The 68,806-nt window shown below is 36.8% G+C and overlaps 2 protein-coding genes and 1 long non-coding RNA gene across 3 annotated transcripts; all 3 read left to right on the top strand.

Moving 5' to 3' along the window:
• The first annotated feature begins 31,493 nt into the window (after window positions 1-31,493).
• LOC128234958 (uncharacterized) lies at window positions 31,494-39,051 on the top strand. The gene is made up of 9 exons (XR_008261081.1): window positions 31,494-31,726; window positions 31,925-32,049; window positions 32,298-32,406; window positions 32,665-32,800; window positions 33,691-33,822; window positions 36,110-36,255; window positions 36,701-36,986; window positions 37,203-37,306; window positions 38,937-39,051. It is a non-coding gene; the product is annotated as an uncharacterized LOC128234958 (long non-coding RNA).
• Window positions 39,052-40,314: 1,263 nt separating this feature from the next.
• On the top strand, window positions 40,315-42,748 carry LOC128234954 (uncharacterized). Its single transcript, XM_052949603.1, has 3 exons — window positions 40,315-40,367; window positions 41,213-41,319; window positions 41,845-42,748. Exons 1-3 carry the CDS (start codon window positions 40,347-40,349, stop codon window positions 42,047-42,049), a joined length of 333 nt encoding a protein of 110 aa, XP_052805563.1. The 5' UTR covers window positions 40,315-40,346; the 3' UTR covers window positions 42,050-42,748.
• A 3,275-nt stretch (window positions 42,749-46,023) lies between these two features.
• On the top strand, window positions 46,024-54,609 carry LOC128235567 (uncharacterized). The gene is made up of 7 exons (XM_052950379.1): window positions 46,024-46,275; window positions 47,120-47,226; window positions 47,752-47,915; window positions 51,185-51,295; window positions 52,852-52,993; window positions 53,243-53,355; window positions 54,181-54,609. The coding sequence occupies exons 1-4, from the start codon at window positions 46,024-46,026 to the stop codon at window positions 51,220-51,222; spliced, it is 561 nt and encodes a 186-aa protein (XP_052806339.1). The 3' UTR covers window positions 51,223-51,295; window positions 52,852-52,993; window positions 53,243-53,355; window positions 54,181-54,609.
• The last annotated feature ends 14,197 nt before the right edge of the window (window positions 54,610-68,806 follow it).

The raw sequence follows: 68,806 nt of genomic DNA, 5'->3' as shown, positions 1-68,806 counted from the left end.
TTTCTCAACATAAGAAGAGACTTTTGTATTTTGGCCCAGCTAATGTTATTATATTGTTGACTAACATAAGCTTACAAGCAAATTAACAGGCAGAATAGATAAAGAAAAGATGAGCATGTAGTCTTGTTTTGCATACAGAAGTAAGGGGCTTAGCTAGCCCTTTATATGTGGATTCATAATTGCTAGGTGGGTCTCGGGGCATGCCCCCTCAGAATATTTTGAAAAACATGGTGCATTCTGGGCGTTTTGAGGTGCTTTATTTTGTACTGGAAAATAAAAATGACATTTAAAGGATCATGTAGTCAAGTACGCATACTGCAACTTTGGCTGATTTTTTTATGTTTTTATCAGGATCATGTGGATTCATCCGCATACTAGTGTTATATGCAGCTTCACGCCTGGTATCTCAGACAGACATTTTTAGGCTTATGTAGATGTTTGCAAGGCAAGGCTTGGCAAACCAAAGCGCCTGTTTCATTATATTGGTTACAAAGTGCTTTTGCATGTTGTTTGCAATTGTGCATTTTGCGCGACTGGTAAATATCTGCAATATAAAAACTTAAAATTCATTGATGCCTAGGTGACCAAATTTCAAAAAATTTCATTTCATTTGTCAAACATTGTGCCCCAAAAGCACATTTCACATAAGTATGTAGTTTCTTTACTTAATGTCTATTATACTGTAATATAAAATATATTTAAAAACAGTAATTCTGGTAATTTTATTGCAAAATTTGACAAAGTAATTGGCAAAATGCAGAAATTTTCATTTTTTTTTCTAACAAATTTACCTAAAAATCATAATTTACAAAATACATAGTTTGTATATTTCAAGTATCTTATAATGTTATTTAATATCTGTTTTAAAAAGTTATTTTGGTAATTTTATTGCAAAATTTGGCAGAGTTGATGCTAAGTCCAGAAATTCTCATTTTCATTTAACTTTTAAAACATTTTGCCCAAAAATTATATTTTGTACAATGTGATTGTATTATACTTATAGTATATTAAATGTGGTGTCTGATATAACACAAAACCAACAAAAAAAATCTAAGCATTTTTCTCCCATTTTTCATTTTCACTGGACAAAGAATTTTCACTGGACAAAGAATAAATAAAGGTGATGAGGTGTTGAAACTCTGCTTCAACACCTCTCTATTCAAATAGAGAATAGTGCACGTCACCACCATGTATATAGACTATAACAGGGGTTCAAATCTACAGATAGAGAATAGTCCCCGCTGCCACAATGTATATAGACTATAACAGAGGAGTTGAAGTAAAGTTTCAATATCTACATTGCATAGAGAACAGAGGTGTTGAAGCACTGCTTCAACACCTCTGAGAATGAATAGAGTATAGCGCACGCTACCACAATGTATAGAGACTATAACAGAGAAGTTGAAGTAAATCTTCATAATCTCTGGCTGTATACATTGCATAGAGAACAGGGGTGTTGAAGCACTGCTTCAACACCTCTTGACAATGAATAGAGTATAGCGCACGCTTCCACAATGTATATAGACTATAACAGAGGAGTTGAAGTAAATCTTCAAAATCTCTGGCTGTATACATTGTATAGAGAACAGGGGTGTTGAAGCACTGCTTCAACACCTCTTGACAATGAATAGAGTATAGTGCACGCTTCCACAATGTATATAGACTATAACAGAGGAGTTGAAGTAAATCTTCAAAATCTCTGGCTGTATACATTGTATAGAGAACATGGGTGTTGAAGCACTGCTTCAACACCTCTGAGAATGAATAGAATATATACCGTGCACAGTATATACTGGTATAGAATATAACACCAGTGTATGTACTGTCACGGTGTATCGTGCATATCCATATAGTGTATAGAGTCTATGCACTGTGTTGATATAAGATATCAATCTCAACTTGGTCTAAGCATTCTAGATTTAATATTTTTTTCTAGATTCAAATAATTCACTGTTCCTACAAGATTCGAGAGCCGTTTGCTTTAACCGTATGACCCTGTGACATCAGTGATGAACGTGATCGATGTAGACTTTTGGAAAAGAGTTACACTGCTTGCAATTACAGCGAGTTGGCTTGACCGCTTATTGACAGGTTAGTGTGTGAAACCATCACGTTACTTGCTATATGTTCGCAAAAATCATTCCGCACTTATCTAAACGGGTACCAATTTCGCGCTATTTATAAAGGGGAATTCACAGCTAAGACTGTGTGCAGACCGACAGATAGTTGTGTAAAATGATCTTATTGACAATTCAAGGCCTGTTTAAGGATATAAAATGTTTGCCGATTCTGAGGCCATCTGGCCCCAATTTCTCGAAACTTCTTAAGCTTAATAGGCTTAAATAGCTTATTTCAATGTCACAAAACACATACTAAAATGTGATTTTGGTAAATAAAATATGGATTATTGTGATAACCATAACAGTAATTCCTATTTAAAGTCTAATAACTCTTATTGAAGTTGATATCAGTATTAGTATGCGAATTACAGACAAGGAAAAAGTGAGATTAGCTTTATCCTGTAACAAGGGGCTTAAGAAGTTTCGAGAAACTTGGGCCTTTTGTTAAATCTCTTCAAAGGTAATATATTTCCTACCGAGGTACATTGGTACCGGCCCGCGGAGATTACTTTGAGATGGTGGGCATCGACACATGATAACGTTAACGTTTATGTATGCTGTTATCCTGAACGGCTAAAGTCATTAATTTGTTTGTTTATTTGAGTTGATCAAGGTCTGCCCGCGCCCATTGGCTGCATTTATGGCTTGACCCCGCCGTGACGCCATCACGACTTAAATTGTGTGTAAATGCCATACGTGACATGAGATAGAAGTGACAGCAATTCGAAGTCAAATACAAACATTGGAAGACTTGAAGAAACAGAGTGAGATACAAGAGATCCGGGTGCGATACCCTAGCTCTTTGCGAAGAGACCTTTTGGTTCTTTAACGTGCTCGGTGTAGAGCACCGATACACGGGATACAGCTTTCCTGGGTTGAACCAGTACTGAGTACACCACTTTTCCAAGTACTACCCGTTAAATGCCAAGCGCCAGGTAAGAGAGCTACTTGTACCAGCTTTTAACGTCTTTCGGTATGACGCGGTCCGGGATCGTACCCACGACCTCCCGCTCCGTAGGCGGACGCCTTAACCACAAGGCCACGGAGACGGTAAAAAAAGTCATTAGTTAAAATGCGTAACTATTTAGATAACGTATACGTTTTAGAAATATGTATGCTGTTGTCCTGAACGGGTATAGTCATTAGTTAAAAATGCGTAAATATATTGCTAACGTATACGCTTTTAAAATATGTATGCTGTTGTCCTGAACGGGTATAGTCATTAGTTAAAATGCGTAACCATATGGATAACGTACGTTAAGCATTACAAATTAACAAAACATATACTTTGCTTTAAGTTTTCATCTTAATTGAAAGTTAAATATAGAGATTATCATGTTAAATAGATGAATGCGTGAAAAGTTAGGTATTCAATAATGATACGACTTGAATAGCTGCATTTGCGTAGGAAAATAAGATCGAACGAAATTGATGACTTAATTATCAAGAATTTAAAGGTTTGTGGTGTCCTTGTGTGTATATATATATATATATAAGTTATGTCATTTTGCATATTCCGTGCATTTTGTTCTATAATCAGACAGTTACATGTATGTATATCAGATGACATAAATTGTAAACTTATAAACTTATTCATTTTTACCTGAATGTTGTAAAGTGCGAAGTTGATGCTCACATCAATGCGCTGAGATTGGTCTTGGATTGGCCGGTGGTTCTTGTTGTAGCCATTTGTTATATTGGTCCACAGAGTATCAACGTCCGTTAGTGTATATGCTTCACACCCCTCTTGGAGAAACAGCGTGAAAACAAACCAAACGCAGGAAAAATTAAAGATCATTTTCTTTTTCTTCTTATTATTATTTTAAGAATTTATTATTTTTAAAAATCAACTCATATATTTTGTAACTTGAGTGATTACCATCACATGATATTAATCATAATAGATTGCAATCGAATTAAGCAACGCTCCTTTCCTTCCCTTATAAACGTTTACAAGTCTGACTTAATTTCTCAAGCGCGTGGGGCTTTGGTATTAATTTGAGAGGTCATATATTAACTCAATAAATATTTGTAATAAAATAAGCCGATCACAATTGAAATGAACTTATGGCGGTGAGTCCAATTGAATTTCATAAGAGGATCATATTCGAAATAGACCTATAATACACTAATTAATTCGCGATCTTAACAAAGGATTTACTTTGTATTGATAAAAAGTGGACATGGTCAATAATGTATTTATATCATTGTTGGTACATGGACGCAGTTAAAAAACCTAAATCTCCAGGTGTACTTAGTCCAGCCAAGCTGCGTTTATATCACCGATAAACACACAAATCACGCAATTCGTTCGTGATCTTTACACCAAGACTAGATTATAACTTTCAAAAAATGGTTAAAGAAACACAGTTCCATATAAGAAAATCTTACTGTAATTCTTTCTCACCCATTCTGTCAAATAACGACCCAACTATAAGCAAAGACATATATAGAGGATATTTGTTTATTTCAGTGTAAGATCGTATTTTATTTCACGAGTGTCATAAAAAACATATTTTCACGAGTGGCGAAGCCACGAGTGAAATTGTAGTTTTTTTATGATCACGAGTGAAATTAAATGCGATCTTACACTGAAATAAACTAATTATCTGTTTCCTTTATGCTTATTTTCGGCGTTTTATTTGTTTTTTTTTTATTTATTTCTGAATTACCCCCTTTTTTGAAACGGGTGGGCTTTACGCCGCTACCCGTGGGGCGCCCCTCATGCGTAATTATAGCTGTCAACTTTTCTTCTTTCGGTTTGCTGCGAAATAGTTATCTGCTATTCATTCTTATAGCTTAATATTCGCTCGTTTTTATTGCAAAGCTTTATGAACAGTAAACAATGAAGTATTATTAGTGCACATATGTTCCAAAAATAATGAAAACACTTTTTATTTTAAGATGGACATGAAAACATAACCAAATTACTACGCCGCTATTTAAAGAATGAAAATTTGGAAGGTCAAATGTGTTAGCAAAACAAATGTGGATACTCATTGGATTTTAACCATTTTTCTTAGTTTAAGACTGCATGTACGCGTGTTTTTATATTAAGTTAATATTCAATCATCTTACTGTCAGAGACCAGTCTGTTTCGCTTTAAAATGTTTGTTTTGCAGATAAAGAGTAAATACCACGCTAGTTTGTTGACACATTTTGAGGTGTGGGTGGGGTAAAAAATATCGGATCTATCTGTAAATTGTTGTGTGAATTCTCCAGGAAGCTCAATTTACGTACTCCAATGGTAAACAGTTCAAAATACATTTGAACGATGATATAAAATTTTATTTATGTTCGAACAGTTGTTTCTGACTGTAATTTGTTTGGTATGAAAGCAAATGTTCGAACATTCAGCTTCAAAGATCAGTAAAATGTTTGATAAACGGGATAACCGGTTATAAACGGTAAGTTGTTAATTTCCAATTATATATTTATCTAAATTTATAAAACATTTCTTTTATATTTTTTTTAACATTTTTTGACATAATTTATTGAAGTCCAGTAGGCAAGTACATGTAACAACAAAGGAATTTAAAGTAGTTCTGAAAGTTGATATTTTCACTCCTTATTTTGCAGTGAAAATATCAAACATATTTCACTGGTTAAACCCCATATTTCATCGAAAAGCATGAAAGAAATCACAATATTTTAAAACGTCATAATAACGTGAAAAAATAACCACTTCATAACTGATACGGTAAATCGTTTTTTAAGTAACAAAGGAAACGTTAATGACTTAGAGAATTTTGTTTGTTCAAGTGTTAGATCGTTATACAGTTTACCGAATGGGAACAAAACAATAGGATATTTTTTTCTCAAAACAGAAAAAAAACGCCTTTTTCACAAAAAAAGGCTAGGGTGTCTTCCGAAAGAATGGAGAAAAAGCCATATTTCCACTGACTCAACCCCTTTCTATTAAGTCGCCGAGTATCACGTGATATTTCGGTTCAAAATGTATGTCGTTTGCTTATACTTGATCCAGTTCCACAATATATTATTTTTAGGTATAGGATGAACGCCTGGACCCAAACGTTTATGTGCATATTGTCAAGTTATAAATATTGCATTTTATACCTCAACCTAAGATCTAAGTTGGTGTTCGGTATGTGTGCGGACTTATATGCTCGCAGCCGCTACGCATCATTGTAAACCCTTGCATATTTAAAGTGAAAACGAAGAAATGTAAAGGCAATAGGAAGTTTGGCTATATTGATATGATTGTTTAAAGGAATTTAGATCAAATTTATCAAAGACTGTTTTGAACAAAAGTAATACTGGTTCTGTCAAATATGATTGAAATATTATATTTAATTAGATTTTCATGGCATATGCAATGGCTATTTTCGATGTTCCCATATCGCAGATTACCAAGCGGTGGTACCTTTGACTCACTGGCACCGGATTTTCAAACTTAATCATTTTTTTAAAAAATCAAAAAAAGTATTATAATTCCTTTCTAAAAATTATAATACCGAATATGTGAAAAAATATTGAACAATATTTTTTTTAAATATGCATGTTAGTATATTATACACTACAAAGTGCATATTTAAAAAAAAAATATTTTTCAATATTTTTTCACAAATTCGGTATTATAATTTTAGTAAGGAATTATAAGATTTTTTTGATTTTTTAAAAAAAATGATTAAGTTTGAAAATCCGGTGCCAGTGCTTTGACTGTCATCGATGAACGCATCGATAAAGATGATATATCATGTTTTCCTGGACGAAGACAAGCAATCAGGACGTTAAGATGACCATGAACTGAGAAATATTTCACTACCGTTGTTAATGTTAAATAAAAGTACTCGACGAATTTCCCAGAAAACAGAAAAAAAGGCTAGAGTATCTTTCCCCTCAATTGAAAAAGGCACTGATTCCACTGACTAAAACCCTACGTTTAAGTCGCCGTGTAGTCACGTGTTATTTTGGTGCAAAATTAGTGTCGCTCGCTGATAGTCGTTCAGTTGTTTTAAAACTGAGATTTGTTATTGATTCATTTGGATGAATTTACTTGTTTAGAAAAAGAGGAGAAAGTACCTAAATGTTACAGGATTCCTCTTATATGTCAAAAGCAACAAGTTGTTGACATTAATATAATTAAAATTTAGGTGTTTTTTCATATCTTGTTTCACCGTGATGACATCGTTTGGTTCGCTAAAATGAGTATTGCATGCTCTACTATTCTTTTCAATAAAGCTTTTACTATTGTGCAAAGAACTATATTTGTAAGCTTTTGCGCTGAATATTGTTTTGATAGTGATCACCAGCTTCCAACAATTTGTCCTTTTAATCTTACGTATAGTTTGTATTGTATTTTACTCTAGACTTTTCATAATTATACATACTATCTACCTTTGATACGAATGATAATCAACACATGCGAAAGCTTAATTGTTTAACTGTTGTACAAAATACCAACAACTTGTCCACAAAAAAGTCACGAATTAATACTGTTACTGACAATGTGGAGATCAACATTGTAAATGATGCTGCAGACACGAACGTATAACATGGAATTGTCGCTGACGCCACGCAGACACACACATTTACCTCGCAAATGAACTGTTGTTAATGGATGGTAAGTACTCGACCCATCCATGGCACATAGAAAGTATTGCGTACAGGGGGTAGCACGATTTAGGTGATATGTTAAGTACATAACAAACATTGTTTATTAAAAGAAAACAAAACACACACACACAGTTTGATATCTGCGTCATGTTATATTGATTCAATGTGTGGGTCACTTTCTATGACAAACTGTTTACGTAGATAACGACAAAGAACCACTCATTTATTTAAAAGCCAATCAATATTTTACAACAAATCTTTCATCAATCATTTGTCTGTCCACTCCTATAAAATCTCATTAGCTGATGCCAAGTTACTGATCAATGGAAAAAAGCATTGCTCTAATATTTGTAGAGAAATTATTTGATAATGACAGCAAATAACGAACTCGGGGATATGTCATTTTTTCCAGATTGTTCGCTTGTAGGTATATCTGAATACAGTCGAAGCTCGCTATGTCGACCACGATATTTCGACTTTCCGGTTAAATCAATCTGTTTGTGTCGATATATCTATCTCGATTTTTTAGCTATGTCGACCTCCTATTTCAGTCCCTGTGGTCGAATTTCACACATTTTCTTTATGTCGAACTGTAGATCGAGTTGTATGTGAAAAAATAATCATAACGGTTTGGGGCATGTCGCTAAATTATCATGCATGTCAAAATAACAAACTATCATAATTGGAAGATAATTGGTAAGTGTGAATAATTAAAAAATAATCAATATGTCAAATGTTAGTTCCACTGCTCTGGTCGACCAATTCAGAGAAGGACCCGGTATAAAATCCTGGCGGATATCTGGATCGGCCATATGGAGTAAGGGTTCTAAACGAAAATTGTCGTCAAAATCCTACAACGAGAAGTACTAAGACATCATTGAAGTCGAGAAGGGTAGCAAGACAACGAAGCAGATAGCAACAGAATACGGATATACCCTCAGAATACGGCGTCCCCTCAAACACACTATCAACCTGGCTCAAAACTAAAGAGCAGATCAAGTTGAAATACCTGGCTTTGTAATACTGTGTTATATCGTTTTCTTACAATGTACAGGTGTATGTGATTGTGGTTTATTATCTGTTTTGTGTAGTTCATAAACGTGAATTAATCAATTTGACACAAATAATTAATTTGATTTTTCAAAAATACGTTTGCTGTTTTCACGACGGTAATATGTAACAAGACCGTTCAAATGCGGGTGTGAACATCGCATATAAGTCGAACTCAAATATGTTGGGATTGATGATATGTTTTTGTAATTTGGTTGTGTCGAATGTCCATTTTTTTTTCCTAGGCCCCGACAAAGTCGACATAACGAGTTTCGACTAAATATAAAGATAAGTGGCCAGTCATACAGAATATCAAATTCGGTACGTGTTAACACAATAAGCTATGTTACATTACGGCAAAGGTAATTGGTATAACTGGTTCAGATGGTTGAAAAGAACAAAACAGAACAGAAATGTTATTCGACTTAAGCATAAACACCTCATCGTCACACCAATACTATGAATATAAACAAAAAACATGGCGTGTGACAATTATAACATAAGTTCTATTAATAAAGTAATCATTAGTTTGATATAAATATTAGAGTGTGTATAACAATAACAAGACTGTTATCGATATAAAGGTATAATATGAAATGGGAATAATTTCGGTATATATACCGTTTAAGCGATTAATTAATTGATATATATATATATATGTGCTTCACGTTGATTAATACAGCCACAAGGTTCATGCTGCGTGGTACATACAACTTTGTGGCTAACTGTGTAAGGATATTTATTTTACACAACAAACAACAACAACAAAAAAACACACAAAAGAAACAATGATATATTTTTCTTACATTTGATGACGAGAGAAAGGAAAAATAAAGAGAAAATGTGGGTAAAGAGAGGGGAGATTATAAAGCTGGGTGAGGGACTAGAGAGATTGTGGTGAGGTAAAGGGAGGTAGGGAGGGGTTGAGCGCAGAAGAATGGGAAAGAGAAGGCGAGGTATGAATAAGAAGAGGGTGGTGAAGATAGTGGTGAACTATTAAAATGTCAACCTAGAGTGTCAAATATTAATGACCGTTTCAGCGATTTTTTGCAAGATAATATCCTAAAAAACTAATGTGGCGAAGCTTTCGTGTATAATTTCAATAACTGGCGATGTAGGTGGTGGTGTTAGTATTTTATACTTCGGGTCCCGGCGTGAGCACATTAAAGGGACCACCGCAAACCTATCCTGGGCAGACTATCTGTCAGTTAACCAGTACTAGGTGCCTTCTCCTCTGCAAGGAACTGATTACTTTTGTATATGCTAGGGTCAGTGGTACAGTGCGAATGGTCGTAGAAATGATTTAATAACCAATCACAACAGAAGTGACCTGGTCTGCTCGGGAATCTACCCGGGTTGTTCGATTCACAGTCCAACGCTCTACCGATTGAGCTAACCGGGCGGCCTAACTGGCGATGTAGGTAATAACTAGAATTTATATGCATAGAGGAGATGCAACTCTGCGCTCAGGTAGTGTGAGGTAAAATAGATTTCTAGCGACCGTCTTATTTCAGAGCCGAAATACGACGACACTTTAATGTTTTTCAACTTTGTTAGTGCATACCATTTGGAAAACTTTTTTACGATTTTGGAGCACTTTTATGCAGAACTTATAAATGGAAAACACAGCAAAAATATTATTATTGGACAAACTAGTTTTAGTCATTTTCTTCCCCCACTTCTGTCATAAAAAAGTGTTTATTGGCCACTATATTTATGCTTTTTAACTTTTTGCATTTTATCTTTCCCCTCCATTGTAAATTATGAAACAATCAGTTTTGACCAATGACAGTTTGACATTGACGTCCATGACCTTATAATGAAGATTTATAGAACTGAGATAATTAACAATGACTTGAGATCGTGATGTGGTTGACTATTAAAACATGCTGTTTAATAAATTGCAATTAAAAAGTTGTAAACCACAAGGGAGTGTTATTCTTAATAAAAAAAATTGTATCTGCTGCTTTCAAGGTGTGCATAAGCAACAATACTTCGGTGCCTATTGTGATGATAACTGTACAATGTAGTTGATATTAATAACAAACATAACCAAAAATAAATGCCACTAAGCACATAATATCAACAGCGTAACTAACATCCTTCCAGCTGAGCGTTACTTCCTTGTCTTCGAATGCCACCTTCATTGTTTCACCTTGTTTCTCCATCGTCGGGTTGGTGTCGGTTTCGGCAATGTCTTTAACTTTCTGAGACTTGTGAAATGTATTTCGGCAAAGGACGGCAGCAGCTACAACAGCAATGCACTTTGGTGGTCGAGACTGCTCATTTTTATGGTAGATTGAAAGATTCAGCATGGCCATAACACACATAAGCGTGCTGAGGGTCAGGGTTGCGAGCAGGTAATAGCTAAGCACGGGGAGTGGGTCTGACGTTTTCGGTAGGTTATCTCCAACCAATGTCATAAAAACAGCCAACGACAGGAGTAGAGTCACGGAGAATGACACCCGTTCCCCGGCATCGGGCGGCAGTACAAATACTAGCAGGTTTATTACAGCCAGAAACACTATTGGTAGAATGATATTAACAACCATAAACGTCGACTTTCTCTCTAAGATGACAGTGAACTGAGCAACTGGTGTATATTGGTTCAATACTGTTACATTCCTGGTCGAATTTAACAGGGACCATTCGCCATTTCCTTCGAATGACGATACAATATTCGTTTTTCCTTCTATTAGGTTCACTTGTGTGTCGTGAAGCCATTGAGAACAAATTGAATGTTGAAGGTCTGAAACGAGTGCAATAAATATATTACAATTATTTACTTATTGGCTGGGCAGCATGCTTTCAAATCGACCAAAAATCATTTTGCGGTCAATATGCATTGCATATTTTACAGCTTATAATTAAGTAACTGTTTTATTTCATTATACCGCATAATATATTATGACACCATATGGTAAAATATTTTCGGTCTTTATATACACAAGTCAAAATGGCTTTTAATCTATCTTTCGTAAACTGCTCTTCGTCTAATCACGAAAAGTGTGTTTATAGAGCATGTAATACAAATGATTATTATTCGTTTCCTTCAAATTATTGTAAATAATTAATGTAATAATATTAAGCTTGACGACGAATGTAAATAAAATTGGTAAAACATTTGAAAAACAAAAAAACTTACATACACACGCTTTGAAAACTTAAATGAATTTACACACTATACCAACCTGTTTATCAAAGGGGTAATATTTCGAATCCAATGGGCTATTGACTGAATATACACCGGAAGGGTAAAACATGATTGTGCCGTCTGCCCCAAGCCAAACATAGCTCCTGTCCTCAACTTTAGTAGCTGTTGATGTGGTATCTGGGTTGCCAATGATCAGGGGCGGGTACCAAACCTCGGAGACGGGAACCATTATTGAATAAATGTAGTTGTAACAACCGGTTTCCCAGAAAGTTCGTTGATTTCCTTAAAAAACAATAGATTGTGAATGGTGCTTAATTGAAGTTTTAAACATAGTGGTGAGATTTAGACAGATTTGCCTGTCAATAAGGGGTATCTAAGTTCGTGTGTCACTGCGATTAACATGGAAAGAAATATTGAGATAAACACTTAACTAGAAAATTAAATTGAAACATTTTTCGATTCAAACACGATTCAACCATATGACCCAGCCCAAAATACACATAATGTCCATGTGTCTCCAAAATGTAAGGTCGGTTGCCAGTGTTTTCTTTTTTTACTAAGTTTTCATATATTGGAGGAAATAAAGATTCAATTCAATTCAAACTTCATATTCTTCAAGTTATGTAGCTTAAATTGCATTTGCTTTGTTCCCTTGAAATATACTATCGCAAATTCATAGTATAGGAATTTTGTCGCCATTTTCACAATTCTTTAACATTCAAAGAAAGGTGGAAAAATCAATGGCTTGCAAAGTAAATGTTTCGACGGTGGAAGAGACACACAATATACATCGTAGAAGAAGGATGAGTCGGTTACCCTAGAGACACATAATGCCCTTGTGTTTGAAAATGAAAAGTCGGTTGCTCAGTAAATGTTTCGGTTGTGCGATTCCATAGTGTTAAATAGTCGTAACATACAAGAGTACTTATTTCCCGGCGACGTCCGTTGGCAGCGACCCGCGGAGATGACGTTGAGATGGTCCACGGCGATATTTTGATAACGTATATGTTTAAACATTTATGTTCTGGTCCAGAATGGATATAGTCACGTGTTGAAAATGCGAACATAATCAATTAATGTAAAACTTTCTAAAATTGAAACTATGGTACTATTTAGTGTTTAGTAAAAATGCACATGTATTCATTTGATTATGACGGGTAATATAAGTTCTTATAGAACTTACACTCGTGTCGTGTGACATTAGTAAAAGTGGGTTAGGTGTTGTATGTCTATTTTGAAATATTTTCATATATCGAGATCAAAATATAGATTATAAGTATCTATCATGTGTTTCCGGTACGGATAGAAAAAATCCGACCTGAGAGCACGCGCGGAAGCCGGTAACGAGGCTTGCCGAGTTACCGGCCACGCAGCGTGCCCAAGGGTCGGATTTTTCGGACCGGACCGGAAAAACATGATTGATATTTTTTCTTGCAATTTGTGGAAAAAACGACGATGAAAACGAACTTTTGTACGATTACACCAAATAGCGCGTGCGACCTTGTCTACTGAAGTCATAGAGCGCAGTAATTTTTAATAACTAAAAATAGCGTTTTTTACGATTATTTATTTTCAATTTTAATTATAAGTCTTGCAAACATATATTTTTGATTGCGCTTTATTGAAATGGCATAATATATTTTCCATAAACCATACAATAAATGATTTAAGAATTGGCACGTTGTTGCACGTGACTCATCTTACATGGGTTATGTAAGATGGGTTTTTTCCAGCACTGGTCACATGACCGGAAACACAGGTCCGGTATGCAAGAAATCACATTTCAAACACCAAGCGTTACTTTAGAAACCTTTCTATTAAACCTATTATAAGCATATGAATGAAAATGATGAACGGCCAAATTTAAATTCGCTCTGCGTTTTACAAATCGAATATGGATCAGGAATATCAAACTCTTGTTCATTATATTAATTACATCCATAAATTTAAGCATCGTTACACAAAATATATATTGTTAAATGTCATCATGGTAAATTAAAACTAAACATACATAATATTGCGTTAAATATACAAGAGAAAATATACTTAAAATGAATGCGTGCAAAGTAAGGGTTCGATAACGATGCGATTTCAATTGTTGATTTACAAAAGATATTCTTTTACGTTAAAAGAAGATTGTTTATTTCATATCCAATAGGCCATACGGCCCATGAGGACAAACACATTATTTACAAATATTTACAATGGAATACATGAAGGCACACAGTAATAGTTTAAACAATTCTCTGAAGGAAACAATATTACTTTATAGTAGTAAATTGTACAATATCGCAAATACTGAATACAATTTTATTTTAATCGAAAATCCGAAAAAAAGTGTGAACTTAATTAGCAAGTATTGCAATATTCGTGATACTTTTTGTCTTTATTAAGGTTAAGTTATATTGCCTATTTCGGATGTTCTGATTTATAATCATATAATTATATATATTATATACTTGTCTTACCTGAATGCTGTAAAGCGCGAAGTTGATGCTCACATCAATGGACTGAGATTGGTCTTGAATCGGCCGGTGGTTCTTGTTGTAGCCATTAGTTATATTGGTCCACAAATTATCAACGTCCGTCAGTGTGTACGCATCGCTACCCTCTCGGGAACACAGCGTAAAAACGAACCAAATGCAGCAAAATTTAAAAATCATTGTTTTTATTTATTTTGTAAAGATCCAACACATTTATTTATGCGTGTTTTTCGGTTCAGGGTATAAACTATTAAAGATTCAATTCAAATTAGTCAACGTTCTTTCCCTTAAAAACGTTAACAATATCTAACGTATTTCGCAAGCGCGTTAGGCTTATGCATTAAAGGTCATATGTTGAACTTAATATTTGTCCAAAACTAAACGGATAATAATTGGGAGTGCAAACATAAACTACTGATTATTGGCTAAATGATTTTCTATGAGTGGCTATCATTTGCAAGAACGCAATCAATTCAAGCCCTTAAATAGCAATTGCATAATAGGATGAACTGGCTGCGACGGGTCACGACTGACATGATCAAACGCTAATAGCAAACACAATACAGGTATTATGAACACTATTGGCGTACTATTCAAGTCATTTTTCAACTGTAAGGATTCTTTCAAAATAACAGATTACACCGCAGAATATGATTATAATCTGATTATAAAGCGTTCTTTAAATTACTACACTAAGGGTGTCCGACAACAGACCTCTAACGCGGCTGTTCTTGATGAGCTTGGTTGTTCTACACAATCTGTTTTATGCAAAGAGAGAGCGTTTAAACTTTGGTGTAAGGTTATAATTTCCCCAAACTCTATTATAAGACCTGTTTATTATACGAATGTCCGAGACATTGTATACTTAAATATGAATATTAAACTCAGTTGGATTAAAGCTGCACTCTCACAGATTGAACGTTTTTATAACTTTTTTATGTCTTGGAACGAGCCATTTTTTGCGAAAATCCATGGACGCCAGTTATATAAGACTGCTGACAGTTTGCTGATTTTTATATTTTAATTCAAAAATTGAGGATTTATGCATTTTACTTTAACCGTTAATAACGGTTTAAGCCATAAATCATTAATTTTCGAAAGGAAATATTAAAATCAACTATCTGATTTTTTGTCAGCAATCTTATATCATTGGTTTGCGGATATTTACGCAAAATTTGCTCTTTTCAAGACAAAAAATAAAAAAAAGTTTATAAAACGGTATATCTGTGAGAGTGCAGCTTTAAAGCGGTTGAACATCTACTTAATGAACTTGGGTTTAATTATATTTTCTTAATCTTAACTACGATTTTTTTTCCATTGCTAAAACAAAGGCTACGTGATCGATATGTTAAAACATGGTTCGATATTGTGAATCCACCGAGCAAATTAGAATATTATGTTAAGTTTAAAAAAGAATTTACATTTGTAAAATATATCGATACCATCGACAAAAAAAATTCATCGAATTGCTGTACCAAGATTTTGACTGAGTGCCAATTCCTTAGAGATTGAAACTTGAAGACGCAATGACATTATTAGAGAAGATAGAAAATGTAAACTATGTAATATCAATATGGTTGGATCAGAATATCACTTTTTATGTATTTGCCCCTTATATGTGGACCTTAGAAAGTTATATAACATAAACAGATCGTTAAACACTATTGAAAAATTTGTATCGACCTCATTTAGCTATAATTTTAGGACTATCAGGAACCCAGCGGTATTTGTATTTTTTGCCATGTCCAAACAAAACGATGTACTTGCTGCCGTTGTCTCTTGATTTCTTAAAAAGTTACATACAGTAGCATTTTGATTGTATAAATATATGTGTGTATTTAATATGTGTGAACGTGAGCATGTGTGTGTAATCATGTGTAGCTTAAAATTCTAGTTATCAAATACTTATATGTTTGTATGTTGATAATTTTCTCTTTTCTTTTTTTGTGGCATTTTTATTTTAATTTTTGCCTAAGCATGTATTTGCTGAGATTGCCAATTAAATGAAACTGAAACTAAGTGTGAAACATTTCATCTATATATCATGAACGCTAATTGAGTTATGGATAGCAAAATAAGCTGATTGGTAGGATTTAACATCTTTTAGTTTAGTACACTGATAGTTGTAGATTTTCCGTTGACTAAATATCCTATATTTCCTAAATATCAGGACAATTTTACTTAGGAATATGAAAAATGGTCGTTTTGTTTCCCGATCGGGCAAAAAAAGGCAAAGGTTTCAAACCCTTCCGATACCATCCGAACATGTATTGACCGACATCGTCATCGTGTAGGAGTTAACCATGTCTGCTGTCATGAAATTGTTGCTTTTTTGCTTCGTTCGTTTGGAATTCGAGATATGATCATTCTGACATTTATAAGAATAAAAAAAATCATGCATTGTCGATCTACGATCTACGATCATGGTCTACCAATTTATTTATTTTTATGTTGATGTACGATATACGAGCTACGCGCCAACTTCACACTCCTCTTCTCATGCACCAATAAATCAATATTGATTTTCTCCAATGCATATAGATTAAATAGAGTTATACTTTCAAACGTTAAACTGATAAATATTAAAAACACAGCTCAAAAGCGAAAACCTACATTAACAAAGCGTGTTTTGCAAAGCGTCCTCCAGAATTTGAAGAAGTATATATTCAATAATAATACTACGCAGTTTCTCAAAAATGTAAAGGAACAAGTTGATGACAGATGGTATCGTTAACACGATTTAGTAACTTACGTATCGAGCAAAAACGACACAGTATATTGTTTGAACGACAAAAGTTGAAACATTTCAACGCGTTACAGATATTGTGGCCCCATTGATTCCGGGTGCTTGTAATTGGAAATGGTGTGGGTTTTTTTCGTAGATAAAAAGAACAGTCAAGTTATTAAAACTTAAAATAATATCTTTTGTCCATCCGTTTAACCGATCATTAATCATTGACAAAATACTAATTGCTATCATAACTGGTCAGTAGTGTAAACACCAGTTCAAATATTTGTAAAGAGACCATTTGATGTCATATAGCAACGCATTTATATGAATTAAGTGGTTTGTTGAGTAAACTACTAAATTTGAAATAAGGCCCAATAAAAAAAGATTAGTTTCGCTTTCCCCGATTGCCAGTGTTTTTCCGCCGACCGAAAACAAATCCCTATGTATCGACCCGTTTTTATGTCAGTCCGTAACGAAATATATTTTATTAGATCTAAAGGGAAGACCGAATATAATCTCTGGTACCAAACATTATACATACCAACTAAATGACTTTCAAAGATACATGATCAATTATCGGTTTTGGGTCTTGCTGTAAATGTTTCGGACATTTCGTCGACGCAATCGGTGCTAGCGCATGTGGTCTAATGCAAATATGTTGAAATTAATGCACGGCGGAATAGGGTCGTTGCATGATAATTGACACACGCAGTTTCCAGATTAGCTCCACCCACTTGTCATGTGACCACGCAACCGGACGAGCTCCGACACGCTAAAAGTAAAATGGCGGCTTTGCAAAATTTTACCAATTGATTTTGTTGAGTTTTATACCGTAATTTCCAACTCTTAGGCAATAAATTCAGGGCAGAAAGTATGCAAATGAGAGTCACTTTGCATCAGTGGATGTAATTGTAGAAAAATGATGCAGACTGTACAATAGCATAAAGGTCACATACTTTAGAAAGAATGAGTAGCCACGTATTATTCACACTTTCCTCGGGGTTCACCAAGTCACTGGTGTACACTGTTTTTGTAAGGCGGGGTAATTTGACTTTTAAATCCGTATAGAATAACCAAGTGTAGATTTTAATAATATCCATGACTTTGGATTATAATCGTTCCATGAGTCCGATCTGTAATACATACATGTATACTTCACCGGTTCAACAGCTGTGCAGTAAATACAATCGTTATGTTGTTTCGTGTTTTAAGTCTAGTATTAACGATTACTGTTTTGCCTACTCTGTCTAGTCCCTATCAATTACGAACAATCAGAGTATTAGTTTCCTCTACAATATCGCCGTTGTCCCAATCCCTGCAGGTGTATTGCTTTAATTAAAATAATCGATTTTATTAAAAAACGTCTAGTAAAAATATACTGTAAACCCATCATATCCAGGATAATATTTTCCATATTTTTAGAGTATTTGAAAGTTCCTCATATGTCAGAAGACATTCTCAAGAGCGTAATTGCTTATTAATTAGGACGTTATATACACAACCCTCTAGTTTGGGCTATTAATCTAAATCAACTGACTCTTCTTCACTATTTAGTCTGGGTTCCAAGGCTAAAAAACTGAAAAATAAGGAAATTTACTTCACCCCTCTTCTATACGAAATAACTAAACATCATATTGTAGGTTAAAGTTTGGAGATTATGAAAATGTGTTTGGCCATAATGGCGGTGAAAAGGAAATATCAAATATGACACCCAAGATGTAACACTAATAACTTAAAGGTCATGGTCATTCTAGGTCAGTATGTATGTATGATAAATTCACCAAAAATGATTTGTCCTGTTTACTTATCTTCTTTTATAAGTTATTTATGCTAAGTTTGGTTAAAATAAGTGGTGGCAGAATTGGACATTGTATGTTCCTTCATTTAAAATAATGTTTTACGGTATAGCTTTTATATTGTTTGAAAACCCCAATACTATAACAGCTAGCAAAAGGTGCTCCCAAGATAACTAATGATGAAAGAAACGTATGGCAAACTGTACTCGTGTTACACTGTCAAGTTTATCTAAATGCATGGCATTTATCTAGTTTATACTGTGCATTATGTTTAGACACCGTACTTATCGGACCACTCCCATGTGAAGTTCAAGCTCATTTCAAGGTCATGTTCGTTTCAAAGTCAAGAAAATAACCAAAATAATGTTTACCGGTATACAACTTTTTTCGAATTTCAATTTAATATACGTTAAGTATGTGTCTAAAAGCGTTGACAGAATTGTAAATTATTTGTGCCCTCGTTAAGGTTATAGTTAAACGGTCATTGCAAAGGTTTCATGATATTACAGCATGTCAATAGGTGGTTGCAAGATTTGCTTTTACTGTACAAGTCTTGTGACAAATTGTGCCAGTGTTTCACTCAAATAATATGTATATCTTAATGCACAGCATGTATCGATTTCATACTTGGCTTCATGTTGATCTTGTCAAGGTGAAGGTCAGTTTAAGGTCAAAATACACTAAAACACAAACAGTTGAGAAAGTTGTCTCTTAGAGTCTTTATATTTTTAAGTTTTTGTTTATTAAATTGTGTTTGCAGTATCGTATTTGATAATTTCTTCTATTTTGTATCGCTGTCAAGTAACTTTTAAGTGATTTTTATAGAGGTTATGGAGATAACTAGGTGTCGTCCCAGTACATGTTAACTAAGTCGATCGCCATAAAGTGTTGTTTCCTCGGGAATTCAATATTAGTACACTGTAACTGTTTCATTTTAAAATATATTTCCTTAGACCTGAACATTATGAAAAGATGGTAATTATTTTATAATGCATTTCATATTGAAATACAAAAATAAGGTTTTAAAAGTCAAATTCTCACTAATTTGAATGTCAAAATCAATATATGATCAATATCGATAGTTTTATTTTTTTCCATTTATTAATGTTTAAGTTGGATTTATTTGAAAAAAGGTCCATATTTTACCAACATCACCAATCAGTCAGAAGCAATGCTGCATAGTTAATATATTTTACATATTAAAAGTCAAGTTAACTACAAATTGTCCTCCCTGAAGCCAATGTAAAATTAACATGCTACATGCCATACATGTTTGTGAGTCCCATGTTAGCACATCAACCCTGAAGTATTGTTATTCAAGTCAATCCAGTGTTTTATTTATCTAATGTGTTGATATTCTAGAACCAAGCACCCAAAAAATATTTCGTCCTAGGTGTAATGCGTGATTAGCAATCCATTAAGTAATTCTATATAAGCTCACCAAGTGTCGAAAACTGATCAGGGCACATTGTTTGCTCTTCCAAGCACCAAGCAAATTTCAAATGGCACAGAAGGACCCCAACACCCTCTGAATGATTGCAATAAAGCCAATTGTTACCTAATGCAGAGGGATTCCTAAAAAGCTCAAAAATCCCTATTATGGTATCAGACAAGCACATTCATTATCAAACAAACCCAAGACGGACTCCAAGCCAGGGCTCATTTCATTGCATTTTGGCTGTTTCGAACCCAAATATTCAAGACAATATTTGGCTCTTCTCAAGTCCAATTTATGTCAAATAAACCTTTTTCGATCTCATTAGTACAGCTGCTCATTGTTTTTTTCCTACTTGCCAGTATTGAATCAGCGCACTGTTGCGTGCAAATTCCTACATTGTTGGCAGGTATGTATTTATAGCCCCGAGTGGATTTTCAATTTAGATTACTTGTACGGCTTGGTTACACCTATCTTGTTCCTATGAACCGTATATTGTGTTGTCGTGCCGGCCATATATTCCATTTCCAGTGTCCAGGATGCATCTGGTACTTCCATCCTTTACAAGCGTATCCATGCTGCATTTCTTCCACTCGGTCAAGAAAAACACCTAGTTCCTTGAACCATTTTTATTGTTTCCTTAATGCCATTATTACAATTTAAAGTGAAGTCACCTTTAACTTTGACCATGACTGTTATATAGGCAGTTCTATGTTATTTTGTAAATTTCATTTCATTACAAAATAGAAAAACTGCTTGTATTTCGACATATGTATACAGTGAACAATTTAACAGGAAAACTGCATGGGAGCGCCACTTTCTACACGTTCATTCGGCAACGTGTAGTGGTTTGGCACCAACTATTTTCAAGAAACTCTGACACTTTTCTCTGAAAACTGACCTAAAATATTTATTTTTTTATATTCATGATAACCAGTTCTGTAATCATGTTGTAAATGAGCATGCCATAGTTAACTTTAAAGAGAAAACAGTATTTCCCCAGTTTTTCATATCTTTTTGTATTTTGACCTTGAAACAAACTTGACCTTGAAACAAATTTGACCTTGACACAGAAGAGATAATTCATACCTGTAAACATGAAACACATTATGAAATAGATGCATGCAGTGTATTGAGATATATTTTTTTGTCCAAGATGCAAAAAGTTGCACAATTTTCCATGTTATTTAGACTCTTAACAGCAATATCGACATTGAGAACACTTTTGGTACTCTGTAATGGTATAAAACCTTATAGTATAAAATGAAAGAACATACAATTTCCAATTTTGCCATTACGTTTTGATTAAAACAAACAGCACATACTGTTCTATTTTTCTTTATATATTTATAACAGAAAAATCCAAATTTTCAGGGAAATTTCATTATTTGACCTTGAAATAAACTTGACATTGACTTGACATTGAAGTAGTTCAATGCCAAATTTAAGCCTTCTTTAAGGTGGAACGCGACTATGATTTTTTTTTCGAGTAACTGTCAGAAAATTGGTATACGAATAGAAGAGCATATGCCCAATTAGGGACTGTTTTTACATTTTCAATATTCGGAACAGTTTTGAAACTATGACTCCTCAAAATATACCACTGACGTCAATTTTGAGACGTCTCTCATATTTTTGCGTTCTAGCTACAATAACCGATAGTTTCACCAATTCTTCGATTACCCCTAAGAAAATTAAACCTCAAGTGCGTCTTGTGAAAACGTTCACGCTCATATATTTTTCTATCTCTTGTTTTACGTTATTTATTTAAAATTCGTCTTTAACGTCATTTTTCGCGGGAAAAACGGCGTCGTGTTTTGCTGAAAAAAGTGCGCCTTTTTTAATTCTTAAAAAAACTGCTCGTTTAATTTTTTATTTTTTTAAATACATGTATTCAATGTTTTATTACAAATTGCCTGATATTAAAAAGGGTACCTCACCGAGTTCGTTTTTGCGCAGTATCAAATAATCTAACCCCTATACCTGTTCTTTTTCATTACGTATTGTTAAAAAACGTTTAGCATGACGTAAATCGAACTATTATTTACGCTAATAAGAGCTTAGTTTTGAATAAACCACTGATCAATAACATATAACAGTTGTAAGTTGTTAATTTTAGTTAAACTGATAATTCAACATTGTTTTTTTTCTGTTGAATTCCGAATAGTTAACATTTTTAAATAATTAAAGCACTGATTGTAAATGAACTATGGTTAAAGTGACATGCTTATCCAAAATCCATGCCTAAACATGTATAACAAGATCAATTTTGTCTAATAAAACTTTAACTTCTTACTCAGTTATGCATTTATGGAAAATATTTATTACTGATTACAAGATTTTAACCGCGTGTTCAATAACAGAATGCACAAAAATTAAATTATTGGTGAATGCTAAAACATTTACTGTGGTCTACTCTAATCTCAATGTAAAAATACCATGTTTTATGCTCATTTCTTTCAAATAAACTCGGTATTTCTCATAAGAACCTTTGTTTTCGACAAGATTTCTGCATCCAAGCGTCAGATCACATACGACCTTACTATCATGGAAGTCAAATAGACTTATTTTATTTGCATGTAGAATGTAAGCTTTTTATTTATACTTATATATAGCTATATCCTACCTATATAAATATTTTGACAACAATATGCTATAATTTTAAACTGCACTATTATTGTATATACTATTATTTATGTTCTATGTCTATCAATGTTTGGATATATTATGAATATATTATGAATATGTCCAGCCATGGGGAAAATTAAGATATTGAGTTTAGTTGAGTAAGTGTGCATCTTTAAATAGTTACTATAAGCTCATTTGGTTAAGGGTTGTTATAGCTTACGTACAAACACATACACAAAACATACAATAGAGTCGTAAAAACGCACCATACACACCATCCCACACTCAAGCACGCGTGCACACGCATGCATATATGCGCACGCGCTCTCGCACACACGCACACGCACACATACACACAAACGATCATACGCACGCCCATACACACGCACACACACGCACGCGCACGCACACGCTCTCACACACATGTACGCTCTCACACACAGGCATGTATGTACACTCGCCCGCACGCACGCGTGTACAATAAGCACGACAGGGACATTGAGTGCGGGATAAGGTAGCTATGTTGGCATCTGTATCATGGGCATTGAATGCATCGCCGAAAGTTGTCTCATGAATTTGCTTGTACGCACGAGAAGCTTTGATTGCGTGGTAAAGTCAGGGAAACAAAATAACTCGATATGGGGCATTGATTTACAAAATTGAACATTTTACTGCACTAAAAACATTAACTTTAAGATCATCATTTGAGCCATTTGGAACATATATTTTATCATAGTGTATGTGTGCGTGTGTGTGTGCGTGTTCGTGTGTATGGGCGTGTGTGCATGTACGAGTATGTGGGCGTATACGTGCGTTCATGTGAGTGCATTTGTGTGAACTATAACAACCCTTAATAAGATGAGATAATAGAAACAATTCAATGTGAACATTGACAATCAGTGCAAACACAAGTATTAAACACAAATACGATTTACCACAACTAATACTATTGTTTTAATATGCCTTTAAGAATAAATACATATCTAAAACAATGGTTCTTATGAAGAATACCGAGTTTAATTTGAAAGAAATATGAGACCATAGTAAATCCTTTAGCATTCACCTAAAAAAATGAATCATTTTTGCGCTTTACTATTATATAAACAGTTACAATCTTGTAATCAGTTAATACTATTTTGTATGAGTTTATTATTTAGTAAGAAGTAAGGTTTTATCAGTCAAAATAAATGTTTGTTATACATGTGAAATATTGATTTGAATAAGAGTTTCACTTTTGTGTGTTTTACATTAACGCCGATTGACCCCTTTATATATTGACCACATGAGTCATTTTCTTTCTGTTCAAAGAATGACCGATCATTCTTTAACGTCAAGAACTGACCATCCCCCACCCCTTCCCAAACCGTTGCATAACAAATGACCCTCGTTAAAAATGTTCAAGAGTTATATTTACTACCGAACTTAGTCAATAATATGGTTACCAATATTAGTGGAATTTATTAATTGTATATGTTTTTAATCAACGATAACCGATTGACTACATCAAACTTAGATTCAAAACACTGAACTCTATAGTCGCGTATTTTATAGATCTGTATACTATTACATTTTCTCCGAAAGTGACATACAGAAGAAAACTTGGATGATTTTAAGGGGAGGGGGGGGGGGGGCTGCACCCCCTCTACTGCTGGGATCCGTTTGTGCTTATTACAATGCAGATTTCTGTCGATTATCATTTTTTGGTTTGTTAGTTATATTTTGTGTATGAAATGAGTGTCACACACTGGATTTACTATGCTTTTGCTTAGTTTAGAGCAGATCTCTACTGATACTTATTAAAGAAATTGGTAACTAATAAAGTAGTAGAACCGTTTATTGTTGTGTTATTACTGTAGATGTAAATATATATATAAAAAAAGCATTAATCAGCATAGTCACAGCTCATAGCATAGTGACTGGAACGATTATTGAAGTGTATTATCAAAATATTATAATTCGGCAAATGAGATTGCTTAATAATTAAGAAAGCCTCTCATTAAAATAGCCGCCAGATTTAAGTCATTGATGTATAAAGCTGGTTATTCAGCGCCCGTCTTGTGTGGAATTAGATATTTTGTACAACAACAATAACAAATATCCCGAACATAAAACTGATCAGACACTCTAAGATTTCTAATCTTTCCATTTAATAAAAAAAAATCGATTAACGTCATGCTAAACGTTTAAATACACTACGTATTGAAAAAGGTATAGGGGTTAGATTATTTGATACTGCGCAAAAACGAAGTCGGTGAGGTACCCTTTTCTTGATATCAGGCGATTTGTAATAAAACATTGAATACATGTATTTAAAAAAATCAAAAATTAAACGAGCAGTTTTTTTCAAGAATTAAAGAAAGGTGCACTTTTTCCAGCGAAACACGACGCCGTTTTTCCCGCGAAAAATGACGTTATTTACGAATTTAGAAACAATAACGTTCAATAAGAGAAAGAAAAAAATATGAGCGTGAACGTTTTCACAAGACGTACTTGACGTTGAAATTTCATAGCTGTATACGAAGAATTGATGAAAATATCGGTTATTGTAGCTGGAACGCAAAAATATGAGAGACGTCTCAAAATTGACGTCAGTGGCATATTTTGAAAACTCGTAGGTTCAAAACTGTTCCGAATATTGAAAATGTAAAAACAGTCCCTAACTGGGCATATGCTCTTCTATTCGTATACCAATTTTCAGACAGTAACTCGAAAAAAAATCATAGTCGCGTTCCACCTTAAGGTACATGACCACGTTTCTCCGAAAAATATGAATGTCGGCCGATTTTAATGAAACTTGGAACTAACAATTGTCAATGACTCTACTTTAACGAAGTGTATTTATTTTATTTTTTTTAAATTCCGTTGTTTGTTGATTTACAGCGCCACCTGTCGGACACGTGCTATTTGGCGCAAACGTTGCTGAAACCGTAAAACATATAATTTTACGGGTTTTTTTATAAAAAAAAAATCGGAATATAATTTATTGTATGCTGAATAAATAATCCTTTAATTTTAGTACTAGTATTTAAGAAGAAAATTATTAATTTTAAGTTTTATGACGAAAAGCCTTTTATAAGGAATCGCCAAAAATAGAAACCCATCGGTGAATGCGACGTATTTATTTCGAAAACGAACTCGGGTAGGGTATGTTTTTATTATTTCATAGGAAATGGAAGAACATTATGAATATAATTATGTAAAAACAAAAAAAAAATGACGGTGAGGTAAATTGCTGAAAGATATAACTATTATGAGAAAATTGATAGAGTTAGCGTGATTTCTACGCCACCGTCAACGTCAATATAAAACACGTCAAGTTAGTGACGCAATGGGTTTCTTATGTCATTTCGTTCGAGAAATAACGTACCGTTGTGCCATACATGTAATTACGCACTGTTTAAGCCTGTTGTAGGTACGATTATTTCCGGTCTTTAATGCTTGATAATTTGGAATGTGTTTAGTGTCACTGAAAAATAGAAAGTTGTCTTTCTCAAGTTCTTGTATGGATCTTGAACCATACACTATTTATAAGCCCATTTTTAACACAGCTGTAGCCTTATTTTACATTTGCAACGCATTGTCACTTACACTGAATATTACCTAAATTGTGCGTATTTTACGCAAAAGACTGACGTCGTGTTTCAAGTTTGACGTTTCCGTTTAGAATTTAGATGATCAAATATATGTCTCCAGTAACCTCACAACCATGGTAAAATATTCGGCTGTCTGTTTTATATGGAAATACCTTCGCCGCAAGAGCCGCATTTATATTATTTGTATGTTTGACGCTGTACATGATAAATTGAATATTGTATATTTTACCAACATCGGCAAGGTAAAACTTTTCCAAAATGTAGAAGAATTGATTGGAATGATCACGTTATTGGATATTTAAGTTACAAAATTGTAACTCGAGTGTGATTTATGCATTGTAAACTGGGTTGCTGTTTGATAATTATACATTTGGGGTTTGGTATAGATGTATGACAATGTATAAGAATAACTGTATTATGATGGACTTTAAGTGGCTTAAGTGGCTTACCAATATCACGAAACTACTTAAGTCAAATCTCAAACTCAATCTCAACTCATTTTACCACAAATAATCAAAATGTAACCCTCGGGTCTTGTGTACAATTACAATAACGAATTGTTCTACCTCAAGTCGTGTGTACAATTACAATAACGAATTGTTCTACCTCAAGTCGTGTGTACAATCACAATAACGAATTGTTCTACCTCAAGTCGTGTGTACAATTACAATAACGAATTGTTCTACCTCAAGTCGTGTGTACAATCGCAATAACGAATTGTTCTACCTCGAGTCGTGTGTACAATCACAATAACGAATTGTTCTACCTCCAGTCGTGTGTACAATCACAATAACGAATTGTTCTACCTCAAGTCTTGTGTACAATCACAATAACGAATTGTTCTACCTCGGGTCTTGTGTACAATCACACTAACGAATTGTTCTACCTCAGGTCTTGTGTACAATCACAATAACGAATTGTTCTACCTCGGGTCGTATGTACAATCACAATAACGAATTGTTCTACCTCGAGTCGTATGTACAATCACAATAACGAATTGTTCTACCTCGAGTCGTATGTACAATCACAATAACGAATTGTTCTACCTCAGGTCTTGTGTACAATCACACTAACGAATTGTTCTACCTCAAGTCTTGTGTACAATCACACTAACGAATTGTTCTACCTCGGGTCGTATGTACAATCACAATAACGAATTGTTCTACGTCGGGTCGTATGTACAATCACAATAACGAATTGTTCTACCTCAGGACTTGTGTACAATCACAATAACGAATTGTTCTACGTCGGGTCGTATGTACAATCACAATAACGAATTGTTCTACCTCGAGTCGTATGTACAATCACAATAACGAATTGTTCTACCTCGAGTCGTATGTACAATCACAATAACGAATTGTTCTACCTCAGGTCCTGTGTACAATCACACTAACGAATTGTTCTACCTCAAGTCTTGTGTACAATCACACTAACGAATTGTTCTACCTCGGGTCGTATGTACAATCACAATAACGAACTGTTCTACCTCGAGTCGTATGTACAATCACAATAACGAATTGTTCTACCTCGGGTCGTATGTACAATCACAATAACGAATTGTTCTACCTCGGGTCGTATGTACAATCACAATAACGAATTGTTCTACCTCGAGTCGTATGTACAATCACAATAACGAATTGTTCTACCTCAGGTCTTGTGTACAATCACACTAACGAATTGTTCTACCTCGGGTCGTATGTACAATCACAATAACGAATTGTTCTACCTCGAGTCGTATGTACACTCACAATAATTATCGAGTTAAATTATTTCTAAGTGAGCTGCGTATAACAAATGCTTCTTTAATATATTTACAAACTTTTATAACTTTCTTTTCATCACATGATACCAATAATTGATGAAATTTGAATACAGATGGATTAACATAATAACATCGTTTATAAGTTACATGTAACTGATGATAACATGGACAAATACATATGAGGTGATATTCATCCTCTATGTCCCTACAATTACAATATTAACAATATCGTTCGTTACGAGGTAAATTATTACGTGCATTACGTCCTGTTACCGTTCATGTTTCCGCAATCGTGACCGTTTAGATTACACAGTGAACGAACCAAAAATGCAGCAGAAGAATTGTCATAAAGTATGAATACTGAGAATGACACGTTTATTTTCAGCAGTAATCTGTCATTATAAATACTCTATATATATTAACTAACATTAAAACATCTGTTGAGACTTCACGAATCAGTTTCGTTGTCAATATAGCATTTATAACAGTCAACTATGAGTGCACTCGAAGTGCACAAACGGTCAGTTTGGTCTTAACAGTTCTGTTTGTAGCACGTACATACGGAGGATTCCGAGGATTCGAATGCATCTCTTTCCGACCAAAACATGCTTTTTAATAACCCTAAATATGCGGTAATACTGATAAAAGTGTATGTGTGCATTACAACACTAAGTTTTAAATTCGGAAGCAAGGTGGGCTATTAATTAATTGCCGTTACCGTTAACATATTCAATGTAAATCACCCTTAACCACATTCTTAATTGAACATAGAATGCAAACTCTCATATAAAATCTTTTTGTAATAGAGTTATCTCAAGAAGTGCATGTATGTATTTAGCACTTTAAAATGCTATACAACCTATCTGGGGTTTTCTGAGTTAATTTCCAGTTAATTTCCGGGTAATAGATTGTCTCCTTTACAAAATGGTTGTCGCTGAATAATATTGCAGTTGTCTAAAATATCCGAACGAAGTCGCACTTTAAAAAAAAAATGAGGCGTTCATGGAAGGTAAATGTTTATATACTGGTATGGAAGGTAAATATTTAATTGAAACTTCTTTTGAACATTCCGATATTCGATTCTACTCATCTATGTTTCCAAGAAAGCAAAATGTATGAAGTATTTAATATTAGCTGGGAGTATGTATGATTAGTGTAATGTAACCGCCCCACGGTTGCCTCCCCTTGTTATAAAGTATTCATTTGATGTCATAAGGTATTCCTCATTGTCGCATTATTTTAACTTAAAAATGTATAATTATTTACAGCGTAATGAACTTTAACACTTTTGATGTATGTATTTGCTGGAGTCTTTTAATATTTTATTTTTGTTGGCTGTTCTTTTCGGGCGTAAAATATCAGTTTCTTTAGTTTAATTGAAACTTTTGTATCGAATTGCAGGAGTGAACTGATATCGATTTTTTTTCTAATTTTAAGTTGGCACTTGGGAGTAATTTGCGCTTTTGGTTTATTCCAGTTTAGCTCTGGTATTACGGACAATGTTGATGGCAGAGATGAAGGACATATCTGTGTTGCTTTTTTCACATCGTTGCAAGTGTCCCATCAGGTTATAATTAGTTGTGGCAGACTGTGTGTGAGTTATAAATGTGTACTTGGCAAACAATGTCTTCAAGGGAGAAAAAAACTGATTGTAAAAGATGTTAACAGTTTTGGTACTACTGGTTTCGAATTAAGTAATTTTAAAGACAAGTGTGTGGCCTCAAGGACGAGTGAATAGGTGACAAAAGTGATGCCCCCTGAACACTCTCAGGTAGTTTGTGTAAAGGGTCTCAATTCAGAAGAAAAGGGTGATTCGGAAGTTGAGGTGACCAAAATGTTGGCGGAATCATTTGGCCAGAAAGAAGCAACTTCAAAGGCAGGGAGAAACAAGAGCTACAGCAGTGGTTGGCAGAGAAGTAACGGTCAGTCGAAGAGCTAAATCAGCAGCAAGAGCTGATTTCATTTCCAGTAAAAAGCACATAACACCATTCAGACAGATGCCAGACTTACAGAAAGTGGTGGCAAAAAACTTATGTTTGGTTTATCATTGACTGACAGTGACTTTGATTGGTCTAGTACAGAAGATTCCACAGAATAAACAGCAAAGGGTAATTCAAATTCTATGATAAACAAACAAATATTCTAAGAGTTCAGGAATAACAGGCGCGTAGGAACTGGGGCGGCAGGGGCCGTGTCCGTGGCCTGAATATTCTGGCTAGTTAAGGCAATGGGGCCATGAATATTTGATACTGACTTTCTTAATAATCATATTTTAAATAAAGCTACGCGCATATAGATCAAAACCAGTCTGACACGATATTGAATAAATATGTAACCATAATTAAACCCGTGACCATCTAGCTAATTGGCGTGTGAATGGCGTGAAAACAGTCTTTGGATTATTAATGATGGCATGCCAAGAAATACCAGCCAAGTATCAAAATATACGAATTGAGATGAATTGTTAAACCTAAGAATCATCCACATTTCCAAAAACTGAATAAATGTAATAGTGAATAAATGTTACTAAACGATAACAGTTTTATATCTATCAACTGTTCTAACCGAAAAAAGGTTCAGATAAAAATATGAAAATAAAACCTGAACTTACTTAAAATTGAGTCTTTTAATGCTTAAAATTGAAAAATCTCGACACCCCTCCCGTGCCCACCCGTTCTGCGGCCCCAAAGTCAATTTCCTTCCTACGCGCCTCAATAAAGTCTTCTTCAGATAAAGAAGGGAACTACCAGAAGTATCCTCATTTACAGTGGTGGTATGAATGTGTAACTCAGAATATTGCTTTTTACGAACTAACTTTTAATTTATTTGTAGCTGGTGTGAAGTAGAAATGATACATGTATATAGAATGGTGCCAGCTCTTCTACTAAGATGGGTGTGTATGAGTTTATAGATAGATTTATTTCATTAAGGAATGCACATACATGGACATTTAAAATAAACAACATGTATAGTAAATAACATTAAATATACATACATGATATTATCAATAGCCATGGCAGGCACCGAACCAAGGATGACACTAAAAAGAGAAAACACTTATTTCACTTGTGGTCCTTATCATTGACTGACAGTGACTTTAATCCATCTAGTACAGAATATTCCACAGTATAAACAGCAAAGGGCGATTCAAAATCTAAGATAAACAAAAAAATCTTCCTCGCCAACCTTCACAAAGGATGTGGCAGGAGAAGGCAACAACTACGTCGATGAAGTGCCTGACATTCCTCTTCAGCAGCCTGGAGAGGATGGCAGGGAAATGTTATTATGTGCGAGCCTGGTCCAGCAAAAATCACACAGGACCATCGCTTTGTGATGTCCCTTCACATGACTGGCTGATGCTTTGCCTTATCTAGCAGAACTGTCTGTTGCTATGCAGGTATGTCATCTTTAGACCCTTGAGTAAGACCTAGTAAATTTATTTATTATCTATAACAATAAGAATTATTTTATCTACATCTTCTAATGACTACCGGTAAGTCATAACTCTTTATTTAAAGGCACATTCAAAAGATCATTTAAAGGCTAATTGAATGCAACTGATTAATCATTTGGTTTGCCTTTTGTGTATTTTCAGACAAGGGATGCAGTGTACACCACAGTGTCAAGCCTCTGGTAAAGGGGACATGTGCTATCCTGCAAGGACTGCTGGCAGAGCCTACCAAGCGGATGTAGATCATGTGACCATCTTGAACAGTCAAGGTTTTACAATCAGAGAGAGTTAAAGACAGATATTGACTATTTCCAGAACAAAGTACACATGAAAAATAATTTCCATGACACAACTCTGTGAACATATTATTTTTACTGTTATTGTTTTTTTAATTAAATAATGAAATGTAATATAAGGTTTAATATACTGCATCTTGTTCTATTTCAAAATTTCTTTTGTTTAAGTGATCAAGATCATTCACTCCTGTTCAGTTGTAGATATTGTTGTGCATTTGCAGATCTACAGCCACTTCCTGATGAACATTGTGGTGAACCTAGAGGATCGATTCCCAGACCTTCCACTCCTCTAGAAGTTTGAGGTCTTCAACACCCGGAAGTTCCCTCAGGGTAGGAGCCAACCTGCCATGAGGAAGATGGCATTTAAACGTTATAATGAGTATATCAAAATAAAAAAATGATCGTGCATGCTGAGAAAGTAGTTACATGTTGCCTTGACTAAATTGCTTTGTTTATTTTTGATATCATAATGTAAATAGAATAGTTTATACAGTCATGGTATAAATTATAGGACCATTCTTTGTGTTTTTAATCATTGCTTCAAATGAACTTCAGTTTGACTGTAAGAATACAAATATTTGTCTTCAGACCTGGTAGGAGAGTATGTCAGGGATGGTTTGATGCAAGCTAAGCAGGCCATAGTTGATTGAAAAGATTATGTCCAGACGTATGGGAACTGTACAAGATGGGTTCGTGGAGCAGGGATACCGTGATCATGACAGAGGTAGGATACTTTGTCTTAAAGCTTAGGTATGTGTTTTAAGTGCATGTAATATTCAGGGGACATAGGAATCTAGTCAAATCTCGTACACAACAGGGATAGCAATGATTATCAGGAAGGTATTGTAATGTAGTGTTTATGTAACATCAGCACAGACTGGATATATTTAAGAAACGATCATGCTAATAATGGAGAAAGTGTAGTTTTATGTGTATGTGCTTGTAAAAATTAGCTATCTAGTCCTGGTAAAAATTAATGCATGAAACCTTGCAGGTGGATAAAACTTCCATAGATAATATGAAGGGGAAAACTGTGTGTGTTCAAGTAACTGTCCTGATGTGAATTAATGGACCCAGGTATATAGATGTATAGCTTAAGGTTAATAAACAGCTCTCAGAGATCTTTTTGTCATGCTATTTCATATGAGAATACAGCTACTGATAACCATGGAACATGGTGCTTAGATGAAAAAAACATTGCTATCAGTAGTTTAGCAGACATGTGAAAGTGGTCTATAGTAGTATGGCTGGTCATGGCTTCTTAAAGAGGACATCAGTACTGGTTTCTTCTTAAGAAACAGACACTTGAGTGATTCATACATGTATCACCTCAAGAGTGCACAATCAAACAACTAGTGAAAACTAACATGTTCATTTGAATGCTTTAAACTACTCTGTAGCTTCTTCCATGACATTTACACAAGTTTTCATTTGGACATTTCGTATTTATAAGGATAGAAATACACACTTAATAGTCACATGCTTAAATGATGAATATATTTGGATATTTAGATATTTAGAGTTGACTTTTATGGTGATTACCATATGATGAAGTTGATACTATCGTGTCCATCATTGTAGACTAAACAACAACAATTATAATGTTGGTTCCAGCAGTAGCGGCATTAGTGACAACATGGACTCGAATCTTCCCAGGGATGAGAGGCCAGGACAGAAATGGGCTGCAGCCAGTGGCAGGGGCCAGAAGTAATAGCCAACATTGTTCGAGGTCTTGTTGCTACAAAGGTAGGGATGCAAATATTAGTTGTCATAGCCTTGGTTTTGTTGTTGATCCTGGGCCATAACTCTAAAACTGTTCAAGATATTCAAACGGAACTTGGTACACATGTTGCCAGGGACAATACACACATGTTGCCAGGGACAATACACACATGTTGCCAGGGACAATACACACATGTTGCCAGGGACAATACACACATGTTGCCAGGGACAATACAAACATGTTGCCAGGGACAATACACACATGTTGCCAGGGACAATACACACATGTTGCCAGGGACAATACACACATGTTGCCAGGGACAATACGCACAAAATGTAACCAGCTTTAATAATTGTTGTTATATTTCCCTTATTCAACTAACAAAATGCAGATAAGCGTTCGTTTTTGCTCCATTGTGCATTTCTTAGGCTTTGATATTGAGTAGGTTTTATAGGGTAAATCAAAATGTGTGATTATGAATTTGAATTGAAAGTTTTTACAGATTAGATCAAGAAATGTTTTGGAAACCTCATTTCCAGCTTTTGCTTTAACTTGAAACTATCATTTTAGTGTAATTGTGCCATCTTGGTTTCAGCAAGTTTTAATGATTTTACAGATCAGGATTATGATTTTCAACCTGTCCTAAATACATTAAGAGTAAATCAGTGTGTATAGGACGCATTATTTACTCCCAGTATTCCCATAAAAAATGCTTTCTTTTTATCTATAGTATTAGACTTTGACATTGTTTTCTGGCTGAAATTGCATTAATAGAGAAATAATTGGAGGAAAGGTCTTTAATGTTTACATTTCACTTCAACGGGACATTACTCAAATCGATTGATGGATCAGTGGAAAATTGGGCAGGTTTAGCTGCTAGTAATAGCATCAGCAGACAACAACAATCAATCATTTGTTCATTCTAAGTTTCAAAATTTTAGGGTAGATTTTACATTCATTTGTATGATTCTGTATTAAAAATATATAGACATTTATACTGTGATGTTGCGTGAATGTGCACTGTCAAAGTGTGAAGGTGTGAAAAACTCCCTCTATCTAACGCCAGCAGCCTTTCTATACTATTGCTATAGTACAAACTGTTGCGATGACAGTGTTGTTCCTTCCATTATACCACATGTTTGAAATACTTCGCCTAAAGTGTTGAGAACATTTACATACAGTATACAATTGCTTTTACTATTCGCAACGACAGCAAAACAATTGAGGGTTTAGAGGAGAGGGACATCAGGATGATAGAATGAAATTCCTGATTATTAATTATTTAATACAGTAATGCAATTAACCATTAATCAGCTTTGTACCACTTTGTGTCATTGTTATTTGAATATTTTTTATCATTTATGTACATGGACTGTACTATTTTATAAACTTTGCCATTCCTTTATTCAATACAATTCGTCAAAACAAATACAGTGGCTGCCGACTGACATTTTTCACTGGGTCCTATTGTATGAATTTTTTTCCATGATTTTTCTCGTGTTTTTTTTGCCTGCATCCTATCTTTGCTAGTGTCCTATACACAGTGATATATATGGTATGCATAGAATAGTAGAAAATTTGGGGAAGATTGGGTAATTGATCTAAGTATTGCTTTACTTTTGCTAAAGCTATTTTGTTGCTCCATAACCAGGTTACAAGGATAATATTGTGTGAAAACAACATAATCTTAACCAGGACTGCGTCTGACAAGGAAGAGGAAGGTATATTTACTGGGATGTTAAATTTAAATTTAAAAAGGATAATTTAATACATTGTCAGCTTGACTATTTGAAGAATAAATGGAGCTATACTATTGTACTCATCCTAGCATTGATGGCAGAGAGTGGGTGTCCTTGAATAAGATTTTGCATGTAAGCACCTTTAAGTCATTATCTCAGAAACAACATCATGTATTGAATTAAGACCTTGGATATGTGGTCCCAACTATCCAACCTACCTAATTAATCAAATTATATTTTAAGTATCTCCCATGGCTTGTGTAAGATAGGTTCACTGATTGACTGATTGATTAATTAATGTTTCAGTGTTTATACTTTTCGGGACGTTTTCTACCTTTTTTAAGGCTGCTATCAAGTAACTACATGCTTTGGGTAACAAGGCTTCCAATTTATAGTTGTTATTTTTCCTTAACAGACATATCTAGTTAGTTTTTCAGTCATCAGTGTCTGACCCAAAGAACGACCAAAGTTACATGTTTCTGCATTTCTGACAGTACTCATGTAAGAATTGCCTCACTCTTTTGTAGGCATATTTCAAGTAAAGTTTCCATGAGCTCATGGTCATTTTCAGGTATCTGATGTTGTGTGTTGGCAGAAATGCAGAGTGGTACCACCGGTCACCTGAGCCACCTTTCCCCTCACAGACGAGAGACTCGTCTGTCAGTGACAGTAGTTTCCAGAGTAGCACTGAATTGCATGAAGCCTTACAAACTTAAGGTGAGCAGTAAATCAGGTCCATATGTTGCTTCTACCAATCTTTTCAATCTTTTTATAATTCTTATTTGCCTAGATCCAGGATACTGTGGGTCAGCTTTCTTACATACATTCCAGGTACATAGAAAATCTGCATTCTAAGGGCAGTTGTCAGTGTAAGAGCTAGTATCTTCCTTTCACAACTCTTCTGCAATTGCATGAGCCATCTTTTATTCTGAAGGTGGCTCCATGTATTGCAGACTTGCTATACAGAATGCATAGCTACATGGACATTGAACTTCATACTACTTCATAGTTTGTGTTGGGCAATTAAGCACCCGCCCAGCACAGCTTGTCACCACTGTGATACTCGTACTTGTGACTTGTGTGATTTTCAATAGCTACACTATAGACTTTAGAAGCAGCTTGTCCAGGTTTGCATGAAGAAACCATGTGCTTTGAATTACAGCAGCCATCCACTGACAGGCTGGAGTGATTTGGATTTCCGATGCCACATTTACCTTTGTGCTCAGTGACAAGCTGGCGCTTAGCTGCCATGTCTGATGATCCTCATTGAGTTTAATGGTGTTTCTACTGGCCTTATCATCAAGTCTCTGCATATGACTTCTTGCAGTAGCTGAGATATCCATATATGTGAGAAGCACATTTGCCTTTGTTATTCCAGCAGGCATTTCCCTAAACCCAGAACCAAGAAACGTGTTTATTGTGGCTCCCTTGCCATCTTTGCACTCGCTGTAAGTGTGCACTTGTTTTGATCAAAACTCACAGTTTTAGCATCTAAATTCAAGTTTAGATCCTAGACCAAACATTGTTTGTTTAATAATTCTTAAATTCAGATTTTGGCACTTCTAATCATTGTATAAGGTTCATACTTGTAGACTACTTATATAAGTTAAGAATTTTCTCAAATTGACTATGCTGTTTCCCAGATTTACACCCTTCTTTTGCAGATACTGGCGTAAGTTCCGGTGCACCAGGCAGGTCTTCCTCATTTGGAATCCACATCTTCAGCTGAACTGCGGCAATGAATAAAATCAGACTCCTTAGCAGCATGGTGAGCTTTGTTTGTTTCAGGATGGCAAACTCCACCAGACTTCCTGAGTTTGAGCTTTTTATGTAATTTTTACAAAAAGTTACTTAGTGGTATCACAACTGTGACACCTTTGGAGACTAGATACAAATTGAGGAATCATGATGTGTAGAAAGCCTTTAGAATGCTTTAAAATCAGATAGGTAAACAGGATTCTCCTGGATCATAAGACACCTTGTGGACATTAATTTCTTTTCTTGGGTAAGGGCAGATGGAGTATGTAAGAAAGGGATACAGATAAGAAAGTAAACACTGTTTTACAAGGTTTATTTGTTTGTCTTTAATCACCACTTTGAAGCTCATGGTTGTCTATCTATTTTAAAAGCTAGATTAATAATTCTCATTTGTTCTCATTATTCAAATATTGAAATGCATGATTTTTATTGAACATTTAAAGTATTTCTATCATAAAACTCTATTAAACTCATTTTAAATGGTGTGAAGGGACTAAATCAGGGACAAGGGATCCATTTCTTAGAAAAGGTAGCTGTCTCACTAGAGGGCCTTAAGTTTCCATTGTTGAATATCACTGCCTTTAAATTGCTGTTGCAGGACAGTTTTTAAGAGCTTTGATACACACTTAAAGTTGTACTCTAACAGATTGACAGCTTTGTCAGGTTTTTTCATTTTTGTCTCAGAATCAGCTGATTTTGGTATCAATGCCTTCACTTCACTCATATAACGTAATACTCACAATACAACAGATCTCAATTGTTTGAAACAAGGCCAAAAATTTCAATTTTCTTAAAGTGTTTGTTTTCACAAAAAATAGCTCATTCCAAGACATAAAAAGTTGTCGAAACAGTCAATCTGTGTTCGTGCAAATTTAAAAGTTAGGAAAAGTGAAAGTAAAGAAGTGAAGGTTTGCATAAAGGTGTCGGCACACAACAAAATGCTTTCGGTTATAATGTATACCCTCAAGTAGTTAACTTAAATACCTTGTTTCTCCTCATTTAGGTAGCATTTGTTAATATGTTTAATGCTTTCTTGAATGTATGTAAAAGTTTTCATACGATTTACATCATAATTTAAGACATTACGCGTTATAATGAGGTTTTGAATGATATTTTGCAGGATTTTCTTTGGTGGATGGATTTAGAGATGAACCCATAGATATGGCCATTACAGTATCAAATGGATGTTATAGTGACTTTAAACAAATGATGATATAAAAAACAAAACTATCTTGATTAGGGTTTCGGGTGTTTAATAAATCAACAGACAATGTGTTCATAATTTGTGAAATAATAGTGTTCAAGCTTTAAAAAAATTCTGCGAATTCGTAATATAAAAGGGAAAAGGAGTAATTTTACATAAAACAAAAAGGGAATTTCATTATTAAAGAATCATGTGTGATCATGTAATTCATTTTATTTCTCGGTTGTAATAGAGCAGTTTTCTTATATACACACATGTAATTGATATAAATCTTATTTGAATTTTTTAATTGGTTCAATGAAGAATAAGGTTACGGTTCCTATTGGTTAACTTGGTTGATACAGACGTTTGCATTTCATTTGGTTCAATAAACATGTGAAGGTTTGCCTAGTAACCTATTTCTGTATGTGTTACTGACAAAGACTTCTACCTACAGGGCTTCACAGTCTTGGATGAGAGCATGGCTTGGGTAACAGATGCTGGGAGCCAGTCACAAGAGGAGGAGGTCGGGACACAGATGCTGGGAGCCAGTCACAAGAGGTGGAGGGCGGGACACAGATGGGGACCCAGTCACAAGAGGTGGAGGGCGGGACACAGATGCTGGGACCCAGTCATAAGAGGTGGAGGTCGGGACACAGATACTGGGACCCAGTCACAAGAGGTGGAGGTCAGGACACAGATGCTGGGACCCAGTCACAAGAGGTGGAGGTCGGGACACAGATGCTGGGACCCAGTCACAAGAGGTGGAGGTCGGGACACAGATGCTGGGACCCAGTCACAAGAGGTGGAGGTCAGGACACAGATGCTGGGACCCAGTCACAAGAGGAGGAGGTCGGGACACAGATGCTGGGACCCAGTCACAAGAGGTGGAGGTCGGGACACAGATGCTGGGACCCAGTCACAAGTGGAGGAGGTCTGTACACAGATGCTGGGACCCAGTCACAAGAGGTGGAGGTCGGTAAACAGATGCTGGGACCCAGTCACAAGAGGAGGAGGTCGGGACACAGATGCTGGAACCCAGTCACAAAAGGAGGAGGTCTGGACACAGATGCTGGGACCCAGTCACAAGAGGAGCATGTCAGGACACAGATGCTGGAACCCAGTCACAAGAGGAGGAGGTCAGGACACAGATGCTGGGACCCAGTCACTAGAGGAGGTAGGGACAGGGATGCTGTGACCCAGTCACAAGAGGAGGAGGTCAGGACACAGATGCTGGGACCCAGCCACAAGATATGGAGGTCAGGACACAGATGCTGGGACCCAGTCACAAGAGGAGGAGGTCAGGACACAGATGCTGGGACCCAGTCACTAGAGGAGGAGGTCAGGACACAGATGCTGGGACCCAGTCACAAGAGGAGGAGGTCAGGACACAGATGCTGGGACCCAGTCACTAGAGGAGGAGGTCAGGACACAGATGCTGGGACCCAGTCACAAGAGGAGGAGGTCAGGACACAGATGCTGGGACCCAGTCACTATAGGAGGAGGTCAGGACACAGATGCTTGGACCCAGTCACAAGAGGAGGAGGTCAGGACACAGATGCTGGGACCCAGTCACTAGAGGAGGTAGGGACAGGGATGCTGTGACCCAGTCACAAGAGGTGGAGGTCGGGACACAGATGCTGGGACCCAGTCACAAGAGGAGAAGGTCAGGGCACAGATGCTGGGACCCAGTCACAAGAGGAGGAGGTCAGAGCACAGATGCTGGGACCCAGTCACAAGAGGAGGAGGTCAGGACACAGATGCTGGGACCCAGTCACAAGAGGAGGAGGTCAGAGCACAGATGCTGGGACCCAGTCACAAGAGGAGAGGTCAGAGCACAGATGCTAGGACCCAGTCACAAGAAGAGATGGACCGGACACTGTCGCAGGTACATGTAGCCATTTGTTCATCAAAACAATGGAAACTACACGGACAAGCCCAGAATCCTCAAATTTAACCAAGATCCTGTTTAAAAAATAATAATTAAGGCCAAGCAAGCCCCAATCAAGAGACACAATGCTACAAGACAAGAAACATTATTGTAATATTGTCATTGGTGACTGTTGGGGTGACTTTCATTGCACCGTCAGTGAAACTTACGTAAAAACTCCCTGGGGCTTAAACAGGTTTATGTGCAATCAACCTCCAGTATATCTTGCATAGTAGTTTCTCCATGCACATTTAACACATATGATCATGTAAATATGAACGATGAAAATGGTCATACAAGTATGATGTGTTTGTGGTCTTTCAATTAGAGACCTGAAGTTTCCCTACCAGGTGGTAATTATCTAGGTCTGTTAAGTTATACCTGCTGTAATGCCCATAAAACCAAAAAGAGAGCCGCGGACCAAATACCAACTTTCGTTTCTTGATTAACATTCCACAAAGGGGCACAACTCAACAAGCATTAAAGCCAGAGTAATGGGCCTTGCTGAACATATCCACCAAGTTTCATTTGAATACCTTCAACATTTTATCTAGTGTTTACTATGGTAAAGTTTATGCACAAAGACGACACTGCCGAAGCCTATAAAACTGACAGTACCTTTACTATTTTTCCTTGCACAAAACAGACAATTAATCAATCATGTGTCATTTATAACATTGAACAGAACTTGTGCAAAAAATTCTTGAGGAAAGTCAATATCCTTCATGAATTTCAACATGTTATTAGTTGCATTCCATTTAGTTAACATACATGTTTACATAAAGACATGTTTCAAACTTCAGTCCCAAGAAGCAGACAGGCAATCCCAGGAACACCAGCCCATTTTGTTGCTCACAAACAGTATTGATGATAGTGACATAGAAACATCCGTATGGTGGAGAAGGCTGAGGTATTCTGATTGTTTGTAAAGCAGTGCGGTAAGTGGCTCTTAGGGTAACATTTAACTATTAACTTAACAATGAACGAGAAATATGTTTTAAAAAGATAAACAGCGATTAATTAGGAAACAAAGTCGGGAAGAGTGTATGAGAAAGCCAGATGAACTTAACATGTGTATATAGTTTCATATGTAAGATATGTATTAATTAAGTGGTCTTTTTTAATTTAATGACATCTGGATGTAATTTTTATTGGACAAGTTTCTTACATTTAAAATGTCTACTCTATTCATATTAGGATTGCTTGACCGTTTAAAACATCGAGCTTAGTCCATTTATATTTATCTACTGTAACCAGACTTGGAGGAAGTTACTTGCTAGCCGATTGCCTATTCTACAACCATGCAGTGGATAGACAACAGTAATGATGTAGATGAAGCTACACATGCTCATAACGACGTAAACAATGTTACAGCTTACTAACAAGAAGACTCCTATTCTGGCTATTTTATTTAGCAGATTTATTTCCATTTTAGCTGCGAGGCAAGCAGATCACAAGGTGTTTTGGGGGTGTGTTTCCAGCACCATCCAGCAGCTGATCTAGCAGTCATCACCCACCAGTTGCTGCACAACAAGGTGTTAGCAGTCCAAGACTGGTCTGTGTTCTGGCAGCAGATTCGGATGAACAGCAATGTAAAAGGTCACTTGCTATTTTCACTGATCATATATTCTTTAAACTGAAACATATGTTTGTATCAGTAATAAATGTCTCTCCATCAGTCCATTTGTCCATTGGTCCATCCTAGGGCATCGGGACAAGTCTACTTTTTTCCATTACTCAATATTTTTTGAGGTATTGACTTCAAACTTCATACACATATTGACTGATTTGAGGTGAAACTCTGCAATTGTCTGTTTTGTGTACATCACAATTCCTGTCTGCTTCATAACATTCAACCAGTTGAAGGATTTTGAAATTACTCCCAACAAAAGTTCACCATATTGAGACATTGAGACAATATGCAGAGAGCAACCAGCTTGGCTCAAGGTCAAGGTCACACTTAGACATCAAAGGTCATATTACTGCATTTCATGTCTGCTCTATAATCTCTTAAGCCTCTTTCAGGATTGGAAATAACTTGCCACAAATGTTCACTATATTGAGATGGTATGCAGTGGGGGAAGACTTCAGTTTTTAATAACAAAACAACTGTCTAGTTTTATACTATATCAAGTTTTCTTTTCTCCATAACTCCATATATTTTTGAGATATTGACTTCAAGCTTCACACACATGAATGAGTTGAGGAAAAATGTTGTGCATAAGAAACATGATTTTGTGTATGGGCTTTTTATTACAACAGTCTATAGCTTGTACAACAAAAGTGTTGACTAAACCATTCACTCTGTAACATCTTTCAAGTCTAGGCCAGACATAGTATTCTCATTTCCCAACAATTCACTTTTTCACTTTAAAGTTATATTTGTGGAAGTAGAGTTATGCTCTGACAAAAATGTAGCCATTTACAAGAACATGTATATTATCTGTGGTGATATTTGAATGCTTCAGTGATGAGCTCTAGGCTGAAATTCCATGTTGCTTGACACAGGCTGAACTTTCCCCAGTGATATCAGAAGAGGTCCAGCCCCAAACAAAGTGGCATCCAGGGAGTGGAAGTTGGCCCAGTGATATCAGAAGAGGTACAGTCCCAAACAAAGTGGCATCCAGGGAGTGGAAGTTGGCCCAGTGATATCAGAAGAGGTACAGCTCCAAACAAAGTGGCATCCAGGGAGTGGAAGTTGGCCCAGTGATATCAGAGGTCCAGCCCCAAACAAAGTGGCATCCAGGGAGTGGAAGTTGGCCCAGTGATATCAGAAGAGGTCCAGCCCCTAACAAAGTGGCATCCAGGGAGTGGAAGTTGGCCCAGTGATATCAGAAGAGGTACAGTCCCAAACAAAGTGGCATCCAGGGAGTGGAAGTTGGCCCAGTGATATCAGAAGAGGTCCAGCCCCAAACAAAGTGGCATCCAGGGAGTGGAAGTTGGCCCAGTGATATTAGAAGAGGTACAGTCCCAAACAAAGTGGCATCCAGGGAGTGGAAGCTGGCCCAGTGATATCAGAAGAGGTCCAGCCCCAAACAAAGTGGCATCCAGGGAGTGGAAGTTGGCCCAGTGATATCAGAAGAGGTCCAGCCCCTAACAAAGTGGCATCCAGGGAGTAGAAGTTGGCCCAGTGATATCAGAAGAGGTCCAGCCCCTAACAAAGTGGCATCCAGGGAGTGGAAGTTGGCCCAGTGATATCAGAAGAGGTACAGTCCCAAACAAAGTGGCATCCAGGGAGTGGAAGTTGGCCCAGTGATATCAGAAGAGGTACAGCCCCAAACAAAGTGGCATCCAGAGTGTAGAAGATGGCCCAGTGATATCAGAAGAGGTCCAGCCCCAAAACAAAGTGGCATCCAGAGTGTAGAAGATGGCCCATTGATCAGAAGAGAGTACAGCCCCAAACAAAGTGGCATCCAGAGTGTAGAAGTTGGCCCAGTGATATCAGAAGAGGTACAGCCCCTAACAAAGTGGCATCAAGGAAGTAAAGTTGCCCCAGTGGTATCAGAAGAGGTCCAGCCCCGAACAAAGTGGCATCAAGGAAGTAGAAGTTGGCCCAGTGATATCAGAAGAGGTACAGCCCCTAACAAAGTGGCATCAAGGAAGTAGAAGTTGCCCCAGTGATATCAGAAGAGGAACAGCCCCAAACAAAGTGGCATCAAGGAAGTAGAAGTTGACCCAGTGGTATCAGAAGAGGTCCAGCCCCAAACAAAGTGGCATCAAGGAAGTAGAAGTTGCCCCAGTGGTATCAGAAGAGGTCCAGCCCCAAACAAAGTGGCATCAAGGAAGTAGAAGTTGCCCCAGACTATGCAAAAGTAAATTCCTGATATCTGGGTCTCCAGGGTTTGAAATTCTGATCACCTCATCTATGGTCAACAACTTGGTCAAACTGGATTACACAAAAGCGGCTGCTTTTTAATTCAATCTTTGCCAAACTTGAGACTAGAATGATATTGATTAAGTTAAAAAATATACTAGTTTATCTTGGGTCAAAAACATGGTCACAAGGTCAAGTCTTTTATTCAGTAGGGGCTGGTAAAATGATTGTGTTGTTTTCTTGGTAAATTTAAATAATGGTCGTTGCAGGTGAAAAAAAGGTTATCATTTCAGCTAAAGTAGGCTGTGTCCTCAGGTGAGAAGTATATGGCCATCTTGTTGATACTATGTAGGTATTATAATTGTATAGTTACTGCCCTTTGTTACTTTTTCTTGTCCGAAGCATAACTTGAAAACTATTTGAAGGAATTCAATAAAACTTCATACAGTGATAGATCATAATGAGAGGAAGTTCAGTGTACAGGAACCGCAATTCTATTTGTGAATCAGCCAATTACAGAGTTATTGCCCTTTGTTACTTTTTTCTTGTCAGTAGCAAGTTACTTGAAAAAAAGTAACTTAACTCATTTATAGATGGCCATAGGCAATCGTATATTCTGTGCTTTAGAACATCAAATATATCAGTATTAACATCTCAGTATTAGCATCACTGATATTGTTTAGAGCCTTTTTCAAACTTTTAAAAACATAATAAAAAAATGAATAACTGACGATAGTCCATAAAATAAAGTTGTCATTTAAAGGTTGGCTTTCCAAATAGTTGACTGCAATTTCATATCAGGGCGGCATTTGGGGGTATTAATCACCTTCAGTGATAGCTCTAGTTTTAAAAAATTCTGCAGCATCAGTTTATAAAAAAAGTGCATTTACTTCAGGGGAAGGGACCAGCAGGCCTTAAGACGTATGTATGAAGGTCTGCCATGCACAGGCTGGGACCCAGTCACAAGAGGTGGAGGTCAGGACACAGATGCTGGGACCCAGTCACAAGAGGAGGAGGTCGGGACACAGATGCTGGGACCCAGTCACAAGAGGTGGAGGTCAGGACACAGATGCTGGGACCCAGTCACAAGTGGAGGAGGTCTGTACACAGATGCTGGGACCCAGTCACAAGAGGTGGAGGTCGGTAAACAGATGCTGGGACCCAGTCACAAGAGGAGGAGGTCGGGACACAGATGCTGGAACCCAGTCACAAAAGGAGCATGTCTGGACACAGATGCTGGGACCCAGTCACAAGAGGAGCATGTCAGGACACAGATGCTGGAACCCAGTCACAAGAGAAGGAGGTCAGGACACAGATGCTGGGACCCAGTCACTAGGGGAGGTAGGGACAGGGATGCTGTGACCCAGTCACAAGAGGAGGAGGTCAGGACACAGATGCTGGGACCCAGCCACAAGATATGGAGGTCAGGACACAGATGCTGGGACCCAGTCACAAGAGGAGGAGGTCAGGACACAGATGCTGGGACCCAGTCACTAGAGGAGGAGGTCAGGAAACAGATGCTGGGACCCAGTCACAAGAGGAGGAGGTCAGGACACAGATGCTGGGACCCAGACACTAGAGGAGGAGGTCAGGACACAGATGCTGGGACCCAGTCACAAGAGGAGGAGGTCAGGACACAGATGCTGGGACCCAGTCACTATAGGAGGAGGTCAGGACACAGATGCTTGGACCCAGTCACAAGAGGAGGAGGTCAGGACACAGATGCTGGGACCAGTCACTAGAGGAGGTAGGGACAGGGATGCTGTGACCCAGTCACAAGAGGTGGAGGTCGGGACACAGATGCTGGGACCCAGTCACAAGAGGAGAAGGTCAGGGCACAGATGCTGGGACCCAGTCACAAGAGGAGGAGGTCAGAGCACAGATGCTGGGACCCAGTCACAAGAGGAGGAGGTCAGGACACAGATGCTGGGACCCAGTCACAAGAGGAGGAGGTCAGAGCACAGATGCTGGGACCCAGTCACAAGAGGAGGAGGTCAGAGCACAGATGCTAGGACCCAGTCACAAGAAGAGATGGACCGGACACTGTCGCAGGTACATGTAGCCATTTGTTCATCAAAACAATGGAAACTACACGGACAAGCCCAGAATCCTCAAATTTAACCAAGATCCTGTTTAAAAATAATAATTAAGGCCAAGCAAGCCCCAATCAAGAGACACAATGCTACAAGACAAGAAACATTATTGTAATATTGTCATTGGTGACTGTTGGGGTGACTTTCATTGCACCGTCAGTGAAACTTACGTAAAAACTCCCTGGGGCTTAAACAGGTTTATGTGCAATCAACCTCCAGTATATCTTGCATAGTAGTTTCTCCATGCACATTTAACACATATGATCATGTAAATATGAACGATGAAAATGGTCATACAAGTATGATGTGTTTGTGGTCTTTCAATTAGAGACCTGAAGTTTCCCTACCAGGTGGTAATTATCTAGGTCTGTTAAGTTATACCTGCTGTAATGCCCATAAAACCAAAAAGAGAGCCGCGGACCAAATACCAACTTTCGTTTCTTGATTAACATTCCACAAAGGGGCACAACTCAACAAGCATTAAAGCCAGAGTAATGGGCCTTGCTGAACATATCCACCAAGTTTCATTTGAATACCTTCAACATTTTATCTAGTGTTTACTATGGTAAAGTTTATGCACAAAGACGACACTGCCGAAGCCTATAAAACTGACAGTACCTTTACTATTTTTCCTTGCACAAAACAGACAATTAATCAATCATGTGTCATTTATAACATTGAACAGAACTTGTGCAAAAAATTCTTGAGGAAAGTCAATATCCTTCATGAATTTCAACATGTTATTAGTTGCATTCCATTTAGTTAACATACATGTTTACATAAAGACATGTTTCAAACTTCAGTCCCAAGAAGCAGACAGGCAATCCCAGGAACACCAGCCCATTTTGTTGCTCACAAACAGTATTGATGATAGTGACATAGAAACATCCGTATGGTGGAGAAGGCTGAGGTATTCTGATTGTTTGTAAAGCAGTGCGGTAAGTGGCTCTTAGGGTAACATTTAACTATTAACTTAACAATGAACGAGAAATATGTTTTAAAAAGATAAACAGCGATTAATTAGGAAACAAAGTCGGGAAGAGTGTATGAGAAAGCCAGATGAACTTAACATGTGTATATAGTTTCATATGTAAGATATGTATTAATTAAGTGGTCTTTTTTAATTTAATGACATCTGGATGTAATTTTTATTGGACAAGTTTCTTACATTTAAAATGTCTACTCTATTCATATTAGGATTGCTTGACCGTTTAAAACATCGAGCTTAGTCCATTTATATTTATCTACTGTAACCAGACTTGGAGGAAGTTACTTGCTAGCCGATTGCCTATTCTACAACCATGCAGTGGATAGACAACAGTAATGATGTAGATGAAGCTACACATGCTCATAACGACGTAAACAATGTTACAGCTTACTAACAAGAAGACTCCTATTCTGGCTATTTTATTTAGCAGATTTATTTCCATTTTAGCTGCGAGGCAAGCAGATCACAAGGTGTTTTGGGGGTGTGTTTCCAGCACCATCCAGCAGCTGATCTAGCAGTCATCACCCACCAGTTGCTGCACAACAAGGTGTTAGCAGTCCAAGACTGGTCTGTGTTCTGGCAGCAGATTCGGATGAACAGCAATGTAAAAGGTCACTTGCTATTTTCACTGATCATATATTCTTTAAACTGAAACATATGTTTGTATCAGTAATAAATGTCTCTCCATCAGTCCATTTGTCCATTGGTCCATCCTAGGGCATCGGGACAAGTCTACTTTTTTCCATTACTCAATATTTTTTGAGGTATTGACTTCAAACTTCATACACATATTGACTGATTTGAGGTGAAACTCTGCAATTGTCTGTTTTGTGTACATCACAATTCCTGTCTGCTTCATAACATTCAACCAGTTGAAGGATTTTGAAATTACTCCCAACAAAAGTTCACCATATTGAGACATTGAGACAATATGCAGAGAGCAACCAGCTTGGCTCAAGGTCAAGGTCACACTTAGACATCAAAGGTCATATTACTGCATTTCATGTCTGCTCTATAATCTCTTAAGCCTCTTTCAGGATTGGAAATAACTTGCCACAAATGTTCACTATATTGAGATGGTATGCAGTGGGGGAAGACTTCAGTTTTTAATAACAAAACAACTGTCTAGTTTTATACTATATCAAGTTTTCTTTTCTCCATAACTCCATATATTTTTGAGATATTGACTTCAAGCTTCACACACATGAATGAGTTGAGGAAAAATGTTGTGCATAAGAAACATGATTTTGTGTATGGGCTTTTTATTACAACAGTCTATAGCTTGTACAACAAAAGTGTTGACTAAACCATTCACTCTGTAACATCTTTCAAGTCTAGGCCAGACATAGTATTCTCATTTCCCAACAAATTCACTTTTTCACTTTAAAGTTATATTGTGGAAGTAGAGTTATGCTCTGACAAAAATGTAGCCATTTACAAGAACATGTATATTATCTGTGGTGATATTTGAATGCTTCAGTGATGAGCTCTAGGCTGAAATTCCATGTTGCTTGACACAGGCTGAACTTTCCCCAGTGATATCAGAAGAGGTCCAGCCCCAAACAAAGTGGCATCCAGGGAGTGGAAGTTGGCCCAGTGATATCAGAAGAGGTACAGTCCCAAACAAAGTGGCATCCAGGGAGTGGAAGTTGGCCCAGTGATATCAGAAGAGGTACAGCTCCAAACAAAGTGGCATCCAGGGAGTGGAAGTTGGCCCAGTGATATCAGAAGAGGTCCAGCCCCGAACAAAGTGGCATCCAGGGAGTGGAAGTTGGCCCAGTGATATCAGAAGAGGTCCAGCCCCTAACAAAGTGGCATCCAGGGAGTGGAAGTTGGCCCAGTGATATCAGAAGAGGTACAGTCCCAAACAAAGTGGCATCCAGGGAGTGGAAGTTGGCCCAGTGATATCAGAAGAGGTCCAGCCCCAAACAAAGTGGCATCCAGGGAGTGGAAGTTGGCCCAGTGATATTAGAAGAGGTACAGTCCCAAACAAAGTGGCATCCAGGGAGTGGAAGTTGGCCCAGTGATATCAGAAGAGGTCCAGCCCCAAACAAAGTGGCATCCAGGGAGTGGAAGTTGGCCCAGTGATATCAGAAGAGGTCCAGCCCCTAACAAAGTGGCATCCAGGGAGTAGAAGTTGGCCCAGTGATATCAGAAGAGGTCCAGCCCTAACAAAGTGGCATCCAGGGAGTGGAAGTTGGCCCAGTGATATCAGAAGAGGTACAGTCCCAAACAAAGTGGCATCCAGGGAGTGGAAGTTGGCCCAGTGATATCAGAAGAGGTACAGCCCCAAACAAAGTGGCATCCAGAGTGTAGAAGATGGCCCAGTGATATCAGAAGAGGTCCAGCCCCAAAACAAAGTGGCATCCAGAGTGTAGAAGATGGCCCATTGATATCAGAAGAGGTACAGCCCCAAACAAAGTGGCATCCAGAGTGTAGAAGTTGGCCCAGTGATATCAGAAGAGGTACAGCCCCTAACAAAGTGGCATCAAGGAAGTAAAGTTGCCCCAGTGGTATCAGAAGAGGTCCAGCCCCAAACAAAGTGGCATCAAGGAAGTAGAAGTTGGCCCAGTGATATCAGAAGAGGTACAGCCCCTAACAAAGTGGCATCAAGGAAGTAGAAGTTGCCCCAGTGATATCAGAAGAGGAACAGCCCCAAACAAAGTGGCATCAAGGAAGTAGAAGTTGACCCAGTGGTATCAGAAGAGGTCCAGCCTCAAACAAAGTGGCATCAAGGAAGTAGAAGTTGCCCCAGTGGTATCAGAAGAGGTCCAGCCCCAAACAAAGTGGCATCAAGGAAGTAGAAGTTGCCCCAGACTATGCAAAAGTAAATTCCTGATATCTGGGTCTCCAGGGTTTGAAATTCTGATCACCTCATCTATGGTCAACAACTTGGTCAAACTGGATTACACAAAAGCGGCTGCTTTTTAATTCAATCTTTGCCAAACTTGAGACTAGAATGATATTGATTAAGTTAAAAAATATACTAGTTTATCTTGGGTCAAAAACATGGTCACTAGGTCAAGTCTTTTATTCAGTAGGGGCTGGTAAAATGATTGTGTTGTTTTCTTGGTAAATTTAAATAATGGTCGTTGCAGGTGAAAAAAAGGTTATCATTTCAGCTAAAGTAGGCTGTGTCCTCAGGTGAGAAGTATATGGCCATCTTGTTGATACTATGTAGGTATTATAATTGTATAGTTACTGCCCTTTGTTACTTTTTCTTGTCCGAAGCATATCTTGAAAACTATATGAAGGAATTCAATAAAACTTCATACAGTGATAGATCATAATGAGAGGAAGTTCAGTGTACAGGAACCGCAATTCTATTTGTGAATCAGCCAATTACAGAGTTATTGCCCTTTGTTACTTTTTTCTTGTCAGTAGCAAGTTACTTGAAAAAAGTAACTTTACTCATTTATAGATGGCCATAGGCAATCGTATATTCTGTGCTTTAGAACATCAAATATATCAGTATTAACATCTCAGTATTAGCATCACTGATATTGTTTAGAGCCTTTTTCTAACTTTTAAAAACATAATAAAAAAATGAATAACTGACGATAGTCCATAAAATAAAGTTGTCATTTAAAGGTTGGCTTTCCAAATAGTTGACTGCAATTTCATATCAGGGCGGCATTTGGGGGTATTAATCACCTTCAGTGATAGCTCTAGTTTTAAAAAATTCTGCAGCATCAGTTTATAAAAAAAGTGCATTTACTTCAGGGGAAGGGACCAGCAGGCCTTAAGACGTATGTATGAAGGTCTGCCAGGCAATTATAGATTACTTGTAGATATTGACAGAATTGTTTTCCCAGGATCTATATGTATACAATGTACCTTTATTTAAGTTTTGCTAATTTTAATTCAATTTTATTTTCAGAATCTTGCACAGAGTTAAACACTTCAACAGACACCTGAGCATTGGCATTCATATGATCTACCTGTGAAGTTCAACCAGGCTTTATAAAGCATTACACACAAGGCAGCTATGGTTAGTAGTTGCACGAAGATATCCTTCTTGACCCCCCCCCCCATTTGATTTTGATGTGTTACACCAGCCAACAGGCTAAGTGTTTAATTTTATGCATATCAGACCATCATCAGACATTCTGCCATACATATCAGACCATCATCAGACATTCTGCCATGTCAGACCATCATCAGACATTCTGCCATGTCAGACCATCCTCAGACATTCTGCCATGCATATCAGACCATCATCAGACATTCTGCCATGCATATCAGACCATCATCAGACATTCTGCCATGCATATCAGAATATCATCAGACATTCTGCCATGTCAGACCATCATCAGACATTCTGCCATGCATATCAGAACATCATCAGACATTCTGCCATGCATATCGGACCATCATCAGACATTCTGCCATGTTAGACCATCATCAGACATTCTGCCATGCATATCAGACCATCATCAGACATTCTGCCATGCATATCAGACCATCATCAGACATTCTGCCATGTCAGACCATCATCAGACGTTTTGCCATGTCAGACCATCATCAGACATTCTGCCATGCATATCAGACCATCATCAGACATTCTGCCATGTCAGACCATCATCAGACGTTTTGCCATGTCAGACCATCATCAGACATTCTGCCATGCATATCAGACCATCATCAGACATTCTGCCATGTTAGACCATCATCAGACATTCTGCCATGCATATCAGACCATCATCAGACATTCTGCCATGCATATCGGACCATCATCAGACATTCTGCCATACATATCAGACCATCATCAGACATTTTGCCATGCATATCAGAACATCATCAGACATTTTGCCATGCATATCAGAACATCATCAGACATTTTGCCATGCATATCAGAACATCATCAGACATTTTGTCATGCATATCAGAACATCATCAGACATTCTGCATGTCAGACCATCATCAGACATTTTGCCATGCATATCAGACCATCATCAGACATTCTGCCATGCATATCAGACCATCATCAGACATTCTGCCATGCATTTTATAGAGTTAAGGCCATTTCTTGTTTTTTTCTGTGTTACTTTGATGAGGTTTGATAAAGATAATGAAATAAGTCTGCTGTGTTACTAGGCAACACTTTTAATTTGGGCCTTAATCACCGAGTTGGAGCTTGGCGTTTTCTATAGAAATCTTTAACCAGATTTTCTTCTTTTAAAATATTTGCTTGCCTGTTTAAGCTTATAAGTGCAGTATTAAACAGCCTTCTTAAGATCTTTATGTTGCTGCTGACAAGTAACTAGATGGTCTGAATGTGCACTCAGGGTGACAAAAGTTGTCAAGTATTAGTTGTTTCTTTTCTGTCAACTGAAATTTCTAGTGAATGTTCATGTGTAGTAGTTATGATGCTGCAGAGCCAGCACAGCTTCATGACAGATATACACATGTTTAGGCAATTTGACAGTATTGCTGTATTGGATGCCACACATTTTTGTGTGGATGTGTCATCTGATACAGACTCGAGGCATATTCTCAGTATAGCTTACATAAGTGCATGGTCAATAATTTCTCTGTCATTTTCAGATACACTGTGTTGTAATTGGCCAAAAATGCAGATTGGTAACACCAGTCACCTAAGCCACCATTGCCATTGCAGACAAGAGTGTGAAGTAATAGCCCCTACAGTTTACAGCAAAGCCCTCGACTGTAGCCCTACAAACTTCAGGTAAGCGATTAAAACCTGGACTACAAGCCATCGATGCATTCATTAATAGTCTATTTTTTACAAGCATCAAAATTCAAATTTTGATACAAGATTTAACCTTTTTTTTTAGAATTATACCTAAGTGAAGATCATGTTTATAAGTTACATAATTACATGTTACATACATAAATACATACTTCTTAGGACGGATAAAAACTTTCTCAATTTGGTTATAAATGCAGTTTCCAAATCAACACCTTCCTCTTGCAGATACTGCCGATGGCGTAGATGCACTGAACTTTGCCAGTTTTTCAGCTATGTTGAATTGACATCTCCAACTGATTTTAAGAGCCAGGATTGATATCAGACTGCTTGACAGCACGGTGAGGCTCTGCATATTTAATTACAGGCCAGCTTACATGGCCAGAAAGCAAGCGTTTTTGTTTTTATTGTTTTAAAAACAGATAATATAAAAAGGTTCTCATTGATTTTGATAAGCCGAGTGGACCTTTCATTCTTTTACTGGACATTTTGCTTTTTTTAAGTCACCATTTTGATGTTTATGATTATATATCAATAATATATGCTAAAATAAACTTGATAATAGAATATAACTGTTTCATTTTTTTTATCATTCAAATATGGAAGTGCATGACTTTTATTGAAAATTCAAAGTTTTTCTATCATACGTTAGCATGATACAATTATTTAAATGTAGTGAAGACACTAAATCAGGGATAAGGAACACATATTAACACATAGGCAGTGTAATGAATTTTATAATTTCATGTTAATCTATTAAATATATCTGGAGAAACATCAAATATAATCTGATCTCCATTTCCCAGAAAATGTAGCTGTCCGAGAGTCTAATTTCCACCAATGAGTATCACTGTCTTTAAATTGTTGTTCCGTAAAAAAAAATTGATTGATAACAAATGGTAACAAGAGTATTCTTGCCTAGATACACAGTTAAGACATAGGAAAAGTATTAGTTTTTATGTATAAAGAAGTTAAGGTTTGCATAAAAGTGTCAGGGAAATGGTTCCGGGTGTCCAGTACCCCTTCAAGTATTTCTTTAAACAATGTTTCTCCTCACTTGGGTAGCATTTAATGATGTGTACATTGTATTCTTGTATGTGTTTCTACGTTTACACATGATTCATATCATATCTGTAGACATTTATGTAATTTTGAATATTTTGCAGGACCTCTTTCTTGGGTGGATGGATTCAGAGATGACCTACAGATGCAGCCATGACTGTGGCACATGAATGTTATAGATGATGACTGTAAAGAAATGATGATAGCAGAAAAATGAAACTATCTTAATATGGTTTTCTGGAATTAAATTAGCAGACAAAGTATTCATATTTCTGTGGAAAAATAATGTCATAGCTGAAATATGTTTTGCAAATTCAAAATGGTAATGTTTTTCTCATATTTTATGCTGGCATCACAAATATTATCATTGGCTCTGTATACGGTAATCTCTCACTTCAAAACATAACTAATTGGACTATTTGAAGATTAAATCTTCATTATTTTTATTTAATATAAAATGCTATGCTGGTTTTACTGTCTTAAATAATGTTACTTATTATGTCTGAAAAGCCTAAAATAAAGTTTACAAATTTTGTGTCGTCCTGTTGTGTTTCTGTAAAAGAAATGTTTCAAGTCTCTAAAGTCAGTTTCTTATAATGCTGCAAGAAGTAGAACTAGAAATGCCAATGTGCTGTCTCATTAGAAATCAGGTGATAAACGCTGCAGTAGTAGAAGTAGAGCCAATCTATTTCATAGAAGTTAAAAGGTAAAATGAGTGCTGAATGCTGTCACAGAAATGGTAGTGGTGATCAGTGCTGCAGTAGTTAAGTGAAAATCATTGTTATTGTAGTTTAAGTGGTGATCATTTTCACAGGCAAGGAAGTGGTGATCAGTGCTGCAATAGTAGAAGTAGTAGTGCCAATTTCATGGTGCTTAAAGGGGTTCCTCAGCTCAATGTTGCAGTAGAAGTGCAAATTGTTGTTGTAATTTTAAGTGGTAGTGCTGATCACTGTCACAGTAGTGGAAGTGGTGACCCTGCAATTGTAGAGGAAGTAGTGCCAGTGTCATAGTAGTCAAAGGAGTAGTGGTGATCTAGAAGTTGTTATCAATGCAGTAGTAGTAGTAGTAAAGTCATCAGTCTTGTTGTAGTTAAAAAGGTAGTGCTGATCATTGTCAAGTAGTAGAACTGGTGATCTAGAAGTTATCGGTGCAGTAGTAGTAGTTAAGCCAATCATTGTTGTAGTAGTTAAAAGGTAGTGCTGATCACTGTCACAGTAGTAGAACTGGTGATCTAGAAGTTATCAGTGCCGATATTGTAGTAAGCAATCATTGTTGTTATTAAAAGGTAGTGCTGATCACTGTCACAGTAGTAGAACTGGTGATATAGAAGTTATCAGTGCCGATATTGTAGTAAAGCATTGTCGTAGTAGTTAAGGTAGTGCTGATCACTGTCAGTAGTAGAACTATGATCTAGAAGTTATCAGTGCAGTAGTAGTAGTTAAGTCGATATTGTCGTAGTAGTTAAGGTAGTGCTGATCACTGTCACAGTAGTAGAACTGGTGATCTAGAAGTTGTTATCAGTGTGGTTATAGTAGTAAAGCCAATCATTGTTGTAGTAGTTAAAGGTAGTGCTGATCACTGTCACAGTAGTAGAACTGGTGATCTAGAAGTTGTTATCAGTGTGGTTATGGTAGTAAAGCCAATCATTGTTGTAGTAGTTAAAAGGTAGTGCTGATCACTGTCACAGTAGTAGAACTGGTGATCTAGAAGTTGTTATCAGTGTGGTTATGGTAGTAAAGCCAATCATTGTTGTAGTAGTTAAAAAGGTAGTGCTGATCACTGTCACAGTAGTAGAACTGGTGATCTAGAAGTTGTTATCAGTGTGGTTATGGTAGTAAAGCCAATCATTGTTGTAGTAGTTAAAAAGGTAGTGCTGATCACTGTCACAGTAGTAGAACTGGTGATCTAGAAGTTGTTATCAGTGTGGTTATGGTAGTAAAGCCAATCATTGTTGTAGTAGTTAAAAAGGTAGTGCTGATCACTGTCACAGTAGTAGAACTGGTGATCTAGAAGTTATCAGTGGATATGTAGTAAAGCGCTCATTGTCGTAGTAGTTAAGGTAGTGCTGATCACTGTCAGAGTAGTAGAAAACTGGTGATCTAGAAGTTATCAGTGCGGTAGAAGTAGTAAGTCGATATTGTCGTAGTAGTTAAGGTAGTGCTGATCACTGTCACAGTAGTAGAACTGGTGATCTAGAAGTTGTTATCAGTGTGGTTATAGTAGTAAAGCCAATCATTGTTGTTGTAGTTAAAAGGTAGTGCTGATCACTGTCACAGTAGTAGAACTGGTGATCTAGAAGTTGTTATCAGTGTGGTTATAGTAGTAAAGCCAATCATTGTTGTAGTAGTTAAAAGGTAGTGCTGATCACTGTCACAGTAGTAAACTGGTGATCTAGAAGTTGTTATCAGTGTGGTTATAGTAGTAAAGCCAATCATTGTTGTAGTAGTTAAAAGGTAGTGCTGATCACTGTCACAGTAGTAGAACTGGTGATCTAGAATTTGTTATCAGTGTGGTTATAGTAGTAAAGCCAATCATTGTTGTAGTAGTTAAAAGGTAGTGCTGATCACTGTCACAGTAGTGAACTGGTGATCTAGAAGTTGTTATCAGTGTGGTTATAGTAGTAAAGCCAATCATTGTTGTTGTAGTTAAAAGGTAGTGCTGATCACTGTCACAGTAGTAGAACTGGTGATCTAGAAGTTGTTATCAGTGTGGTTATATTAGTAAAGCCAATCATTGTTGTAGTAGTTAAAAGGTAGTGCTGATCACTGTCACAGTAGTAGAACTGGTGATCTAGAAGTTGTTATCAGTGTGGTTATAGTAGTAAAGCCAATCATTGTGTAGTAGTTAAAAGGTAGTGCTGATCACTGTCACAGTAGTAGAACTGGTGATCTAGAAGTTGTTATCAGTGTGGTATAGTAGTAAAGCCAATCATTGTTGTAGTAGTTAAAAGGTAGTGCTGATCACTGTCACAGTAGTAGAACTGGTGATCTAGAAGTTGTTATCAGTGTGGTTATAGTAGTAAAGCCAATCATTGTTGTAGTAGTTAAAAGGTAGTGCTGATCACTGTCACAGTAGTAGAACTGGTGATCTAGAAGTTGTTATCAGTGTGGTTATAGTAGTAAAGCCAATCATTGTTGTAGTAGTTAAAAGGTAGTGCTGATCACTGTCACAGTAGTAGAACTGGTGATCTAGAAGTTGTTATCAGTGTGGTTATAGTAGTAAAGCCAATCATTGTTGTAGTAGTTAAAAAGGTAGTGCTGATCACTGTCACAGTAGTAGAACTGGTGATCTAGAAGTTGTTATCAGTGTGGTTAGTAGTAAAGCCAATCATTGTTGTAGTAGTTAAAAGGTAGTGCTGATCACTGTCACAGTAGTAGAACTGGTGATCTAGAAGTTGTTATCAGTGTGGTTATGGTAGTAAAGCCAATCATTGTTGTGTAGTTAAAAGGTAGTGCTGATCACTGTCACAGTAGTAGAACTGGTGATCTAGAAGTTATCAGTGGATATGTAGTAAAGCGCTCATTGTTGTAGTAGTTAAAAGGTAGTGCTGATCACTGTCACAGTAGTTGAACTGGTGATGTAGAAGTTATCAGTGCGGTAGTAGTAGTTAAGTCGATTATTGTCGTATTAGTTAAGGTAGTGCTGATCACTGTCACAGTAGTAGAACTGGTGATCTAGAAGTTGTTATCAGTGTGGTTATAGTAGTAAAGCCAATCATTGTTGTGTAGTTAAAAGGTAGTGCTGATCACTGTCACAGTAGTAGAACTGGTGATCTAGAAGTTGTTATCAGTGTGGTTATAGTAGTAAAGCAATCATTGTTGTTGTAGTTAAAAGGTAGTGCTGATCACTGTCACAGTAGTAGAACTGGTGATCTAGAAGTTGTTATCAGTGTGGTTATAGTAGTAAAGCCATCATTGTTGTAGTAGTTAAAAGGTAGTGCTGATCACTGTCACAGTAGTAGAACTGGTGATCTAGAAGTTGTTATCAGTGTGGTTATAGTAGTAAAGCCAATCATTGTTGTAGTAGTTAAAGGTAGTGCTGATCACTGTCACAGTAGTAGAACTGGTGATCTAGAAGTTGTTATCAGTGTGGTTATAGTAGTAAAGCCAATCATTGTTGTAGTAGTTAAAAGGTAGTGCTGATCACTGTCACAGTAGTAGAACTGGTGATCTAGAAGTTGTTATCAGTGTGGTTATAGTAGTAAAGCCAATCATTGTTGTTGTAGTTAAAAGGTAGTGCTGATCACTGTCACAGTAGTAGAACTGGTGATCTAGAAGTTGTTATCAGTGTGGTTATAGTAGTAAAGCCAATCATTGTTGTAGTAGTTAAAAGTAGTGCTGATCACTGTCACAGTAGTAGAACTGGTGATCTAGAAGTTGTTATCAGTGTGGTTATAGTAGTAAAGCCAATCATTGTTGTAGTAGTTAAAAGGTAGTGCTGATCACTGTCACAGTAGTTAGAACTGGTGATCTAGAAGTTGTTATCAGTGTGGTTATAGTAGTAAAGCCAATCATTGTTGTGTAGTTAAAAGGTAGTGCTGATCACTGTCACAGTAGTAGAACTGGTGATCTAGAAGTTGTTATCAGTGTGGTTATAGTAGTAAAGCCAATCATTGTTGTAGTAGTTAAAAGGTAGTGCTGATCACTGTCACAGTAGTAGAACTGGTGATCTAGAAGTTGTTATCAGTGTGGTTATGTAGTAAAGCCAATCATTGTTGTTGTAGTTAAAAGGTAGTGCTGATCACTGTCACAGTAGTAGAACTGGTGATCTAGAAGTTATCAGTGGTATGTAGTAAAGGCTCATTGTGTAGTAGTTAAAAGGTAGTGCTGATCACTGTCACAGTAGTAGAACTGGTGATCTAGAAGTTATCAGCGGTATAGTAGTAAAGTCATTGTGTCGTAGTAGTTAAGGTAGTGCTGATCACTGTCACAGTAGTAGAACTGGTGATCTAGAAGTTTTATCAGTGTGGTTATAGTAGTAAAGCCAATCATTGTTGTTGTAGTTAAAAGGTAGTGCTGATCACTGTCACAGTAGTAGAACTGGTGATCTAGAAGTTGTTATCAGTGTGGTTATAGTAGTAAAGCCAATCATTGTTGTAGTAGTTAAAAGGTAGTGCTGATCACTGTCACAGTAGTTGAACTGGTGATCTAGAAGTTGTTATCAGTGTGGTTATAGTAGTAAAGCCAATCATTGTTGTAGTAGTTAAAAGGTAGTGCTGATCACTGTCACAGTAGTAGAACTGGTGATCTAGAAGTTGTTATCAGTGTGGTTATAGTAGTAAAGCCATCATTGTTGTAGTAGTTAAAAGGTAGTGCTGATCACTGTCACAGTAGTAGAACTGGTGATCTAGAAGTTGTTATCAGTGTGGTTATAGTAGTAAAGCCAATCATTGTTGTAGTAGTTAAAAGGTAGTGCTGATCACTGTCACAGTAGTAGAACTGGTGATCTAGAAGTTGTTATCAGTGTGGTTATAGTAGTAAAGCCAATCATTGTTGTAGTAGTTAAAAGGTAGTGCTGATCACTGTCACAGTAGTAGAACTGGTGATCTAGAAGTTGTTATCAGTGTGGTTATAGTAGTAAAGCCAATCATTGTGTAGTAGTTAAAAGGTAGTGCTGATCACTGTCACAGTAGTAGAACTGGTGATCTAGAAGTTGTTATCAGTGTGGTTATAGTAGTAAAGCCAATCATTGTTGTTGTAGTTAAAAGGTAGTGCTGATCACTGTCACAGTAGTAGAACTGGTGATCTAGAAGTTGTTATCAGTGTGGTTATAGTAGTAAAGCCAATCATTGTTGTAGTAGTTAAAAGGTAGTGCTGATCACTGTCACAGTAGTAGAACTGGTGATCTAGAAGTTGTTTTCAGTGTGGTTATGGTAGTAAAGCCAATCATTGTTGTAGTAGTTAAAAGGTAGTGCTGATCACTGTCACAGTATAGAACTGGTGATCTAGAAGTTGTTATCAGTGTGGTTATAGTAGTAAAGCCAATCATTGTTGTAGTAGTTAAAAGGTAGTGCTGATCACTGTCACAGTAGTAGAACTGGTGATCTAGAAGTTGTTATCAGTGTGGTTATAGTAGTAAAGCCAATCATTGTTGTTGTAGTTAAAAGGTAGTGCTGATCACTGTCACAGTAGTAGAACTGGTGATCTAGAAGTTGTTATCAGTGTGGTTATAGTAGTAAAGCCAATCATTGTTGTTGTAGTTAAAAGGTAGTGCTGATCACTGTCACAGTAGTAGAACTGGTGATCTAGAAGTTGTTATCAGTGTGGTTATGGTAGTAAAGCCAATCATTGTTGTAGTAGTTAAAAGGTAGTGCTGATCACTGTCACAGTAGTAGAACTGGTGATCTTGAAGTTATCAGTGGTAGTAGTAGTAAGCCAATATTGTGTAGTAGTTAAGGTAGTGCTGATCACTGTCAGAGTATAGAACTGGTGATCTAGAAGTTATCAGTGCGGTAGTAGAAGTTAAGCGATATTGTCGTAGTAGTTAAGGTAGTGCTGATCACTGTCACAGTAGTAGAACTGGTGATCTAGAAGTTGTTATCAGTGTGGTTATAGTAGTAAAGCCAATCATTGTTGTTGTAGTTAAAAGGTAGTGCTGATCACTGTCACAGTAGTAGAACTGGTGATCTAGAAGTTGTTATCAGTGTGGTTATAGTAGTAAGCCAATCATTGTTGTAGTAGTTAAAAGGTAGTGCTGATCACTGTCACAGTAGTAGAACTGGTGATCTAGAAGTTGTTATCAGTGTGGTTATGGTAGTAAAGCCAATCATTTTGTTGTAGTTAAAAGGTAGTGCTGATCACTGTCACAGTAGTAGAACTGGTGATCTAGAAGTTGTTATCAGTGTGGTTATAGTAGTAAAGCCAATCATTGTTGTAGTAGTTAAAAGGTAGTGCTGATCACTGTCACAGTAGTAGAACTGGTGATCTAGAAGTTGTTATCAGTGTGGTTATAGTAGTAAAGCCAATCATTGTTGTAGTAGTTAAGGTAGTGCTGATCACTGTCACAGTAGTAGAACTGGTGATCTAGAAGTTGTTATCAGTGTGGTTATAGTAGTAAAGCCAATCATTGTTGTAGTAGTTAAAAGGTAGTGCTGATCACTGTCACAGTAGTAGAACTGGTGATCTAGAAGTTGTTATCAGTGTGGTTATGGTAGTAAAGCCAATCATTTTGTTGTAGTTAAAAGGTAGTGCTGATCACTGTCACAGTAGTAGAACTGGTGATCTAGAAGTTGTTATCAGTGTGGTTATAGTAGTAAAGCCAATCATTGTTGTAGTAGTTAAAAGGTAGTGCTGATCACTGTCACAGTAGTAGAACTGGTGATCTAGAAGTTGTTATCAGTGTGGTTATAGTAGTAAAGCCAATCATTGTTGTAGTAGTTAAAAGGTAGTGCTGATCACTGTCACAGTAGTAGAACTGGTGATCTAGAAGTTGTTATCAGTGTGGTTATAGTAGTAAAGCCAATCATTGTTGTAGTAGTTAAAAGGTAGTGCTGATCACTGTCACAGTAGTAGAACTGGTGATCTAGAAGTTGTTATCAGTGTGGTTATAGTAGTAAAGCCAATCATTGTGTTGTAGTTAAAAGGTAGTGCTGATCACTGTCACAGTAGTAGAACTGGTGATCTAGAAGTTGTTATCAGTGTGGTTATAGTAGTAAAGCCAATCATTGTTGTGTAGTTAAAAGGTAGTGCTGATCACTGTCACAGTAGTAGAACTGGTGATCTAGAAGTTGTTATCAGTGTGGTTATAGTAGTAAAGCCAATCATTGTTGTAGTAGTTAAAAGGTAGTGCTGATCACTGTCACAGTAGTAGAACTGGTGATCTAGAAGTTGTTATCAGTGTGGTTATAGTAGTAAAGCCAATCATTGTTGTAGTAGTTAAAAGGTAGTGCTGATCACTGTCACAGTAGTAGAACTGGTGATCTAGAAGTTGTTATCAGTGTGGTTATAGTAGTAAAGCCAATCATTGTTGTTGTAGTTAAAAGGTAGTGCTGATCACTGTCACAGTAGTAGAACTGGTGATCTAGAAGTTGTTATCAGTGTGGTTATAGTAGTAAAGCCAATCATTGTTGTAGTAGTTAAAAGGTAGTGCTGATCACTGTCACAGTAGTAGAACTGGTGATCTAGAAGTTGTTATCAGTGTGGTTATAGTAGTAAAGCCAATCATTGTTGTAGTAGTTAAAAGGTAGTGCTGATCACTGTCACAGTAGTAGAACTGGTGATCTAGAAGTTGTTATCAGTGTGGTTATGGTAGTAAAGCCAATCATTGTTGTAGTAGTTAAAAGGTAGTGCTGATCACTGTCACAGTAGTAGAACTGGTGATCTAGAAGTTGTTATCAGTGGTGTTATAGTAGTAAAGCCAATCATTGTTGTAGTAGTTAAAAGGTAGTGCTGATCACTGTCACAGTAGTAGAACTGGTGATCTAGAAGTTATCAGTGCAGTAGTAGTAAGTCATTGTGTGTAGTAGTTAAGGTAGTGCTGATCACTGTCACAGTAGTAGAACTGGTGATCTAGAAGTTGTTATCAGTGTGGTTATAGTAGTAAAGCCAATCATTGTTGTTGTAGTTAAAAGGTAGTGCTGATCACTGTCACAGTAGTAGAACTGGTGATCTAGAAGTTGTTATCAGTGTGGTTATAGTAGTAAAGCCAATCATTGTTGTAGTAGTTAAAAGGTAGTGCTGATCACTGTCACAGTAGTAGAACTGGTGATCTAGAAGTTGTTATCAGTGTGGTTATAGTAGTAAAGCCAATCATTGTTGTAGTTAAAAGGTAGTGCTGATCACTGTCACAGTAGTAGAACTGGTGATCTAGAAGTTGTTATCAGTGTGGTTATAGTAGTAAAGCCAATCATTGTTGTAGTAGTTAAAAGGTAGTGCTGATCACTGTCACAGTAGTAGAACTGGTGATCTAGAAGTTGTTATCAGTGTGGTTATAGTAGTAAAGCCAATCATTGTTGTAGTTAAAAGGTAGTGCTGATCACTGTCACAGTAGTAGAACTGGTGATCTAGAAGTTGTTATCAGTGTGGTTATATTAGTAAAGCCAATCATTGTTGTAGTAGTTAAAAAGGTAGTGCTGATCACTGTCACAGTAGTAGAACTGGTGATCTAGAAGTTGTTATCAGTGTGGTTATAGTAGTAAAGCCAATCATTGTTGTAGTAGTTAAAAGGTAGTGCTGATCACTGTCACAGTAGTAGAACTGGTGATCTAGAAGTTGTTATCAGTGTGGTATGTAGTAAAGCCAATCATTGTTGTTGTAGTTAAAAGGTAGTGCTGATCACTGTCACAGTAGTAGAACTGGTGATCTAGAAGTTGTTATCAGTGTGGTTATAGTAGTAAAGCCAATCATTGTTGTTGTAGTTAAAAGGTAGTGCTGATCACTGTCACAGTAGTAGAACTGGTGATCTAGAAGTTGTTATCAGTGTGGTTATGTAGTAAAGCCAATCATTGTTGTAGTAGTTAAAAGGTAGTGCTGATCACTGTCACAGTAGTAGAACTGGTGATCTAGAAGTTGTTATCAGTGTGGTTATGGTAGTAAAGCCAATCATTGTTGTAGTAGTTAAAAGGTAGTGCTGATCACTGTCACAGTAGTAGAACTGGTGATCTAGAAGTTGTTATCAGTGTGGTTATAGTAGTAAAGCCAATCATTGTTGTAGTAGTTAAAAGGTAGTGCTGATCACTGTCACAGTAGTAGAACTGGTGATCTAGAAGTTGTTATCAGTGTGGTTATAGTAGTAAAGCCAATCATTGTTGTTGTAGTTAAAAGGTAGTGCTGATCACTGTCACAGTAGTAGAACTGGTGATCTAGAAGTTATCAGTGTGGTTATGTAGTAAAGCCAATCATTGTTGTAGTAGTTAAAAGGTAGTGCTGATCACTGTCAGAGTAGTAGAACTGGTGATCTAGAAGTTATCAGTGCGGTATAGTAGTAAGCCGATCATTGTTGTAGTAGTTAAGGTAGTGCTGATCACTGTCACAGTAGTAGAACTGGTGATCTAGAAGTTGTTATCAGTGTGGTTATAGTAGTAAAGCCAATCATTGTGTTGTAGTTAAAAGGTAGTGCTGATCACTGTCACAGTAGTAGAACTGGTGATCTAGAAGTTGTTATCAGTGTGGTTATAGTAGTAAAGCTAATCATTGTTGTAGTAGTTAAAAGGTAGTGCTGATCACTGTCACAGTAGTTGAACTGGTGATCTAGAAGTTGTTATCAGTGTGGTTATAGTAGTAAAGCCAATCATTGTTGTAGTAGTTAAAAGGTAGTGCTGATCACTGTCACAGTAGTAGAACTGGTGATCTAGAAGTTGTTATCAGTGTGGTTATAGTAGTAAAGCCAATCATTGTTGTAGTAGTTAAAAGGTAGTGCTGATCACTGTCACAGTAGTGAACTGGTGATCTAGAAGTTGTTATCAGTGTGGTTATAGTAGTAAAGCCAATCATTGTTGTTGTAGTTAAAAGGTAGTGCTGATCACTGTCACAGTAGTAGAACTGGTGATCTAGAAGTTGTTATCAGTGTGGTTATAGTAGTAAAGCCAATCATTGTTGTTGTAGTTAAAAGGTAGTGCTGATCACTGTCACAGTAGTAGAACTGGTGATCTAGAAGTTGTTATCAGTGTGGTTATAGTAGTAAAGCCAATCATTGTTGTAGTAGTTAAAAGTAGTGCTGATCACTGTCACAGTAGTAGAACTGGTGATCTAGAAGTTGTTATCAGTGTGGTTATAGTAGTAAAGCCAATCATTGTTGTAGTAGTTAAAAGGTAGTGCTGATCACTGTCACAGTAGTAGAACTGGTGATCTAGAAGTTGTTATCAGTGTGGTTATAGTAGTAAAGCCAATCATTGTTGTAGTAGTTAAAAGGTAGTGCTGATCACTGTCACAGTAGTAGAACTGGTGATCTAGAAGTTGTTATCAGTGTGGTTATAGTAGTAAAGCCAATCATTGTTGTAGTAGTTAAAAGGTAGTGCTGATCACTGTCACAGTAGTAGAACTGGTGATCTAGAAGTTGTTATCAGTGTGGTTATAGTAGTAAAGCCAATCATTGTTGTAGTAGTTAAAAGGTAGTGCTGATCACTGTCACAGTAGTAGAACTGGTGATCTAGAAGTTGTTATCAGTGGTTATTGTAGTAAAGCTCATTGTTGTAGTAGTTAAGGTAGTGCTGATCACTGTCACAGTAGTAGAACTGGTATATCTAGAAGTTATCAGTGCCGATATTGTAGTAAAGCCGCTCATTGTCGTAGTAGTTAAGGTAGTGCTGATCACTGTCACAGTAGTAGAACTGGTGATCTAGAAGTTATCAGTGCGATAGTAGTAAAGCCGTCATTGTCGTAGTAGTTAAGGTAGTGCTGATCACTGTCAGTAGTAGAACTGATCTAGAAGTTTATCAGTGTGGTATGTAGTAAAGCCAATCATTGTTGTTGTAGTTAAAGGTAGTGCTGATCACTGTCACAGTAGTAGAACTGGTGATCTAGAAGTTGTTATCAGTGTGGTTATAGTAGTAAAGCCAATCATTGTTGTAGTAGTTAAAAGGTAGTGCTGATCACTGTCACAGTAGTAGAACTGGTGATCTAGAAGTTGTTATCAGTGTGGTTATAGTAGTAAGCCATCATTGTGTAGTAGTTAAAAGGTAGTGCTGATCACTGTCACAGTAGTAGAACTGGTGATCTAGAAGTTACCAGTGCGGTAGTAGTAGTTAAGTCGATTATTGTCGTAGTAGTTAAGGTAGTGCTGATCACTGTCACAGTAGTAGAACTGGTGATCTAGAAGTTGTTATCAGTGTGTTATAGTAGTAAAGCCAATCATTGTTGTTGTAGTTAAAAGGTAGTGCTGATCACTGTCACAGTAGTAGAACTGGTGATTAGAAGTTGTTATCAGTGTGGTTATAGTAGTAAAGCCAATCATTGTTGTAGTAGTTAAAAGGTAGTGCTGATCACTGTCACAGTAGTAGAACTGGTGATCTAGAAGTTGTTATCAGTGTGGTTATGGTAGTAAGCCAATCATTGTTTAGTAGTTAAAAGGTAGTGCTGATCACTGTCACAGTAGTAGAACTGGTGATCTAGAAGTTGTTATCAGTGTGGTTATGGTAGTAAAGCCAATCATTGTTGTAGTAGTTAAAAGGTAGTGCTGATCACTGTCACAGTAGTAGAACTGGTGATCTAGAAGTTGTTATCAGTGTGGTTATAGTAGTAAAGCCAATCATTGTTGTAGTAGTTAAGGTAGTGCTGATCACTGTCACAGTAGTAGAACTGGTGATCTAGAAGTTGTTATCAGTGTGGTTATAGTAGTAAAGCCAATCATTGTTGTAGTAGTTAAAGGTAGTGCTGATCACTGTCACAGTAGTAGAACTGGTGATCTAGAAGTTGTTATCAGTGTGGTTATAGTAGTAAAGCCAATCATTGTTGTAGTAGTTAAAAGGTAGTGCTGATCACTGTCACAGTAGTAGAACTGGTGATCTAGAAGTTGTTATCAGTGTGGTTATGGTAGTAAAGCAATCATTGTTGTGTAGTTAAAAGGTAGTGCTGATCACTGTCACAGTAGTAGAACTGGTGATCTAGAAGTTGTTATCTGTGTGGTTATAGTAGTAAAGCCAATCATTGTTGTAGTAGTTAAAAGGTAGTGCTGATCACTGTCACAGTAGTAGAACTGGTGATCTAGAAGTTGTTATCAGTGTGGTTATAGTAGTAAAGCCAATCATTGTTGTAGTTAAAAGGTAGTGCTGATCACTGTCACAGTAGTAGAACTGGTGATCTAGAAGTTGTTATCAGTGTGGTTATAGTAGTAAAGCCAATCATTGTTGTAGTAGTTAAAAGGTAGTGCTGATCACTGTCACAGTAGTTGAACTGGTGATCTAGAAGTTGTTATCAGTGTGGTTATAGTAAAGCCAATCATTGTTGTAGTAGTTAAGGTAGTGCTGATCACTGTCACAGTAGTAGAACTGGTGATCTAGAAGTTGTTATCAGTGTGGTTATAGTAGTAAAGCTAATCATTGTTGTAGTAGTTAAGGTAGTGCTGATCACTGTCACAGTAGTAGAACTGGTGATCTAGAAGTTGTTATCAGTGTGGTTATAGTAGTAAAGCCAATCATTGTTGTAGTAGTTAAAAGGTAGTGCTGATCACTGTCACAGTAGTAGAACTGGTGATCTAGAAGTTGTTATCAGTGTGGTTATAGTAGTAAAGCCAATCATTGTTGTAGTAGTTAAAAAGGTTTTGCTGATCACTGTCACAGTAGTAGAACTGGTGATCTAGAAGTTATCAGTGCCGATATTGTAGTAAAGCCGCTCATTGTCGTAGTAGTTAAGGTAGTGCTGATCACTGTCAGAGTAGTAGAACTTATGATCTAGAAGTTATCAGTGCGGTAGTAGTAGTTAAGTCGATTATTGTCGTAGTAGTTAAGGTAGTGCTGATCACTGTCACAGTAGTAGAACTGGTGATATAGAAGTTGTTATCAGTGTGGTTATAGTTGTAAAGCTAATCATTGTTGTTGTAGTTAAAAAGTTCGAGAAGTTGTCATCAGTGTGGTAATAGTAGAAATTCAGCAAAACTTTGTTGTTGTAGTGAAAAAGGGAGTGCTGATCACTGTCACAGTAGTTGAACTGGTGATCTAGAAGTTTTCAGTGCAGTAGTAGTAGTAAAGCTAATCATTGACCCTAGAAGTTGTCTTCAGTGCGTAATAGTTAAGCAAATCATTGTTGTTGTTAAACAGGTAGTGCTGATCACTGTCACAGTAGTTGAACTGATGATCTAGAAGTTTTCAGTGCAGTAGTAGTAGTAAAGCTAATCATTGTTGTAGTAGTTAAAAGGGTAGTGCTGATCACTGTCGCAGTAGTTGAACTGGTGATCTAGAAGTTTTCAGTGCGGTAGTAGTAGTAAAGCTAATCATTGTTGTAGTAGTTAAAAAGGTAGTGCTGATCACTGTCACAGAAGTAGAACTGGTGATCTAGAAGTTATCAGTGCCGATATTGTAGTAAAGCCGCTCATTGTCGTAGTATTTAAGGTAGTGCTGATCACTGTCACAGTAGTAGAATTTATGATCTCGAAGTTGTTATCAGTGCGGTAGTAGTAGTTAAGTCGATTATTGTCGTAGTAGTTAAGGTAGTGCTGATCACTGTCTCAGTAGTGGAACTGGTGATCTAGAAGTTGTTATAAGTGTGGTTATAGTAGTAAAGCTAATCATTGTTGTTGTAGTTAAAAAGGTAGTACTGATCACGGTCACAGTAGTTGAACTGGTGATCTAGAAGTTGTTATTAGTGTGGTTATAGTAGTAAAGCTAATCATTGTTGTTGTAGTTAAAAAGGTAGTGCTGATCACCGTCACAGTAGTTGAACTGGTGATCTAGAAGTTGGTATCAGGGCCGTTATTGTAGTAAAGTCAATCATTGTCGTAGTAGTTAAGGTAGTGCTAACGGTTTAAGAAAACATCATTTTTCAACTTAAACAGAAGTCTGCGATCTAATTTTTTATCAGCTGTGTTATAGAACTGGTTTCCATGCATTTTTGCAAAAATTGTCTTGTTCAAACTACACAAAGACAAAAAATAAAAATCTTGTCAAAATGTTCAATCTGTGAGTGTGCAGCTTTGAAGGGGTAGTGCCAATCATTGACGTAGCAGGTTAAGGGGTAGTGCCAATCATTGTCGTAGTAGTTAAAGATGTAGTGCTTATCATTGTCAGTGTAGTAAAAGGGGTAGTGACAATCATTGACTTAGTAGGTTAAGGGGTAGTGACAATCATTGTCGTAGTAAGTG

This window comes from Mya arenaria, chromosome 5 (genome assembly GCF_026914265.1).
Source record: "Mya arenaria isolate MELC-2E11 chromosome 5, ASM2691426v1".
NCBI lineage: Eukaryota > Metazoa > Mollusca > Bivalvia > Myida > Myidae > Mya > Mya arenaria.
This window is presented reverse-complemented; position numbering and strand designations above follow the sequence as displayed.

Coding starts and splice junctions, on each gene's coding strand:
- LOC128235567 (XM_052950379.1), top strand. CDS start 46,024: ATGCTGGGACCCAGTCACAAGAGGAGAAGGTCAGGGCACAGATGCTGG. Junction 47,227..47,751: donor GTATGGTGGAGAAGGCTGAG/GTATTCTGATTG, acceptor TTTCCATTTTAG/CTGCGAGGCAAGCAGATCAC. Junction 47,916..51,184: donor GATGAACAGCAATGTAAAAG/GTCACTTGCTAT, acceptor TTTTATTTTCAG/AATCTTGCACAGAGTTAAAC.
- LOC128234954 (XM_052949603.1), top strand. CDS start 40,347: ATGGACCGGACACTGTCGCAG. Junction 40,368..41,212: donor TGGACCGGACACTGTCGCAG/GTACATGTAGCC, acceptor TTCAAACTTCAG/TCCCAAGAAGCAGACAGGCA. Junction 41,320..41,844: donor GTATGGTGGAGAAGGCTGAG/GTATTCTGATTG, acceptor TTTCCATTTTAG/CTGCGAGGCAAGCAGATCAC.